The following is a 72,089-nucleotide window of genomic DNA, read 5'->3' as shown; positions in this document are numbered from 1 at the left end:
TATGTCGTGCTCTAAACATTTACGTAACTACTACAGAGCCCTTCAGCCAGGAAGAAAGTGATTATGCCAGCCTTTGGAAGGGATCCTGGGCACATGTCTCCCTATATGCAGTAAGGGAAAAAGAGGACAAGAAGGATAAAGGGGTCTCTTGGGACCCCCTCGATAATTTACCTCCCCCATACGAGGGGAGGAGGAGGAAAGTATACCCCTTCTTACCAGGGGAAGAAACTTCTCCTTCGGCGCCACCTAATTCCCCCCCCCGCCTCCCACACTAGGAGCCGGACAAGAGAAAAGCAAAATGCAGGCACTGAGAAGGAACAGGGGGAGGGGACAGCGCTTTTACCTCTCCGAGAGGTTCCCCTTGGAGGGAATATCGGGGGGATAGGATTTGTATCAGTTCCCCTGAACACCGGGGACATAAGACAGTTTAAGAAAGAAATGGGAAACTTGCTAGATGACCCCATAGGTGTCTCAGAAAGGCTAGATCAGTTTTTAGGGCCTAACATCTATACATGGGATGAATTGCATTCGATCCTAGGAATGTTATTTACAGCTGAAGAAAGAGGAATGATTAGGACGGCCGGTATGCAAAACTGGGATAGGAGACATCAGCAAGGTCCGGCCGCAGAGCGTAAATGGCCTAATCAGAAGCCGGTCCATGATAATCAGAATCCACAGCATAGACAGGACATGGCAGATTTAAGGGAAATAATAATTCAGGGAATTCGGGAAGCTGTCCCAAGGGGGCAAAACATAAGTAAGGCTTTTAGTGAACATCAAGGGAAGGATGAAACCCCCACAGACTGGTTGGAGAGATTGAGGAAAAGTTTACAAATGTATTCAGGCGTAGACCCTACTACCCTTGTGGGGCAGGCACTATTAAAAACCCAATTTGTGGCCAGGTCCTGGACGGACATTAGAAAGAAATTGGAAAAATTGGAGGATTGGCAAGAGCGGGGATTAGATGAATTGCTGAGAGAAGCACAGAAAGTCTATGTGAGACGGGATGAGGAAAACCAAAAAGCAAAGGCCCGAATATTTGTCGCGGCGGTAAGAGAGGCAAAAAAGGAGGAGGTATCTAGGAAAAGAGAAAACCCTAGGAATACTAATAAGGGCATTAAAAAGCCTCCTCGAAAAGGATCAGAACAAGGAATAGAATGTTATTATTGTGGGAAGAAAGGACACATGAAGCGAAATTGTCTAAAAAAAAACCGACAGGATGAGGAGGCATTTAAAGAAGAATAGGGGTGTCAGGGGCTATACATCCTGGGGACGAGACAAACTAGAGAGCCCTTGATAAAGTTAAAAATAGGTCCCCAGGGAGAGGAAGCTACTTTTTTAATAGATACTGGAGCTGAAAGGTCCACCATACAGAAACTACCCAAAGGGTGTGTAATAAGCAAAGATACAAGCCTTGTAGTTGGGGCAAAGGGTGAACCCTTTCGGGTCCCAATTGTAAAAGGTGTGATGATTGAAGCTGAAACCAAAATTTGTGTAGGGAATGTATTAGTTGTTCCTGAGGCAGAATATAACTTACTGGGAAGGGATTTAATAGTGGCATTAGGGATAAACCTCGCTGTAAATAAAGGAGAGAGAATTTCAAGACTGTGTGTTCTCACCCAAAAAGACGAGGAGGGAATAAATCCCCAGGTGTGGCATGCAAAGGGAACTATAGGAAAATTGGAAATTCCACCCATAAGAGTTAGGGTACAAGATCCTGAGTGCCCCATTAGGGTGCGACAATATCCTATTTCAAAGGAAGGTAGACGGGGATTAAAGCCTATTATTGAGGATCTGATCCAACAACAAATCTTAGAACCTTGTATGTCCCCCCATAACACCCCAATATTGCCTGTAAAGAAACAGGATGGGACATACAGGTTAGTGCAGGATTTAAGAGCGGTGAATGAACGGACCCTCACCCGGTTTCCAGGAGTGGCTAACCCATATACATTATTGAATCAGGTATCCCCGGAATACACATGGTATAGTGTGATAGATTTAAAAGATGCCTTTTGGGCTTGTCCCTTGGCAGAAGATAGCAGGGATTATTTTGCCTTTGAATGGGAGGATCCAGATACCCTTCGGAAACAACAATATAGGTGGAAGGTTCTACCTCAAGGGTTTACGGAATCTCCACATTTATTTGGGCAAGCATTAGAAAAATTGCTGGAGCAATTTGCCCCAGCCGAAGGAACAAAATTAATTCAGTATGTGGATGATTTACTAATAGCTGGAAAATCAGAGAAGGAAGTTAGGAACTGTACCATGGGATTGTTAAACTTCCTAGGGGAAAAGGGGCTGAAAGTATCCAAATCAAAACTACAATTTACAGAGACTAAAGTTAAATATTTGGGACATTGGATTAGTCAGGGATCAAAGAAGCTAGACCCAGAGCGTATTTCAGGGATCCTGGCCTTACCCTACCCTAGAACTAAGAGGGAGGTAAGACAATTATTAGGGCTACTGGGGTATTGTAGACAGTGGATAGAAAACTATAGCAGTAAGGTAAAGTTTTTATACGAAAAACTAACTGCCACCAAGGTCCCATCTTCAAGAAAGGCCGTAAGGAAGACCCGGGGAACTACAGGCCTGTCAGCCTGACCTCGGTATCAGGGAAAGTTATGGAACAGATGATATTGAGGGAGATCACACGACACGTGCATGGCAATAAAGGGATCAGGCCCAGCCAGCACGGGTTCACCAGGGGCAGGTCGTGCTTGTCCAACCTCATCTCCTTCTATGACTGGGTGACCAGACAGGTAGATGAGGGAAAGGCTGTTGATGTAGTCTACCTGGACTTCAGCAAGGCCTTTGACACGGTCTCCCACAGTATTCTCCTAAGAAAACTGGCAGCCCGTGGTGTGGACAGGTTCACTCTTCTCTGGGTGGAGAACTGGCTGGAGGGCCGTGCCCAGAGGGTAGTGGTTAATGGAGTTAAGTCCAGCTGGCGTCCTGTAACGAGTGGTGTCCCCCAAGGGTCAGTTTTGGGGCCCATCTTGTTTAATATCTTTATTGATGACCTAGACGAGGGAATTGAGTGTACCCTCAGTAAGTTTGCAGATGACACAAAGCTGGGAGGATGTGTCAAACTGCCTGAGGGTAGGGAGGCCCTACAGAGGGATTTGGATAGGCTGAACAGCTGGGCTGAGCTCAATGGGATGAGGTTCAATAAGACCAAGTGCCGGGTCCTGCACTTTGGCCACAATAACCCCATGCAATGCTATAGGCTTGGGGCAGAAACACCCTCAGGGGGAAGGCCATTGGCACAGAGACCTTTTGAACGAGTACAAATAGATTTTACTGAATTACCAGAGGCAGGAAAGTATAAGTATTTACTAGTAATAGTAGACCAATTAACTCATTGGGTAGAGGCATTTCCCACAACTAGGGCCACTGCTCAAACAGCGGCCAAACATCTCTTGGAAGATATTATCCCCAGGTATGGTTTAATAGGGGTTATTGACTCAGATCAAGGAACTCATTTTACCTCCCGAATTTTGAAAGGCCTAGCAGAAGCCCTGGGGATAAGGTGGGAATATCACACCCCATGGCATCCACAAAGTTCGGGGCGGGTAGAAAGGATGAATGGTACCTTGAAGGCCCAGTTAACTAAGTTAATGTTAGAAACTAAGATGTCTTGGATAAAATGCTTACCTTTAGCCTTACTTAATATTAGGAGTATGCCCAATTCAGAACATGGGATATCCCCCTATGAGATGCTATATGGAATGCCTTATATTCAGGGAATACCCATCGATCATCCCAGATTGGGAGAGAGTACTGTACAGCAATATATAACAACTCTGACTAAGAACTTGGAAGAACTAAGGGAAAAGGGGCTGTTAGCTCAAAGTACCCCCTTAGAATTTACAATACACAAGATAAAGCCAGGAGATAAAGCGTTAATAAAAACCTGGAAAGAAACTTCGTTAACCCCATGTGGGGAGGGACCTTTTCTCGTTCTCTTAACTACAGAAACAGTGTGCGCACGGCAGAGAAGGGCTGGACTCACGCCTCCCGTGTAAAAGGCCCCATCGACACTAAGGACTGGAAGGTTACATCGTCTCCAGGAGAACTGAAAATACGAATTCAACGATAACGTTCATGCAAGGGACTAAATCGCCCCCTTTAAGGATAAGTGTGGATGTTACCTTGTTGCATGACTTGTATGTGTTATTATTGTAAGGAGAAGTGGTGATACCACTGCAGGGGGGGGTGTCTGCAAAAGGGAAAAATTTGCAATGAGTAATTGAAGGTAGGACGATTATATATATATATAGGGAGGGAGGTAACCGCTCAGGGAACTCAGGCTCCTGACAGAGAGGGTGAGAGCTCTTCATTCACAGGACCAAGGAACAGGGAGCAGAAAATATAGAGGACTACCAACAAAACTGGGTGCCCTGTAGTGTTCGACTTGTGAGAATACAAATTGGGAAATTTTGGGCAGGGGTGCGCAGGATATGACTGCTCGTATGGAGCCCCTGAAGACTATCCTTGCTGCCGAGAAGATGGTTTACCCCGCTGCCGGATGCAACCCGGTAGGCGGAGGAGGCAGAGGGATGAGAGAACGGTGGGGTATAGTGATGCTCTTAACCATACTGAGCTATCCTGGCAGTGGAACTGCAAACCCATGCTCAAAGTGCTACCAATACGTTAAATACGGTCGAACCACGGAATGGGCATTATCATTCCATACCCACATAAACACGGCCTGTTATGATAGGAACACATTATAATTGCTAGGCATGACCTCTGGGTGGCAGCTAACAAAGGAAAAAGTGGATTTATAAATGGCCGTGCTTGTCCACTGGGAGAGGAAAACATCTGTTTCACTAAATCAGGGATGTGGGGATATTCTGATGGCGGGGGGGGTCCAAGATCAATACAAGGAAGAGCTAGTGAGAAATGTTACCAAGCAACTGCAGGTCAAGCAAAAAATGCAGGAAAACAAAATACAGAAGAACAAAATGCAGGAAAACAAACAGTCACCCTCTATGATGAGGTGAGAAAAATCCTAGGGGAATCTGGACCTACCAAGGGGGTTAACCTGTTCATTAACCTTATGCAAGAAATTGCCACTGAATTAAATATATCCTCATATGCGGGGGGTCTCAGATGACAGAACAATGGCCCTGGAGAGGGGAGGGACTAGAACCATGGCAATTACTAAATTGGAATCATACTCACAGGTCAACTGAAATGAGACCAGAGGGATGGATACTTAGTCATGAAGTTATTGGACAAATCTGTATATCAAGGGAAGGAAGGCAATTTAAACGACATTTGGGAGTTACCCCCTGCAAAATGGTATTAACCACAAACTCCACGGAGGGAGCGGGACATTGGTGGCCCGGCCCTCCCCAGGGATACTGGACAAATAATTGTACATCTCTTACTAAGCACTCCCTATGTTGGAAGAATGAGAGCAATGAAAATCCCTTCAGGGAAATAGAAGCCTTAAAGGAATTTTGGGAAGAGCCGGGAAGGAATGTCTCAGATTGGAGATCTCCTGACGGACTATTTTGGATCTGTGGAAGACGGGCATTTAATAAATTGCCAAAAGACTGGAAAGGCACTTGTACTATTGGGATAATACAACCAGCCTTTTTCCTATTACCTAGACAACGGGGGAAAACTCTGGGAGTGCCACTATACGAAACTCTGGCTAGACAAAAACGAGAATTAAAAATAGGAGGGACTCAAACCTGGAAGGATGATGAATGGCCTCCACAGAGAATAATAGAATACTACGACCCAGCTCTGTGGGCCCAAGATGGTAGTTGGGGATATAGAACTCCCATCTATATGCTGAATCGAATTATTAGGTTACAAGCCGTGGTAGAAGTAGTAACAAACCAAACAGCAGAGGCCTTAAAATTAATAGCCCGACAACTCTCACAAACCAGGGCAGCAGTATATCAAAATCGGTTAGCTCTAGATTACTTACTGGCGGAGGAAGGAGGGGTCTGTGGAAGGTTTAACACCTCCGAATGCTGTCTCACAATAGACGAGAGCAGACAAGCCATAACAAATATTGCAGAAGAGATAAAAAGAATTGCCCATGTTCCGGTCCAGAGGTGGAATTCAATTCTAAACGAGGATTGGTGGAATCAATTATTTGGGGGCGCGTGGTGGAAACGACTGGGTTTCATGATACTGTGTGGGATGATTGGACTAATATTTATACCTTGTATAATTCCATGCCTCATTCGGATAATACCTTCCGTGATACAAGGAATGCAGATTTCTGCAATGCCAATAGATCCAGAAGAAGCAAAGTCTGGAAGGACCCACAAATTGATGGTAGTAAAAACTGAAGCGGCTCCATTTTTGCAAGCTGCTAGGAAAGCAGGATTGAATTTAGAATACCGGACACGAATCACTGATGGGGATCAAAAAGGAAATGGGGGATTGTGAAACATGTAAAGGTGATTCGTGTCAAAGATAAAAAGTCAAAGCTGCTGACACAATACCTTCGGACTGGCATTAATTCCAATTGGTATACAAAGTTACTTGAAGGAGTAAAATGTCCTTGTGAGACATGGAAGGATAGAACTTTATCTGCATTTCAAACACCAGTCTTGTGTAACAAAAAGCGTATTCCTCACACCAAGGGGTGAAACTAACACAGACCTTGGAAGATGAGCCTGGAATGCACCGAGAGATGGGGCCAGTGGCCCTTTTCGGGGTACTTAGCTTGGGGAAGCTGATCCCTGGAAAAGGACCACATGGCGCCAAAGGTGCTCCTCCCTTACTGATTTATCTGTTGGGCCAGCTGTGTTAAGCTTATCGCTACCCCTCCTAACAAAATACCAGTGAGGGGCTCTTCCCCTTCAAGGTTTGAAGATTTACATGAAAATCAACCCTTAAGTGTAATCCTCTCTATAAATCAGAGTTTGGAATGTGATGAATATGTATGATCTATACTTTTAAATAGGTATTCTTTCTTTCTTTGCGGTGTGTCGGTGGTGGAGCGAGACTCCCCGGCACACCCAGCGCTGCTTGCTTATTGCTTTTCACCTTTTGATTATAATAAAATATTATAAAAACTCAGATTGGACTCTGAGCGTTTATGACACCCCCTTTCCCTCCCCCCTGTCCTATAAGAATGGCTCTGACCCTTCTCTTCCACCCCACTGCTGTAGGGGGAGACTGAGCTGCTCTGTGCTCAGCATCATGCTGGAGGCTTCAGGGGTGCTGTAGTCGCAGGAGAGAATCTCTTGGGGCAGCGAGAGAGAGCTCATGCTGTGAGAGGTGATGATCTCATCGAGGTCACAGATCCCCGAGGTCTTGGAGCACGGGGATGCTGCTGGGGAGGCCGTGGTTGATCCCCTGGGGCTCAGGATCAGATCCGCTCAGCTCAGGGGAGCAGTTGAAGAGCCTCATGGCCTCCTCCAGCAGCACCTCTTCGGGCAGATCTCTGTCTAGGCTCTCCAGGCTGTTCTGTGCCACTTGATGAGTGGGGTCAGCAAAGGTGCCTGCTGGGATGTTGCTGTGGTGGGGGACGGTGTCACCCGTGGGGATACCACTGCTGCCACCTGGGGCTGCCTCTGAGATTTCCAGCTGCTGCATCTGCCCCTCCTGCTGCTGGAAGCTGGGGACTGAGGGCACCACTGGGGCCACAGCTATGCCCTGCTCCTTTTAGGGCATGAATTGCTCCAGGGGGGCTGCGGGGTCGCCCAGCTCTGCGGAGCTGCTCAGCCATTGCTGGGCATCCAAGGTTCTTCTTGTAGCTCTGCTGTGAACCTGCCCTCAGCTCCCTTCTCCTGGGAGGTCACCCTGGTGCATCTTTGCCTTCCGTCACTCTGGGGTGTGCTCTCCTAACTAGAAAAATTAAGAAACCCACCAAGAGCAAAGCAGAGCATCACACTCCATGTAATACCTGCGGCTCTTCTCGTAGTGGTTGGGCTTCATGAAGGGCCTGCTCTTGTTCTGCCCCCGGGCTCGTTTGCGCTCCATGGGCTCCTTCTCCCCATCCTCGGTCACCCGTTGCGTTTCTCTGTCCTGGCCCTGTGCATCCAACCTCCCCCTCTTGGCAGGGAGCTCGCTCTGCTCGCTGACAGCCTCCTTCTCCTTCTCCTCCTCCTCCTCCTCACCACCCCCTCGGCTGCCGGGCTCCAGCCCCGTTGGCTCTCAAGGAGGCGTGGAACTCTTCCTTGGAAGCAACGAACCTGCAGAAGAACCATGAGGCTGTGAAGAGCTGCACTGCCAGCACCACAGAGCCCTGGAGTGCCCCCATCCTCATCCCCTCCTTGACCTCATTCCCATTCCCAACTCTATCCCTGACCCCAACCCCAACCCCAGTTCAATCCCTATCCCCATCCTTGATCCTATCCCCCCATGACCTCATCCTCGTCCCCCATCCTCATCCTCATTTCCACCCCCTCCTCGACCTCACGTCCATTCCCAACTCCATCCCTGCCCCCCTCCCTGAGCCCATCCCCACTCCCAACCCCAAGCAAAGCCACTTCCCAATCTCCGATCCCATCCCCACCCCCATCCAGCCGCATCCCGGGACGCGGCCGCGCCGTCCCCGGTGCCCCCCTGTAGGCCGCAGCCCCTGAGCGAGGAGCACCAGCATCTCCCGCTCGCTGTCCCCAACGCAGCCCAGGCCCAGGGACGGCCCCGTGGGGCGGCCGATGTCGCAGGGATCGGGGGGAGCACACGTGAGCCGCCGGGCCCCGCACTCACCGCTCCCGGACCGGCGCCACTGCCGCCATTGCTGCCGCACGCGGCGATGACGTCACTCACGCGACGGGACGGGGCCGGGCCGGGCCGGGGCGGCTGGAAAAGGGCGGGCGGAGAGCGGGCCCCTCAGAGCGGCGGGAGGAGCGGGCCGAGGCGCTGTGGCTGTGCTGCAGCGCGGCTGTGTTGGGCTGCTCGCTTTGCCAGCCGGGAGCGCTTGTGCTGCTGCTGAGGACTCCGAAAGGCCGTGGGCTCCCTCAGCTCCGCCCTCTGTGCGGAGCGGGGCCGGAGCTGCCCGGGCTTCTCTTGGGAGCTGCCCCGTGGCCTCGTCGTGCCCTATGGGCTTTCTGGCTGTGGCTTCCCCACAGCTGTGGGCTGTTCGGATGGAGGCCCCACCGTGGCACCGTGGATCTGCGCTGCTTCCCCGACTTGCCACTCTGGAGCTCAGGACGGGGACCGTCCCTGCTGCTGCTCCTGCGACTGCCCGGAGTGCCATCCGGGCCTCGTCTTTGCTCTGGGCGTTCAGTTTGGGCCTGAAAGGGAAACTGCTGCGCTGAGCTCTCCGAGTGCGTGCCCGTGACCTTTCCGTCCTGTGTAGCTGCTGGATTTCCTATGCGTTTGCAGCACTTGTTACGGTCTCCTTCTGGCTCTGGGTCCGTTTGTGGCGTCCCCATCCCCGACTCTCTGCTCGGCGTCTTTTTTTCTTTAGGAACTCTTCTTTTCCTTCTTTTCTTGAGCAGAGCGTCTCTTTGTGGCCCATAGAGGCACTGCTGCTGCCTGTGCTTCTGTTTTGGAGTGAGGATGCTCAGGGCAGGGCAGCACCCCGGGCTTTTGGGTGCCTGAGCCATCCTCGCTGCCCGTAATCGGGATCTGTGCTCTGGTGATGGCCACTGGTTCTGCTGGGGTCCGGGATGTTGCTGGGACCCGTCAAAGGGTCTTTGACACCCCCTCCCCCGGAGAGCTCCCACTGCGGGTAGGGGCACGTCTAACCTGGTGGGAGAGCCTCGGCTGCGCCGGTTGCCATCGGTGTCACCGTGAGCGGGGCTGCCAGCGGGGGCTGCTGCATCGCAGGGGGCTGGCAGGGTTTGGCTGAGCCTGGAAGAGATGAGGGAAACGGCGTCGATCCCCTCCCCAACCGCCAGGAGGAGCCCGGAGGGGGACGGAGAAGGGACGGCAGCGCCGGCGTGGGGCGAGCGGGGCTGCTGCTCACCTGCGCTGTTGAGGAGCTCAGGATAGATGAGCATCGGAGGTGCCAGGGAGAAGTAAGAAGCAGAGAAGTAAGCAGCAGAGAGCTGCGTCTGCTGCTCTTGAGCAGCGGCTCCAACTGCCAACGGTTGGGGTCTCCTGCCGGTGGTCGTTACTGGGGGTCCTCGTGCTCTGTCCCCGCCCACCACGTCCTCCTCACCTCCAATGAGCTTACAGGGTTAACCGCGAGGTGCAGCCACCTCACCGTGGCCGTTAGGAGATGGGAAGGGGTCAGAGCTCCCATCACTGCAGCCCAGGGGGGATTTCTGTGGCTGTGGAGAGAGCAATGTGTGCTGGGGCCATCCGTGCGCCCACCATAGGGACGTGTGAGCTTGGGGCTGCACGTGGAGCCCCGTTCGGGGTTCCCGTTGTGTTTGGGGCTGGTGGAGATGCTCTCTGCTGAGGCTCCGGCTCCGGATGCCTGACTCTCATGGCTGACTTTCATGATGCACTGCAGGGAGTTTTCGTTTTCGTGCAGTGTCACGCTGCCCTGGAGAGCTGCCCGGGGGCTGCACCGTGGGCCACCCATCCTCTCCCCCCCGTGTCCCTGCCCTTGAACCCACCGCCCTTAACCACATCTGTTCCCCACGTGCTCCCGTATCCGTCTCAAGCCAGGCCTGGCTGAAAAGCTGTGGCTTTTACGGGTAATTTTTGGACATCCCCTTCTGGATCTTTCTGTGCAGCCACGCTGTACCCACGGTGTATGGGAACTGTTGAATCACGGCCTGAACCACTGATTGATCACCTGAGCTGAGCACCGAGGCAGCCACAGGGGCACAGCTAAAGGCGATATACCTGTGTGATTGGAACGGCTGGAGCCTGGCTCCACATCTCCCAAACCCCATTTGAGGGCAGACCACCACCGGGGAAGGATCTCTTCTTGGAGATCCCTCCTGCGTGGCGTCCACGGCAAGCCTCTTTCATCCTGAAGCCGAGCCACCATCCTTTGCTGGCTGTCTGTGCACCATCTATATAAGCCTACTAAATATACCATCTTCCATACTATTTTCACTGAGTACCATCCTTGGGGGTTATTTACCATACATAAGGTGATGTTATTTTTCCTCTGATATTGTGGCTTTATGTTGGGTGGATGAGGGGAGTGGGGTAGTGTCCTGCCAGCAGCTCCCTCCCTTACTTTTCTTTGGGATATTTGGAGTTCTTTTGCTGCAGCAGGGAGAACAACCCAGGCTCTGGAGTGGGACCCCCTTTGGAAGGCTGTGCACCCCCGTCCCCCAGAAGTGACCCCATCTGCCTTAGGGGGGTGAAGGCACTGCAGCCTTCTTCTGCCCTTGATCTGAGCTTCACTTCTGGGCTGGGGACACCACTTTCTGTGTCTGTCCCAGCTTCCCCCCCCCAAGGGCTGTTTCAACCCCCAGCAAGACGTGGAGCGGATCAGAACAAACAACATTTATTAGGAAACGAGAAAAACTGTACAACAATAGAACACTATCCTCATCCCACCTTTCCCTCCCCCCTTTCCTATGTGACTGGCTCTAACCCTGCTCTTCTACACCACTGCTGCAGGGGGAGACCCTCTCTTTGTGGCCTTTTCTCATCAGGAAGCTGCTTCGCTCCTTTTTCCCCCTCTTTTCTGACTTGGCCTTCAGCTGGAGCTCATCACCCCGGGGCAGTGCCAGCAGCATTTCTGACAGTGTCAGATCCTGTCGCGCCTCCTTGGGGCACATCCAAACGTGGTTGAGCTGCTCCGTGCTCAGCTTCATGCTGGAGGCTTCAGGGACGCTGTAGTCGCAAGAGAGAATCTCTTCGGGCAGTGAGAGTGAGCTCATGCTGTGAGAGGTGATGATCTCATCGAGGTCACAGAGATCCCCGAGGTCTTGGAGCATGGGGATGCTGCTGGGGAGGCTGTGGTTGATCCCCTGGGGCTCAGGATCAGATCCGCTCAGCATCTCAGGGGAGCAGTTGAAGAGCCTCATGGCCTCCTCCAGCAGCACCTCTTCGGGCAGATCTGTGTCTAAGCTCTCCAGGCTGTTCTCTATCTCTTGGGGACTGGGGGCAGCAAAGGTACCCGCTGGGATGTTGCTGTGGAGGGGGACGGTGTCACCTGTGGGGATACCACTGCTGCCACCTGGGGCTGCCTCTGAGATTTCCAGCTGCTGCATCTGCCCCTCCTGCTGCTGGGGACTGAGGGCACCACTGGGGCCACAGCTATGCCCTGCTCCTTTTAGGGCACAAATTGCTCCGGGGGGGCTGCGGGGGTCGCCCAGCTCTGCGGAGCCGCTCAGCCAGTGCTGGGCATACAAGGTTCTTCTTGTAGTTTTGCAATGGACCTGCCCTCAGCTCCCTTCTCCTGGGAGGTCACCCTGGTGCATCTTTGCCTTCCATCACTCTGGGGTGTGCTCTCCTAACTAGAAAAATCAAGAAACCCACCAAGAGCAAAGCAGAGCATCACACTCCATGTCATACCTGCGTGACTGATGGGCATAACCGGCTCTTCTCGTAGTGGTTGGGCTTCATGCAGGGCCTGCTCTTGTTCTGCCCCTGGGCTCGTTTGCGCTCCATGGGCTCCTGCTCCCCATCCTCAGGCTCCCCTTGCCTCTCTCCGTCCTGTCCCTGTGCATCCAACCTCCCCCTCTTGGCAGGGGGCTTGCTCTGCTTGCTGACAGCCTCCTTCTCCTTCTCTTCCTCCTCCTCCTCACCACCCCCTCGGCTGCCGGGCTCCCCGTTGGCTCTCAGGTAGGCATGGAACCGCTCCTTGGAAGCAATGAACCTGCAGAAGAATCAAGAAGCTGTGAAGAGCTGCACTGCCAGCACCACAGAGCCACAGAGTGCCCCCACTCTCATCCCCTCCTCGACCTCATCCCCATTCCCAACTGTATCCCATACCCCAACCCCAGTTAAATCCCTATCACCATCCTCGATCCGATCTCCTCCTTGACCTCATCCCTGTCCCCATCCTCAAACCCATCCTCATCTTCATCCCCACCCCCTCCTCAACCTCATCTCCATTCCCAACTTCATCCCTACCCCCCTCCATGACCCCATTCCCAACTAAATCCCCATCCCAAACCCCAACTAAATCCCATTCCCATCCCTGATCCCATTCCCTCCTCGAACTTCATCCTCATCCTTGTCCCCATCTCCTTCTCGACTTCATCCCCGTTCCCAAATCTATCCCTGAACCCTACCCCAATTAAATCCCTATCCCCATCCTTGACCTCACCCTCATCGTCGGCCCCATCCTCAAACACATCCTCATCTTCGTCCCCACCCCCTTCTCTACCTCATCTACGCTCTCAAATCTGTCCCTGTCCCCCTCCATGGCCCCATTCCCAACTCCATCCCACTCCCAACCCCAACTAAGTCCCCATCCCCATCCTTGATAATCCTCGAACCCGTCGTCATCCCAAAACCCTCATGTCCATGCCCAATTCCATCCCTGCCCCCCTCCCTGAGCCCATCCCCACTCCCAACCCCAAGCAAAGCCACTTCCCAATCTCCGATCCCATCCCCACCCCCATCCAGCCGCATCCCGGGACGCGGCCGCGCCGTCCCCGGTGCCCCCCTGTAGGCCGCAGCCCCTGAGCGAGGAGCACCAGCATCTCCCGCTCGCTGTCCCCAACGCAGCCCAGGCCCAGGGACGGCCCCGTGGGGCGGCCGATGTCGCAGGGATCGGGGGGAGCACACGTGAGCCGCCGGGCCCCGCACTCACCGCTCCCGGACCGGCGCCACTGCCGCCATTGCTGCCGCACGCGGCGATGACGTCACTCACGCGACGGGACGGGGCCGGGCCGGGCCGGGGCGGCTGGAAAAGGGCGGGCGGAGAGCGGGCCCCTCAGAGCGGCGGGAGGAGCGGGCCGAGGCGCTGTGGCTGTGCTGCAGCGCGGCTGTGTTGGGCTGCTCGCTTTGCCAGCCGGGAGCGCTTGTGCTGCTGCTGAGGACTCCGAAAGGCCGTGGGCTCCCTCAGCTCCGCCCTCTGTGCGGAGCGGGGCCAGAGCTGCCCGGGCTTCTCTTGGGAGCTGCCCCGTGGCCTCGTCGTGCCCTATGGGCTTTCTGGCTGTGGCTTCCCCACAGCTGTGGGCTGTTCGGATGGAGGCCCCACCGTGGCACCGTGGATCTGCGCTGCTTCCCCGGCTTGCCACTCTGGAGCTCAGGACGGGGACCGTCCCTGCTGCTGCTCCTGCGACTGCCCGGAGTGCCATCCGGGCCTCGTCTTTGCTCTGGGCGTTCAGTTTGGGCCTGAAAGGGAAACTGCTGCGCTGAGCTCTCCGAGTGCGTGCCCGTGACCTTTCCGTCCTGTGTAGCTGCTGGATTTCCTATGCGTTTACAGCACTTGTTACGGTCTCCTTCTGGCTCTGGGTCCGTTTGTGGCGGCACTGTGGTGGCACTGTGGCCTGAAGGTGCTGTGTTGGCTGCATTGCTATGAAGTTGAGGAGCTCAGATGTGAAATGGTCGATAAAGTGAGGTGAAGTTTTCTGGCGCTTTCTGGCTGCGAAGGTGATGTTATTTTTCCTCTGGTACTGTGGCTTTATGGTGGGTGGAAGAGGGGAGTGGGGTAGTGTCCTGCCAGCAGCTCCCTCCCTTACTTTTCTTTGGGATATTTGGAGTTCTTTTGCTGCAGCAGGGAGAACAACCCAGGCTCTGGAGTGGGCCCCCCCTTGGAAGGCTCTGCTCCCCCCTCCTCCCAGAAGTGACCCCATCTGCCTTAGAGGAAGGCTGCAGTGCCCTTCATCCCTGCCCTTGATCTGAGCTTCGCTTCTGGGCTGGGGACACCACTTTCTGTGTCTGTCCCAGCTTCCCCCCCCCCAAGGGCTGTTTCAACCCCCAGCAAGTCGTGGAGCGGGTCAGAACAAACAACATTTATTAGGAAACGAGAAAAACTGTACAACAATAGAACACTATCCTCATCCCATCCCTTCCCTCCCCAGTTCTGAACAAATAACAGTTATTAGGAAATGAGAAAAACTGTACAACAATATATCACTAACGTCATCCCACCTTTCCCTCCCCCCCGTCCTATAAGAATGGCTCTAACCCTTCTCTTCCACCCCACTGCTGCAGGGGGAGGCTGAGCTGCTCTGTGCTCAGCATCATGCTGGAGGCTTCAGGGGTGCTGTAGTCGCAGGAGAGAATCTCTTGGGGCAGCGAGAGAGAGCTCATGCTGTGAGAGGTGATGATCTCATCGAGGTCGCAGATCCCCGAGGTCGCAGATCCCCGAGGTCTTGGAGCACGGGGATGCTGCTGGGGAGGCCGTGGTTGATCCCCTGGGGCTCAGGATCAGATCCGCTCAGCTCAGGGGAGCAGTTGGAGAGCCTCATGGCCTAAATTTTGTATGGAAGCTTAGGACTAACACATTAATTTACAGAGGATCAAACGCTAAGGAATAAATGAAGGAATCTTAAACACAGTCTTACAAATGAAATGCATTCTAACAAATATGCCTAAATAATAGTATAAATTTGATTCCTATCATGGGAATTTTTAACTCTCTGTGACTCAATCAATATTTAAGCATTTTCTTCCAAGTTGAAATGTTTAAACTTGAAAGTCGTAGGGCAAATGTTCAAAAATACCCTCCTCCATAGTCACGATACTCTGTTGGCTGTTACAGTCTTATATCTTCTGAGTCATAGGATAGAGCTGCACCAAAGTGCCCCTCATTCTGGAGAAAGTCTTTGCCGTGATCGTACCTGTTACTCCCTTCTAATTTGTTGATTTACTTTCATTTAGACTCCCGAAGTGCTAGAAGAATGGGAGAACAATAGCTTTATTTTAGTTTAGCTCCAGTTCTTTCCTCCATCTGCCTGCCTCTGGCATTCCTCAGTTCTATAGGGTTGGAGGAGGCTGGCTGTTACACTGTTGAGATGGCTTTCATGGAGAGTAAGCTCTTTAATTCAGATGTAACTGAGTGTACTGCCAATGAAAGGTGAATGTCTGTAGCCCATTGAATATAACTCTTCTACCAAGTAAGTAGATTTTGGATAATTTCTATTTCTATAAAAGGGGAAATGCCTGTTGATGTGAACTGGTGCATCTCTCGTGGGAGCAGAACTGTAAATCAGGATTATTAACAAGAGAAATAGTAAATTTTATTTCCCTGCTTCTTTTTCAAATGTAGCTAATGCAGAAATTTCCATGGTGATAGTTGTGTGGAGGATGTGGAGAGGTCATGGCAAGAAGTTATTGATGGGACATAAAGGAGCATTAGGAACATGCCTCCTGTCTTAAATCAGGACAGTTTTTAATGACTCTTTAAACAGACTCCTTGCTTAGTCAGAATGGTTAGGTCTCTTCTTTAGGAGATTGGTGGTGGTTTGTTAACCATACTTTGTGCATTATAAGAAAGGAATATTGTTGATCTGCAGAGAACATAAGAACTCAGAACCAGAAAAGAGATGGAAGATAAGACCCTTTTCAAGTTGCTTATTTTAAAATGTATTCATGTGCAATTTATTTTCCACAGAGATCTTTGTTATTATATAGAAACTAAAGTGTCTGAAAGCATCTTTCTCTTAGATGCTCTGGGTGTGTTGGGTTTTTTTTTGATGCAAAGGTGTAATCTGACTGTTCTGTGCAACATAGCTGTGATGATAACTTCTTGACAGAATTTTCCTGGAACCACGTAGAAGAGATTTGTGGAGCAAAGAGAGCCAGTACAGTGTATGAGGCTTCAAGAGATTGTGCGATTCCAAGAGAGGACATTGCCACAGTCACTGGTTCTTGGTGCTGGAAGATATTGGCAGAGTGGCATCCTTATAAATTCAGTAACATTTGTGGAAAGTAAGCCCACAAAAGCTAAATTATTTTGTCTCATCCTGACTCTGAAAGCCTCTGCAGGTGAGGGATTACGGATTTATGCCCCTTCATCCATGTAGTTTCAGCTTCAGCAGGTTTTGCTCAAGACAGTTTGCTCATTGGTGGTTATTGAATAAAATGCCTTTGTGTGGACTTTCTCTTGTAAACCTTGAAATTGGAGAACCTATCTTCACCTCAACCCAACAGAAGAAAAAACAGGGTTGAGTTGAGAGTCTTGTCACTGTCTGTGTCTTGTCGTACGTAGCTATGGAATTCTGTCCGATATAGTCTTCAGGCTTTCTTCTTCCATATTCCAGAAAGCTGTTAAAGATTCCATTGATGAGACCATCCCCTGCAATTGACACTACGAACGTGTGATGTTGAAATCAGTACAAGCATCATTCTCTTAGGGTCGTGTTTGGAACAAGATTCAACTAAAAAGTGAGTCCGAGCACACATTCAACATGTACCAACATCCCTTTGGAGGAATTTCCCAATAATGTTCATAAAAGTAGGATTGCCTCTATAATTCATAGTTTAATTCAGTACCTCAACAACAAGGTAATTGGACCTTTGATTACTCATGCTCTATCTTCTTCAGCTGCAACTGGCTTGTTTTTACTACAGTGAGATTTTGTACCATGACCACGACAAAACATCAAGAAAGAGAAAATAAGAAGGAGTCAGTCAAGATAATTTAAATAGCTTTTCAGGTCTGTTGACTGCCCTGACACCCAGCAGAAATATTCTCTTTAATCTGTCGGGAAAATTTCAGATCATTCTGTTTCCATGTGCATTGATAAGAAGTTGCAGTAAGGTTCTTCTTAAACAACAGAAACTGATTACATCTTCATTTTCAGAGAAGCTTGAATCAGCCTTCTTGAAAAGGTAAAGAGAAGGTAAAAAAAGAGGAACTGAAATTCAGAGCTGGCATGCAAAAGAACGTTTGAAATCAACGGCTACACAAAGGAACTGAATGTGCAAGCCATTCTGTATTTTATGATTTGATGTAATAGAAGCTGCAAAATTCCATTCCTAGGTGATCTCTTCAGGAAGCTGGTTCTGATATCTGTCTATTAAATGATGATACAAGTTCTTGAAAAGAAAACTTCCAGGAGAACCCCTGATAGGATATTTGGTCTAGAATAGTCCCCAGGCACATGAACACATGGGGTACAGTCCATATAGCTAGAAGAGGTAACCACAGGCAACTAGCATATCACAAACTATTTTTAAGTAAAACATCTTTAAAAAACCTGCATAGTGAATGCTCCACAGCTTGTTTGCTGCAGTGGAAAAAGAGAATTCTTGTTAGTTGTTTGAATCGTTTGGTATAAATGACCAGAGGAGAGAAGCTACCTGAACAGAATTAAGACTGGCTAGGCAGCTGCATATTCATCAGCTCTTAATCATTGCCAGCACTGATGGACAGTTCATAATTCAGTATCCATTCAAGAAAGCTATTAGCACTTTGAGGGGAAAAAAGAAAGAAAAAAAATAAATCTCCAAAATGCAGAAATAGGGTTTTCCATTTTGCATGTTTCGTGTTCAGAAGCAGGAACATGTACCCTTGGTAGGAGAAGTTCTGTTCAGAGAATACTTACATAAGCAAAACCGTGGGCCCAGATGGGATTCTTCATGCTATTGACACTGTTATTTCCTACTGCCATGGAAGAGAAGAGGGTTTGTAGTGCAGAAGCTGAGTTGTTAAGCACAGGAAGATTTGTCATCTCTAGGTACTTTTTCCTAGTTATACAGATATTTTTCTTTGCATTGTTTCACTTTGAAAGAGTGAAGGAGCACAGCTGGCATAAGTCCTTATGATTAAGTATCTAGTTGTTGTGCCCTAATTTTCCCACAGTTTGGCTTGCCATAGGAAAAACTGAAGAACATTCTTCCAATAAAGACCAAGTAGCCTCCTGTTTCTTATGGACATTTCTTTTACATAATACACATAGTCTTCGTCCTGATCCTGAGCCGAGTCCTTAGTTCAAGTGAGTGCCTTATATGCACAGCATCAAAACTGAACGGCATTTCACAGAAACACAGGATGCCAGAGATTGGAAGGGACCTCCAAAGGTTATCTAGTCCAATCCTCCTGCCAGAGCAGGAGCACCTGAAATAGGTCGTATGTCCACATGGGATAGGGGCACGATGTTCCCAGTGTTACCCATCAGTCTCTTTGCACCCCTGTGTCCATAACATCACCCAGATGTCCCTGTGGGACCCCGGTGTCACCTAGATTTAGGTCTTACCATCAGCGTGGCACTCTGCATAAGCTTCAGGTAAGGCAAAAAACAATGGCAGGGATCACAGCTGTCTCTGCAAGCACTGACAAAGCAGGATGTGGTATTTCCAAACTCATTCAACACCGAACAGAGCTCAGGCCTGTATAATATACAAGACTCACTGTTTCTGCTGCAAGGTTTTGTACTTGATTTTCTCTCACCTGATACTTGTGCTGTGACTCAGAATTGTAGGAGGAAACTGTTATGTACTACACAATGTTTTGCACTGTTACTGTTCTGTTTTGGGCTGAATCTTTATTTTTTCCTCTTGCAGAGCCATAGCCCTGCCTCTCAGTGCCAAACTGGGTGTGAAGGACAAGCTGAGACCTAAAGCTCAGCCCATCTCTGTTCTGGAAACATTCTACACTACGAATTGTAAGAACCCTAAAGAGGTGAGTCTCCAAACTCCTGTTTCCTCTTGTTTGCCTTGTACAGGGCTTTTTCTTCATGTATTAGCAAATCACTGTCAGATCAGGTCACTTGGAACTGACTGCCCATTGTGAATCCTTGCAGCTTAGCACATGTGGATTGCATGATTCTTTTAGGTCTGGGAGGCAGAGCATTCTGTTGCTGTACGATCAACAGGTTTTTGGTTGGTCTTTAAGGAAGCCTGTTAAAATCTTCTCTGTCATCAGAGACACAATAAGGACCATCAGAATACTGCAAGCACAAATAGTAGGTAGTTTTCCCATGAGGGAGAAGAAGAGTGATCTTGAAGATCTTGGCAGGATAATTTGGAGTTATAATGGCTGCTGCTGAGGGAAAAAGCAGGACTGTAGATATTCTGTATTGGGATTTAACCTTGTCAGTTAAGTCCCTGGATGCGACCCTGTTGTAGGTAAGGGAATCACTGTGGTTGTTTCAAATAGATGGCTAGCAAAAGTTACCCACACCACTGTCTCACTCTCCCTCATCAGAAGAATGGGAAGAGAAAATGCATCAGAAAAGGGGTCAAGGGTGAGAAAAGGACAGGGAGAGCACTCAGGAATTACAATTGCAGGCAAACTAGTCAGCGTAGGGAGATAAATATATTTTATTGCTTATTACTAACAGCATAGAGCAGGGAGATCTAAAAGCAAACTATAACACCTTTCCTCAAATAAACACTCCTCTACCTGCTCCCCCCAAGTGGCACAGGGAGACAGGGAATGGGGTTCTGATCACTCCACAACACTGTCTCTACCCCTCCTCCTTGATCATTCTCTGCCCCTGCTCCATGTCAGTCCCTCCCATGGACGCTGTCCTTCCTGAACTGACCCTGCGTGGCCTTGCCACAGGCTGCAGCTTTCCAAGCATTGCTCAAATACAGGGCTGCATGGGCTGCAGCTCCCCCAGCTGTCCTGCTGCACTGCAGACCACTCTGCACAGGTTGAGCTGCTCCTGCTGGGTTCCATGGGCTGCAGCCTCCTCCAGGCCACATCCACTGCTGCACTGTGGGCTCCATGGCTGCATGTGGAGATCTGCTCCACACGGTGCCCATGGGCTGCAGGGAGACAGTGTGCCACACCATGGGCCACTCTTGGGCTGCAGGGATCTTCTGCTCCACACCTGGATCTCCTCCTGCCGTCCTTCTGCACTTAACCTTGATGGCTGCAGAACTGCTTCTCTCTCTGTTCCTCACTCCTCTCTTTCAGTAACAGCAGTTTTTCCCTTTCTTCAGTGTGCGTAGCGAGCAGTGTTCACAGCTCAGCTCTAGCAGTGGCAGGTCCCTTTTGGAGCAGCTGGAGTTGGGGCTGAACTGACAAGGGGCAGCTGCTGGGATCTGCTCACAGAAGCCAGCGCTGCTAACAAAACCTTGTTGTGTATGCCCAATGCAGCATTACCTTTTGTCTCCTTTTTGCACGCCTTGAAGCAAAAGCTGATAGCAGTACCAAGGAGTAGGGATTCCAGTTCCACTGGACAGTCCTAGTGCAAGCAAGCTAATGCCTTGTCAAGGCTGTTACAGCATGTTTCGTACTACTGTGGGGCATATGGAACCCCAGGACATTCAGCAGCAGCTTGACAGTGCAAGAGTAGAGGCTAAAATAAGAATGCAGGCATTCATCTGGGTTGTGCAGCCAGCCTCTTTCCCTAGCAATGGGAAGGAGTGTTCTCAGGAACACTTGCCATGGTCCCTGACCTTCTTGCCTATCAGAGAAATTTGCACATTTCTCAGTAAAACTCCCATTGCAGATACAGAACTCAAGGGCTGCCTCATAGTCAGACTTTCTATGCAGCTGTCACTACACCCTGAATGCAATGAAGGAGTAGAAATCCGCACTTTTGTCCTAGAAAATCTGGGATATCAGAGTGTATCTTGGCCGTGTGATGGCCTTCTGATATCAGTGTGACACAGAGCAAGAACTCAGCAGCTGGCCAGAGCCTTACTCTCTTGTTCGTGACTTGCACCTCAGCCAGTCTTTTGGATTCCTTCCCCTCTTGTGAGCTCTCAAAATTTTGCTTATGAGGCAGCTTTTACAAGATGTAATTTTGCTGTTCTCAGCAGCCCTCACCTTGGGAGGGATATCACCCGGCGGAGCAATTGGAGAATTGAAATCACAGTTATCTGTATGACACCAGCCCAAGAACAGAAGTCACTAGGTAAAAATAGAAAAAAATGTATCTGAAAATGGCTAATGGACACAGATTTTTACAACACTCTCGGGGTATGTAAATCACTGTCACATGATACCTTTAAGGTGAACACATTCAATGAAAACCTTTACTAAACTATCCGTGATGACACTTTCAAAAGGTTTATAGAAAATGATGGACTTCCTCTGTGTCACACAGCAAACTCTTCAAGAGTTTTAAGGGCAAGAAGAAATGTAATTCCAGTATTTCTGTGAGTAATCTATTCTTTGTTTCTCCCCTTTATTTTCACTTCCAAGACTCCTTTTACTCCTCTCTCACTTCATTCCTTATAGGGTGCCTGTTTTTGACTTTGAAAGACTCCACTTTGAAACATGATAACTGAATATTCAGTATTGTTTTGCTTCCCACCGCTTCCTACTGCTTAGTTGCTACTCTTGTGACTCCAGAACAGCCTACCATTGCCTCTGTGTTTCCTTCCTATTTGCTTCACTGCAAGCTGATACCTTCTGCTGCATCTTTCCTGCAACTGTTCTCCACAGTGCTGCTTTCAAAAGTCATAGACTTGTATTCCTTGAAAGCCAAAAAATAGAACCCTTTTATAATGTCGGGCCTATGTGAAAGCTGTTCTAAGGAGGCTCAAGCAGATCTGGCAAAGGAGAACTCCACTTTTTAGGTACTTCAACTAATGCAGATTGAAGCTGTAGCAGAGCAATAGCCCCGATAGACTTGAGCTGGCTGCACACTTACGTATTCACTGCTACACTTAGAGGTGCTGGTGACCTGGCCTGTGGCAACCTGTTGCACAGCTGAGGCCAGGAGTTGTACAACTCTTGGAGCTCCATGACTGTCCATCCTTGCCCCCATGCCTAGAAAGACTTTCTTGGCTGGGACTGCCTCCTTGCCAGAATCTAGGTGAATTGTCGTCACAGCCATTTTACACCAAAAAGTCATACTGTAAAACTCTTAAAGAAACCGTTCTACACTAATGCCCACACCCTCGTGAGCATGCCCCAGCTATTCTCCTAGTCTATGTCTTTGTGATTCCTTATGGGAACTCCACTTGGTCTTCATGCTTGTGCAGAGGCTGTAGAAATCTCAGCCTGAGGTTGTTAGAGATGTTAAGATCTGAGAGGTTATGCTCTGTGACAGTACATGGCAGACCATCACTCAGCGATTGATTGCACATAAATTCCTGTATATTGGGGTTTCGTAGGAGTAGAAACGAACCCAGATCCCAGAATTGTATTTAGAGGAATACCAAGAATATTTTGGTAAAACATTAGAAATTAGCCCTCTTAGAAATGTTAGCTTTGGCTCAGCTTTCCCCAGTGAAGAACTCTCCTGAGCTTGGGTGAAATGCCTGGTTACTGAGCGTCTGTTCTGCTTGGCTTGTGGAGAAGTAGGTTCTTCCAGGAAGGCTGCAGAGATGAAAGAGAAAATAAATACCAACAGTGACATTCATCTAACTAAAAGTGTGTGTCTGTAGGGTAGGCATCACCTCTGAGCTGATCACAATCCGTTTAACATTCAACCTCTAATTCAAAACTCCTACCCCAAATGTAGAAAACAAAACAAAAAGGGTGCATATTATTTATTTATGGCATTTCAGATCGTTACAGTTAGAAAGATTTACAGAATTGTGGACAAAGAGCTGTAAAACAAACATGCTTAATTCACTTCTATCAAGATGAAATCCAAGCTCTTCCTGCACTCGGCTGCCTTGCAGTAAATAGTACCAGTAAACACTAGACAGTAAATAGGTTTCTAACTCAGCTCACTGACAGTAATGTCTTTCTGCCTGCCCTCTGTTGCCATTTGCAGTCTACAGATCGAATGCCCTTCTAACATAAAATAGTAGCTTGTCTTCCTTGGAATCCTGGGTGGTTCGTTAACAAATGGAATCTTTCAAAACATAAAGCTGCTTCCAGTTTGTTACAGATATGTTTGGTAATTTAAGAGCTGTTGTAGGCAGTCTGACTCCTTTGCAGATTTTCTGTGTTCAGTCTATTAGCTACTAATTTGTTCTTCTGGAATGAAATTTCCCTCATTTCTTACTGTAGGTGTAAATATTCAGTATGACATTTCTATTTTATACATATCTTATATGTACTTCGCTGTTGGTTTAACGTGGGTAAGTCATTAGCAGCTCTCACAGAGACTGAACATGTTTTGTTTTTTCTTTTTCATTTGCTTTACATGATAATGAACTTAGCATACCTAATCTTCAAAAGCCTAAGAAGGAGATAGGTACTGTTTGAGTTTTACGCATGCCTCTAGTTGGGCTTGGAAGGTTTGGGATGATTATCTGGGCAATTTCCAAGTAATCATCCAGAAAACGATTATCTGGGAAATGATTATCACCTAGATGGTTATCTGGGTGATTTCAACAGCCCTTGTGACCTCTGTTGAATTTGCTAACTATACAAAATCTGTTAGGATCTAGGCAAACCTTGATGTTTTTGTTTGCTTTAATGGCATAATTCTCTGAATGAGTGGGACTGATACACAGAAGTGAATCTTGGTGGTTAATGGGTTACTGACATGCTTCTTTCCTTCTTTGTAGCTGGAGGTTTACGTTTTGCGTCCTTTCGTTCTTCACTGGGCTTGCTGGACTCTACGATGTGAGTATACAAGCAGTGCCACCTGCTGTCCTATCTAGGGAGTGCCTCAGAATGGCAGATGTGGGTGCCAAACCTGTGTCTTCAAACCTGATGACTTTCCCGTCAGATATATCAGCTGCACAGCACACTTGTGAGAACACAAAAATAGGGAATCATGCTCACCTTAACACAACTTCAGCAAGAGAAGGCTGAGACTTAAATGTTATGAGTTGGAATAACTGAGACAGAAGAGGTAGTGGAAGTCATGCCATACACTCTCATCCTGACTTGATCATGAGGGGCACCTGTCCTCTGTCTGTGGGATGAAGTTTCCCCTGGCTCTTGTGCTGTTTCCTTTGCAAAATGTTCCCCCCTGTGATCTTCTGGAGTGTCGAGGAATGGGAGATCTTCAAATCTCAAGTCAGTGGGCACAGACTGTGCTAGGGCTGCTTGTTATAAAAACTGAAGAGCAACGAAACTTAACTTCCAAGGCAGAATGTAAGATACCTGACATGTATGGGGATTGCAAGATGAACTAGCATAGGAGTGGAGGCGTCTAAATCCTAACTACACTGTTTTGTGGTTCTTTACATCAAAATAGAAGGGTGTTCTGTGAAGCCAGCTCTGAAAGTTTAGAATTAATGACTTGTTCAGCATAGCTCAAGATCCCTGTGGTGACAGAAGGGACAAAATCCTGTTCTGAATGTAACCTTCCCATTCTGGGAATGAGACTACCTGTACTTTTCATGAAAGTTTTTCTTCATTCATGAGATGTTTTCCAGTTTCCACAAAATAAATTGTTTTGTGAAATACTTTGGTTTGTCTAAAAAAAGAAAAACAACAAACGTTGAAGTTTAAATTCAATAGTATATGTTGTTGCTAAAGAGCTGGAATTTGGCATTCCTAAAATTAAGTTTCCTGGTTTTATTCTTTGTCCAATATCAGTCATGAGTGTGAACTCCTCCATTGCATGGTCACTGCAGCCAGGCAGCCTCCAATTCTGATGTCACCAGTCAGTTCACGCACACTGGTGAGCAACTGGTCTGGCATTGCATCACCCTTGCTGGGGCTGTCTATCACTTTACTCAGGAAGCTGTCCTCAGTGCATTCCAGGAACCTCCTGGATTGCCTACAGATCGTTATCCTATTTTTCCAGCAGATGTCCAGGTGGATGTGGTCCCCCAGCAGGATGAGAGCCCGCAATCACAATACTTCCTGTAGCTAGAGGAAGAAGGCTTCATCAACAGGCTCCTCTTGATCAGATGGCCTGTAGTAGATACCAACCACAAGGCTCCCTTTGTTGCCTCAGTCTCTAACTCTCACCCGAAGACTTTTGAATTGCCTTTGTCCCTTCTTCAAGGACAGCTCTTCACACTGTATTCCTTTTTTTTTTTTTTTTGATGTAAGGGCAATGCCTTCTACTCTCCTTCCTTGCCTGTCCCTTCTGAACAGCTTGTAGCCATCAGGAGCCACTTTGCAATCATGGAATCATCCCGCTGCTTTCAGTGACAGCAATTACATCATGGTTTTCCAGTGGCATGGTGGCTTCCAACTCCTGTTTCTTTCACAAGCTGCATGCATTTGGTGTAGATGCAGTCCAGATGGGCAACTGGTCTTGTCACCTTGAAGGATAAGTCCTTAATTCCTTTGATATTTTTACCTTGAGTATCCTTGTTGCCTTCATCATCATAAGATGCAGAAGGTTGAGAGCCCCCACTAGCACCTTGTCCCTCTGAGCTATTCCATCCCACACCTTGTTGTGCGCAGACTTGCTATCACCCCTTTACCCCTTCAAACCTCATTTAAAGCCCTGTGAAACTACAAGTTCTACATTACAGCTTTCTTTGAAGTGTAAGCAGCGCTTTGAAGCGGTTGTCTTTTCAGAGATTCATTACTTACAGCCTGCAGCATGAAAAAGACATATTCCTGACAGGGGTGCTTAGCCTTTGTGCAGTACTCAACAACTGTTGTACGATCCATAGCAATACATAATGACATACTTTTCAAAATACTTCAATATATTCAAAATATACCCCCTAGAAATCTTTCCTAGGCTGTTTTATTTGGAAATGAGCTGAACAACATATAAAATTTCAGCTGGGCGGCAGTTCGTTGGTAGCATAAGAACAACTGCAAGCTGTGCAGTAGAAGTTTCTTGACAACCAAATTTCAGACAGCACAACCAGCACTGTGATAACAAATCTGTGATAGCCAACAAGTAAAAGATTTAGTTTGTTGATAAGAAAAGACTTTCTTCGGCATCCTCCCATTCATGTTGCTTTTTCTTTCCAGAAGCCTTGGCTTTGGGACCACAGAGAGTGCTGGACAGGATACCCACAACACGTGAGTCATCCAGGAGTGAAAATTGCTGTTATAAATCGTGTATTGTCCTGGTATATCTTTTGAACGTCAGATTTCATTACAGATACAAGAGGTAGTGCTGAACACAATTCAGACGGATGAGCCTTAGGAATTCAAATCCAATCCTTGTCAGTAGATAACATCTCAATATCTGTCTTAATCTAAACACGATAGGAGTCAGTATAGCAGAAGAAAACTTCTATAAGGAAGGGGAAAGTGACACTTTGGACCAGGTAAGCAAAGAACTGAAAAATAAGCATGCTCCTTGTTTAGTTTATAGAGGAGACTGAGGTTAGACACTTAGCCAAAGGAGGAGAAAACTTCAGTGTAGAGCAGAGGACATGCTCTGAGAAATACACTCCTTCCGCTACACCAAAGAATCCTGTCCACAGTGCTCTCCCATGAGCTCGTTTCCCAGAGGAACTGGCAATATGGCCAGTAGCAATAAAGCACAATTTCCATTAATTTTGGAGGTTGTTATTTTACAGTTCTACAATGTATATTCTGTGCTTTTTTCCCACAACAGCGCTGTAAGAAGCTATCCCAGGGGATGGAGAGTATGCATCTCTTACCTGCTAAGGGCAAAGTAACCTCAAAGAAAATTGTCAGTTAAACACAAAATTTGTTCCTTGGTTACCAGGTACACAAGGAGCAAGGATGGCCACAATAAAACAAGTATACTCGTGCTTATCTGCCTCCCCAGATATTCATAAGTTCCTAAGTTGAGAAGCTGAAAGAGTTAGAATGGGGCTTCACCCACTGAGCTTGTGAACCATTGACTATTCCACCCTTCCCCTTAAGTTTTTATGACTGTTCTGTAGCAGCAGCCTTCGTATATACAGGCTTGATTAGCGTTATGAACTAATTAATGAGACACCTGGGTATCATTCCTTCTCTAAGAGTGAACAATTTTTGGTTTGCTGTAGGACAGTGTCCTTGTCAGTGAAAGGCAAGAATCACCACAGAGCTGACAAAGCCTTTGCAAACTACACAAATCCCACAGAGATCTTTAATACTCCCTTGCCTTCATCTCCTGGAAAATATTTTCAGAGTGCGGTGGCAAAACTAGAGGAGTCTGAACTCATGCCAGAGCTAAGAAGAAAAAAGCAAGCACTTTCCAGTCTGTAAGTGACCAAGTGCTGGAACCCTCTGCCCAGAGTGCTGTAAGCCAACTGAACGTGGTACTGCACTGCTCTGGGTGGCCCTGCTTGAGCAGGGGTTGGTCCAGATGGCCTCCAGATGTGCCTGATAACCTCAGCCTTTCTGAGATTCTGTCAAGCGTAGTTCAGTATCTTTAGTTAAGCTACTTCTTCCTAAGCAGACAAAACCTGCCTTCTGCGAGGTGTTGTCAGGTGCCAAAAGGAGTGTGTTGCCCTACAAGGGAAACCTACTGCAAGAAAAGGGTGACAGCAGCAGTCAGCTGACAAGAGGAAAAGAACAAGAGCAGATACAGCTGGGATCAGCTGAGGATTCAGGTCACCAGACAAGTCTGCAGTTAGATGACAGGTCCAAAATCAAGTGGGAGGATCCAGGAAGTAAAGTACAGCAGCACACACAACGTATCTATAACATTGTTCAACCGTCCCTGCTGGTGCTCCTGCGACTGCCCGGAGTGCCATCCGGGCCTCGTCTTTGCTCTGGGCGTTCAGTTTGGGCCTGAAAGGGAAACTGCTGCGCTGAGCTCTCCGAGTGCGTGCCCGTGACCTTTCCGTCCTGTGTAGCTGCTGGATTTCCTATGCGTTTGCAGCACTTGTTACGGTCTCCTTCTGGCTCTGGGTCCGTTTGTGGCGTCCCCATCCCCGACTCTCTGCTCGGCGTCTTTTTTTCTTTAGGAACTCTTCTTTTCCTTCTTTTCTTGAGCAGAGCGTCTCTTTGTGGCCCATAGGGGCACTGCTGACTGCCTGTGCTTCTGTTTTGGAGTGAGGATGCTCAGCTTTTGGGTGCCTGAGCCATCCTCGCTGCCCGTAATCGGGATCTGTGCTCTGGTGATGGCCACTGGTTCTGCTGGGGTCCGGGATGTTGCTGGGACCCCGTCACTCCTCCATGTCCTGGGGCTGGCGATGGGGACACCAAGAGCTCGAGCGTGGCCGAGTGGTGGCACTGTGGCCAGAAGGTGCTGTGTTGGCTGCATTGCTATGAAGTTGAGGAGCTCAGATGTGAAATGCTCAATAAAGAGAGGTGAAGTTTTCCGGCGCTTTCTGGCTGCGAAGGTGATGTTATTTTTCCTCTGGTACTGTGGCTTTATGTTGGGTGGATGAGGGGAGTGGGGTAGTGTCCTGCCAGCAGCTCCCTCCCTTACTTTTCTTTGGGATATTTGGAGTTCTTTTGATGCAGCAGGGAGAACAACCCAGGCTCGGGAGTGGGCCCCCCCTTGGAAGGCACTGGCTCCCCCCTCCTCCCAGAAGTGACCCCATCTGCCTTAGAGGAAGGCTGCAGTGCCCTTCATCCCTGCCCTTGATCTGAGCTTCGCTTCAGGGCTGGGGACACCACTTTCTGTGTCTGTCCCAGCTTCCCCCCCCCAAGGGCTGTTTCAACCCCCAGCAAGACGTGGAGCGGGTCAGAACAAACAACATTTATTAGGAAACGAGAAAAACTGTACAACAATAGAACACTATCCTCATCCCATCCCTTCCCTCCCCCAGTTCTGAACAAATAACAGTTATTAGGAAATGAGAAAAACTGTACAACAATATATCACTAACCTCATCCCACCTGTCCCTCCCCCCTGTCCTATAAGAATGGCTCTAACCCTTCTCTTCCACCCCACTGCTGCAGGCCCCATCGACACTAAGGACTGGAAGGTTACATCGTCTCCAGGAGAACTGAAAATACGAATTCAACGATAATGTTCATGCAAGGGACTAAATCGCCCCCTTTAAGGATAAGTGTGGATGTTACCTTGTTGCATGACTTGATGTTACCTTGTTGCATGACATAGATTTTACTGAATTACCAGAGGCAGGAAAGTATAAGTATTTACTAGTAATAGTAGACCAATTAACTCATTGGGTAGAGGCATTTCCCACAACTAGGGCCACTGCTCAAACAGCGGCCAAACATCTCTTGGAAGATATTATCCCCAGGTATGGTTTAATAGGGGTTATTGACTCAGATCAAGGAACTCATTTTACCTCCCGAATTTTGAAAGGCCTAGCAGAAGCCCTGGGGATAAGGTGGGAATATCACACCCCATGGCATCCACAAAGTTCGGGGCGGGTAGAAAGGATGAATGGTACCTTGAAGGCCCAGTTAACTAAGTTAATGTTAGAAACTAAGATGTCTTGGATAAAATGCTTACCTTTAGCCTTACTTAATATTAGGAGTATGCCCAATTCAGAACATGGGATATCCCCCTATGAGATGCTATATGGAATGCCTTATATTCAGGGAATACCCATCGATCATCCCAGATTGGGAGAGAGTACTGTACAGCAATATATAACAACTCTGACTAAGAACTTGGAAGAACTAAGGGAAAAGGGGCTGTTAGCTCAAAGTACCCCCTTAGAATTTACAATACACAAGATAAAGCCAGGAGATAAAGCGTTAATAAAAACCTGGAAAGAAACTTCGTTAACCCCATGTGGGGAGGGACCTTTTCTCGTTCTCTTAACTACAGAAACAGTGTGCGCACGGCAGAGAAGGGCTGGACTCACGCCTCCCGTGTAAAAGGCCCCATCGACACTAAGGACTGGAAGGTTACATCGTCTCCAGGAGAACTGAAAATACGAATTCAACGATAACGTTCATGCAAGGGACTAAATCGCCCCCTTTAAGGATAAGTGTGGATGTTACCTTGTTGCATGACTTGTATGTGTTATTATTGTAAGGAGAAGTGGTGATACCACTGCAGGGGGGGGTGTCTGCAAAAGGGAAAAATTTGCAATGAGTAATTGAAGGTAGGACGATTATATGTATATATAGGGAGGGAGGTAACCGCTCAGGGAACTCAGGCTCCTGACAGAGAGGGTGAGAGCTCTTCATTCACAGGACCAAGGAACAGGGAGCAGAAAATATAGAGGACTACCAACAAAACTGGGTGCCCTGTAGTGTTCGACTTGTGAGAATACAAATTGGGAAATTTTGGGCAGGGGTGCGCAGGATATGACTGCTCGTATGGAGCCCCTGAAGACTATCCTTGCTGCCGAGAAGATGGTTTACCCCGCTGCCGGATGCAACCCGGTAGGCGGAGGAGGCAGAGGGATGAGAGAACGGTGGGGTATAGTGATGCTCTTAACCATACTGAGCTATCCTGGCAGTGGAACTGCAAACCCATGCTCAAAGTGCTACCAATACGTTAAATACGGTCGAACCACGGAATGGGCATTATCATTCCATACCCACATAAACACGGCCTGTTATGATAGGAACGCATTATAATTGCTAGGCATGACCTCTGGGTGGCAGCTAACAAAGGAAAAAGTGGATTTATAAATGGCCGTGCTTGTCCAAAGGGAGAGGAGAACATCTGTTTCACTAAATCAGGGATGTGGGGATATTCTGATGGCGGGTGGGGTCCAAGATCAATACAAGGAAGAGCTAGTGAGAAATGTTACCAAGCAACTGCAGGTCAAGCAAAAAATGCAGGAAAACAAAATACAGAAGAACAAAATGCAGGAAAACAAAATACAGAAGAACAAAATGCAGGAAAACAAACAGTCACCCTCTATGATGAGGTGAGAAAAATCCTAGGGGAATCTGGACCTACCAAGGGGGTTAACCTGTTCATTAACCTTATGCAAGAAATTGCCACTGAATTAAATATATCCTCATGTTGGATATGCGGGGGGTCTCAGATGACAGAACAATGGCCCTGGAGAGGGGAGGGACTAGAACCATGGCAATTACTAAATTGGAATCATACTCACAGGTCAACTGAAATGAGACCAGAGGGATGGATACTTAGTCATGAAGTTATTGGACAAATCTGTATATCAAGGGAAGGAAGGCAATTTAAACGACATTTGGGAGTTACCCCCTGCAAAATGGTATTAACCACAAACTCCACGGAGGGAGCGGGACATTGGTGGCCCGGCCCTCCCCAGGGATACTGGACAAATAATTGTACATCTCTTACTAAGCACTCCCTATGTTGGAAGAATGAGAGCAATGAAAATCCCTTCAGGGAAATAGAAGCCTTAAAGGAATTTTGGGAAGAGCCGGGAAGGAATGTCTCAGATTGGAGATCTCCTGACGGACTATTTTGGATCTGTGGAAGACGGGCATTTAATAAATTGCCAAAAGACTGGAAAGGCACTTGTACTATTGGGATAATACAACCAGCCTTTTTCCTATTACCTAGACAACGGGGGAAAACTCTGGGAGTGCCACTATACGAAACTCTGGCTAGACAAAAACGAGAATTAAAAATAGGAGGGACTCAAACCTGGAAGGATGATGAATGGCCTCCACAGAGAATAATAGAATACTACGACCCAGCTCTGTGGGCCCAAGATGGTAGTTGGGGATATAGAACTCCCATCTATATGCTGAATCGAATTATTAGGTTACAAGCCGTGGTAGAAGTAGTAACAAACCAAACAGCAGAGGCCTTAAAATTAATAGCCCGACAACTCTCACAAACCAGGGCAGCAGTATATCAAAATCGGTTAGCTCTAGATTACTTACTGGCGGAGGAAGGAGGGGTCTGTGGAAGGTTTAACACCTCCGAATGCTGTCTCACAATAGACGAGAGCAGACAAGCCATAACAAATATTGCAGAAGAGATAAAAAGAATTGCCCATGTTCCGGTCCAGAGGTGGAATTCAATTCTAAACGAGGATTGGTGGAATCAATTATTTGGGGGCGCGTGGTGGAAACGACTGGGTTTCATGATACTGTGTGGGATGATTGGACTAATATTTATACCTTGTATAATTCCATGCCTCATTCGGATAATACCTTCCGTGATACAAGGAATGCAGATTTCTGCAATGCCAATAGATCCAGAAGAAGCAAAGTCTGGAAGGACCCACAAATTGATGGTAGTAAAAACTGAAGCGGCTCCATTTTTGCAAGCTGCTAGGAAAGCAGGATTGAATTTAGAATACCGGACACGAATCACTGATGGGGATCAAAAAGGAAATGGGGGATTGTGAAACATGTAAAGGTGATTCGTGTCAAAGATAAAAAGTCAAAGCTGCTGACACAATACCTTCGGACTGGCATTAATTCCAATTGGTATACAAAGTTACTTGAAGGAGTAAAATGTCCTTGTGAGACATGGAAGGATAGAACTTTATCTGCATTTCAAACACCAGTCTTGTGTAACAAAAAGCGTATTCCTCACACCAAGGGGTGAAACTAACACAGACCTTGGAAGATGAGCCTGGAATGCACCGAGAGATGGGGCCAGTGGCCCTTTTCGGGGTACTTAGCTTGGGGAAGCTGATCCCTGGAAAAGGACCACATGGCGCCAAAGGTGCTCCTCCCTTACTGATTTATCTGTTGGGCCAGCTGTGTTAAGCTTATCGCTACCCCTCCTAACAAAATACCAGTGAGGGGCTCTTCCCCTTCAAGGTTTGAAGATTTACATGAAAATCAACCCTTAAGTGTAATCCTCTCTATAAATCAGAGTTTGGAATGTGATGAATATGTATGAACTATACTTTTAAATAGGTATTCTTTCTTTCTTTGCGGTGTGTCGTTGGTGGAGCGAGACTCCCCGGCACACCCAGCGCTGCTTGCTTATTGCTTTTCACCTTTTGATTATAATAAAATATTCTAAAAACTCAGATCGGACTCTGAGCGTTTATGACAGTGTTGAATGGCAGGGAAGGTGGAAAAAATTAGGAAAGAAATTAGAAGCGTGGGGACCCCCGGTGTTATGCAATTTTGATCTTGAGCACCTGTGGGACCCTGAGAAATTCAGTGAGTGTTTAGGTAAGGAGTCATGGGACTCGGGACGATCTGAGAAGGAATGTATTGTTTGGGGTCTGGCTTGTGCTTATCGAGCCATAATTGATATTCTGGAGAGAAATGGTTTCCAAACCAAGGTCCAAAGCAAAAATGAAAACCTCGAAGCTAGACCTGACCAATCACAGGAAGCACCGGTATCAGTGTCGGTTGCCCCTGTGGAAGGCCAGAAATGGACACGGCCGTCCTCGCGCCTAGAACGGAAAGAAGAAGAAGCAGAGAAAAAAAAGGAAGATCCAGGCGAGGGGCCCTCCTCAGCACCACCACCACCACCACCACCACCACCACCACCACCACCACCACCACCTAAAAAGGCCACTAAGAAAAGTGAGAGACATGGAGAAGACAGCGATGATGATGGAGTCACTGTTACCACTACTCGTCGGCCTCTAAAGATGACTGAAATACAAGGTTCAAGAAAGGAGTTGTCATGGTTTTATGATTTTTGGTACTGGTATTCCACATCATAACATCATGTAGTGCATTTAGAGTTAAAGAGTTAATGCTCCAGCTCCGTGGATCATCGATAGTTCCAGGTATACCTGTCTCAGAAGAGAAGAAGAACTCCATTCCCCAGAGGACTTTGCGATGCTTTGCGTTCTTACGTGTTTACGCTCAGAGGGAAAGATAAAAACTGTCTGCGGTCACGGGACACTCTCTTTCCTTTGGGATCGACTCAGCAGTGGGTGCTCGCTGCCGTCCGCCTTCAGCGTTAGCGTAAGGCCTTCGGTTTATCGGACACTCTCTCTTGCTCATTTTATTTGATTTATTAGCTTTAATTCCAATTATATTGTATTATATTGTGTTATTTTGCTTTCTGATATCTTATTTAGTAAATTAGCTTTCCTCCTCAGATCGTTGCCGCTGTTTTGTTTCTAGGCCCATCTCCCTTTTCCCTTTTCCCTTTCCCCCTTCCCCTTTCCTGGGGCGTGGGTCCGTGGGTCCCCCGCACCAATCGTCACGGAACCGGGCCGAACCTGCCCGTAAACCGTTGACATTTTTGGCGCCCAACGTGGGGCAAAACCAGCTGCCTTAGCTGGGCAGAGACATACTTTTAGAGTGAATCTCTGTCTCTCGTTAGCAGGCTTATCTGTACTGCAGGTGCTGTACGGCAAAACACGACCTTGAAGTCTGGGCGTACTGCCAGTTGTCCTGGGATATTTGTAAACTTTTTGGGTACTGCCAGCTAGTTTTAGAAAAGAAAAAAAAATGCTTTCTTTTTTTAAACTGGTCTTAAAGGGACTGCATTTCATCGGTTTTTCCCTTGTAATGCTCAGAACGTACTGGGACTTAATTAAGTTTGCCAGTCTGATCCATGGAGCTTGGTCTCTGTATGATAAACTAAAAACACTGATGGAAATACCTACCTGGCTTTTGTATATGATGTGGCATTCAGTTCCAGAGGGAGTAACTCCAGATGAAGTTGCTAACTCTATGGAACTTGTGATTTTTAAACAGACTCCTGGCCTCTCCTTTGAATTCATTATGCGTTTTCTGAACGCCCATCCAATGCTTGTTATGATTGTGGTGTCAGTCTCCCTGAATGTACTTTTACTCAGTATTTGTATTTATAATATTTTGAGAAAACCCTCCCCAGAGCCAGAGAATACTGACTGGCAGGGAGTTTGGAGGGACTTAGGAGAGACTTTAGAGAAATGGGCATCACCGGTGTCATGGAACTTTTCTCCTGAACACCTGCAAGATCCTGAGAACTTAAGCAGATATTTGAGACAGGGATGTTGCAGCTCAAACAGATCTGAGGAGGCCCAAATTATTTGGGGTCTGGCTTATGCTTACCGGGCCTTATTCAATACTATCCCAGAGAGGCATAGAGTTTTTGAAACAGAGCGAGAGAGTCTCCGAGCCGAAAGGGACAGTCTCCTGATCCAGAAAGAGAGTCTTTTAACTGACAGTCAGACTCTCCAGTCCAATCTAGACGCCCTCCAATCCGAGCGAGACGCCCTCCAGACCGAGAAAGACACCCTCCAGTCTCAACAAGAAGTCCTCCAATCCGAGAGAGACGCCCTCCAGGCCAAGAGAGACGCGCTCCAGATTGAGAGAGACGCCCTCCAGACCGAGAAAAACGCCCTCCAGACCGAGAAAGATGCCCTCCAGTCTCAACAAGGAGCACTCCAATCCGAGAGAGACGCCCTCCAATCCGAGAGAGACACCCTCCAGTCTCAACAAGACGTCCTCCAATCCGAGAGAGATGCCCTCCAATCCGAGAGAGACGCCCTCCAGACTGAGAAAGACACCCTCCAGTCTCAACAAGAAGCCCTCCAGACCGAGAGAGGCGCCCTCCAACCTGAAAGAGACACCCTCCAGTTTGAGCGAGACACCCTCCTGTCTGAACAGTACTCCTTCAGAACTGAGTGAGGTACCTACCAGCCACAATAGCCCCTGCCCCCCAGCCAGGGGGGGGGGAAGGCATAATAGAGTGTATTGGACTGTGTGGATTCGATGGCCTGGCACATCAGAACCACAAAAACATAAGGCCCTGGTGGACACTGGTGCACAGTGCACTCTAATGCCCTCGAGTCACCAAGGGACAGACTTAATCTATATTTCTGGGGTGACTGGGGGTTCCCAAGAGTTAACCATGTTGGAGGCTGAAATAAGCCTCACTGGTAAAGACTGGCAAAAACATTCTATTGTGACTGGCCCAGGGGCTCCATGTATACTTGGTATTGATTACCTCAAAAGGGGATATTTTAAGGATCCCAAAGGGTATCGATGGGCCTTTGGAATAGCTGCTGTGGACGCAGACAACGTTAAGCAGCTGTCTGCTTTGCCTGGCCTATCAGAAGATCCGTCTGTTGTGGGGTTGCTCCAAGTGGAGGAGCAACAGGTACCGACTGCTACAAAAACGGTGCACAGACAACAGTACCGCACCAACAGGGATTCCTTGCTCCCCATTCATAACCTGATTCGACAGCTAGAGAACCAGGGAGTGATCAGCAAAACTCACTCACCTTTTAACAGCCCCATATGGCCGGTGCATAAAGCCAGTGGAGAATGGAGGCTGACGGTAGATTACCGTGGCCTGAATGAAGTCACACCCCCACTGAGTGCTGCTGTGCCGGACATGCTACAACTCCAGTATGAACTGGAGTCAAAAGCAGCCAAGTGGTATGCCACCATTGACATTGCTAATGCCTTCTTCTCAATTCCATTGGCCACAGAATGCAGGCCACAGTTTGCTTTCACCTGGAGGGGCGTTCAATACACCTGGAACCGTTTGCCCCAGGGGTGGAAGCACAGCCCAACCATTTGTCATGGATTGGTCCAAACTGCATTGGAACAGGGCGGTGCTCCTGAGCACTTACAATACATTGATGATATCATTGTGTGGGGCAATACAGCAGGAGAAGTTTTTGAGAAAGGAGAGAGAATAATCCAGATCCTTCTGCGAGCTGGCTTTGCTATCAAGCGAAGCAAAGTGAAAGGGCCTGCACAGGAAATTCAGTTCCTAGGTATAAAGTGGCAAGATGGACGTCGTCACATCCCTACAGATGTGATTAACAAAATCACTGCCATGTCTCCACCCACTAGTAAGACGGAGACCCAAGCTTTTTTGGGTGTAGTGGGCTTTTGGAGAATGCATGTTCCAAACTACAGCCTCATTGTGAGCCCTCTCTATCGGGTGACGCGGAAGAAGAATGATTTTGTGTGGGGCCCTGAGCAGCAGCAGGCTTTTGAGCAAATTAAGCAGGAGATAGCCCGTGCCGTGGCCCTGGGGCCAGTGCGGACGGGACAGGATGTAAAGAACATCCTCTACACTGCTGCTGGAAAGGAAGGTCCCACTTGGAGTTTGTGGCAAAGAGCTCCTGGAGAGACCCGAGGCCGACCCCTTGGATTCTGGAGTCGGGCGTACAGGGGGTCTGAGGAGCGCTACACTCCAACTGAGAAGGAGATCTTAGCCGCGTACGAGGGGGTTCAAGCTGCTTCCGAAGTAATCGGTACTGAAACGCAGCTCCTTCTGGCACCTCGATTGCCAGTGCTGAACTGGATGTTCAAGGGAAAGGTTCCCTCTACCCATCATGCTACTGATGCCACTTGGAGTAAGTGGATTGCGCTGATTACACAGCGAGCTCGGATGGGGAACCTCAGTCATCCAGGAATCCTAGAAGTGATCATGGACTGGCCTGAAGGTAAAAAGTTTGGAACAACACCAGCAGAGGAGGTATCACGTGCCAAAGAGGCCCCACCATATAATGAACTACCAGACAATGAAAAGAGATATGCCCTGTTCACAGATGGATCCTGTCGCATTGTGGGTAAGCACCGCAGATGGAAATCTGCTGTGTGGAGCCCCACACGACGAGTTGCTGAGGCCACTGAAGGAAAAGGAGAATCAAGTCAATTTGCAGAGGTAAAGGCTGTCCAGCTGGCCTTAGATATTGCTGAACGAGAGAGGTGGCCAGTGCTTTATCTTTACACTGACTCATGGATGGTGGCAAATGCTTTATGGGGGTGGTTACAGCAATGGGAACAAAATGGTTGGCAACGGAGGGGTAAACCTATTTGGGCTGCTGAACTGTGGAGAGACATTGCTGCCCGAATAAAGAATATGGCTGTAAAGGTGCGCCATGTAGATGCTCATGTTCCTAAGAGCCGGGCAACTGAGGAACAACAAAATAACCATCAGGTAGATCGAGCTGCCAAAGTCAAGGTGGCTCAAGCAGACTTGGACTGGCAACACAAGAGTGAATTATTTTTAGCTCGATGGGCCCATGAGACCTCTGGCCATCAAGGAAGAGATGCAACATATAAATGGGCTAGAGACCGAGGGGTGGACTTAACTATGGATGCTATTGCACAGGTTATCCATGACTGTGATACATGCGCCACAATTAAACAAGCTAAGAGAATGAAACCTCTTTAAGGGGAAGGGCGATGGCAAAAGTATAAATATGGGGAGGCATGGCAGGTTGATTATATCACCTTGCCACGATCTCGCAGTGGTAAGCGTTATGTGCTCACCATGGTGGAAGCAACCACTGGGTGGCTTGAAACATATGCAGTACCCCATGCTACTGCCCGAAACACCATCTTAGGGCTCGAGAAACAAGTCCTATGGCGACATGGCACTCCAGAGAGAATTGAGTCCGATAATGGGACTCATTTCAAAAATTCTCTTGTAAATACTTGGGCCAAAGATCATGGCATTGAGTGGATTTATCATATACCCTATCACGCACCAGCTTCTGGTAAAATTGAAAGGTACAATGGGTTGTTAAAAACCACGTTGAAAGCAATGGGTGGCGGAACATTTAAGCACTGGGAGAAGCATTTGGCAGAAGCCACCTGGCTGGTCAACACTCGAGGATCCATCAATCGCGATGGTCCTGCCCAATCCAGATCTCTACCTACTGTAGAGGGAGATAAGGTCCCTGTAGTACATGTAAAGAACATGTTGGGAAAAGCAATTTGGGTCCTTCCAGCTTCTGGAAAGGGTAAACCTCTCCGTGGAACTGTTTTTGCTCAGGGACCTGGGTCCACTTGGTGGGTGATGCAGAAGAATGGGGATGTTCAGTGTGTACCACAAGGGAATTTGATGTTGGGCGAGTGCAGTCGTTAATTCCATGTATATACTTATATATGTTATGTGTGTGTGTGCTTAATGCATGTTAATCATTGTTCTTCTATACATATATATCAAACATGATGTAGTGATGTGGAATAAGGGGTGGAATGTCATGGTTTTATGATTTTTGGTACTGGTATTCCACATCATAACATCATGTAGTGCATTTAGAGTTAAAGAGTTAATGCTCCAGCTCCGTGGATCATCGATAGTTCCAGGTATACCTGTCTCAGAAGAGAAGAAGAACTCCATTCCCCAGAGGACTTTGCGATGTTTTGCGTTCTTACGTGTTTACGCTCAGAGGGAAAGATAAAAACTGTCTGCGGTCACGGGACACTCTCTCTTTCCTTTGGGATCGACTCAGCAGTGGGTGCTCGCTGCCGTCCGCCTTCAGCGTTAGCGTAAGGCCTTCGGTTTATCGGACACTCTCTCTTGCTCATTTTATTTGATTTATTAGCTTTAATTCCAATTATATTGTATTATATTGTGTTATTTTGCTTTCTGATATCTTATTTAGTAAATTAGCTTTCCTCCTCAGATCGTTGCCGCTGTTTTGTTTCTAGGCCCATCTCCCTTTTCCCTTTTCCCTTTCCCCCTTCCCCTTTCCTGGGGCGTGGGTCCGTGGGTCCCCCGCACCAATCGTCACGGAACCGGGCCGAACCTGCCCGTAAACCGTTGACAGGAGGGAGAGGGATAATAGAGTGTATTGGACTGTGTGGATTAGATGGCCTGGCACATTAGAGCCACAAAGATATAAGGCACTGGTGGACACTGGTGCACAGTGCACTCTGATGCCCTCGAGTTATAAAGGGACAGAGTTGATTCATATTTCTGGAGTGACTGGGGGTTCTCAGGAACTGTCTGTGTTGGAGGCAGAAATAAGCCTCACCGGTAAAACCTGGCAGAAGCATCCCATAGTGACTGGACAGGGGGCTCCATGCATACTCGGTATTGACTATCTCAGAAGGGGACATTTCAAAGATCCCAAGGGGTACCGATGGGCTTTTGGAATAGCTGCTGTAGATGCAGACAACATTCAGCAGCTGTCTGTTTTACCTGGCCTGTCAGAAGATCCATCTGTTGTGGGGGTACTGAAAGTGAAAGAGCAACAGGTACCTATCGCTACAAAAACAGTGCACAGACGGCAGTACCGCACCAACAGGGATTCCTTGCTCCCCATTCATAACTTGATCCGTCAGCTAGAGAGCCAGGGAGTGATCAGCAAGACTCACTCACCTTTTAACAGCCCCATATGGCCGGTGCGTAAAGCCAGTGGAGAATGGAGGCTGACGGTAGATTACTGTGGCCTGAATGAAGTCACACCCCCACTGAGTGCTGCTGTGCCAGATATGTTGGAGCTGCAGTATGAACTGGAGTCAAAAGCAGCCAAGTGGTATGCCACTATTGACATTGCCAATGCATTCTTTTCTATTCCTTTGGCCACAGAGTGCAGACCACAGTTTGCTTTCACCTGGAGGGGCGTTCAGTACACCTGGAACCGTTTGCCCCTGGGGTGGAAACACAGCCCAACCATCTGCCATGGGCTGATTCAAACCACACTGGAACAGGGTGGGGCACCTGAGCACCTCCAGTATATTGATGACATTGTTGTGTGGGGTGATACAGCAGAGGAAGTTTTTAAAAAAGGAGAGCGAATAATCCAAATTCTTCTGGGTGCTGGTTTTGCTATTAAACGGAACAAAGTGAAGGGACCTGCCCAAGAAATTCAATTCCTAGGAGTAAAATGGCAAGATGGACGTCGTCACATTCCAGGAGATGTGATTGACAAAATCACCAGCATGTCACCACCCACTAGCAAGAAAGAGACACAGTCTTTTCTGGGTGTAGTAGGTTTTTGGAGGATGCACATCCCAAACTACAGCCTCATAGTAAGCCCCCTCTATCAAGTGACTCGGAAAAAGAATAATTTTGCATGGGGTCCTGAACAGCAGCAAGCCTTTGAGCAAATTAAGCAGGAGATAGCCCGTGCTGTGGCCCTGGGGCCAGTTCGGTTGGGACAGGATGTGAAAAACATCCTCTACACTGCTGCTGGAGAGAAAGGTCCCACTTGGAGTCTGTGGCAAAGAGCCTCTGGGGAGACCCGAGGCCGACCCCTTGGATTTTGGAGCAGAGCGTACAGGGGTTCAGAGGAGTGCTACACTCCAACTGAGAAGGAGATTTTGGCCGCATACGAGGGGGTTCGGGCTGCCTCTGAAGTGATTGGTACTGAGACACAGCTCCTCCTGGCACCTCGACTGCCAGTGCTGAATTGGATGTTCAAAGGAAAGGTTCCCCCCACCCATCATGCTACCGATGCCACCTGGAGTAAGTGGATTGCACTGATTACACAGCGAGCTCGGATGGGGAACCTCAACCGTCCAGGAATCCTGGAGGTGATCATGGACTGGCCTGAAGGCAAGAGATTTGGAACATCCCCATCAGAGGAGATACCACGTGCTAAAGAGGCCCCACCATATAACGAACTACTAGAGAATGAAAAGACGTATGCCCTCTTCACTGATGGATCGTGTCGTATTGTTGGGAAGCATCGCAGATGGAAGGCTGCTGTGTGGAGCCCCACACGACGAGTTGCAGAGGCCACCGAAGGAGAAGGAGAGTCAAGCCAATTTGCAGAGGTAAAGGCTGTCCAGCTGGCCTTAGATGTGGCTGAACGGGAGAGGTGGCCCATGCTATATCTTTATACTGACTCTTGGATGGTGGCAAATGCTTTATGGGGGTGGTTGCAGCAGTGGGAACAGGACAACTGGCAACGGAAGGGTAAACCTATTTGGGCTGCTGAACTGTGGAAAGACATTGCTGCCCGAACAAAAAGGTTGGGTGTAAAGGTGCGCCACGTAGATGCTCATGTGCCCAAGAATCGAGCTACTGAAGAGCAGAGAAATAACCATCAGGTAGATCGAGCTGCCAGAATTGAGGTGTCTCAGATCGATTTGGACTGGCAGAACAAAGGAGAGCTATTTTTAGCTCGGTGGGCCCATGAGACCTCAGGCCATCAAGGAAGGGATGCGACCTATAAGTGGGCTAGAGACCGAGGGGTGGACTTAACTATGGATGCCGTTGCACAGGTTATCCATGACTGTGACACATGTGCCATAATTAAACAGGCCAAGAGGATGAAACCCCTCTGGCAGGAAGGGCGATGGGAAAAGTATAAATATGGGGAGGCGTGGCAGGTTGATTCTATCACCTTGCCACGAACTCGCGATGGTAAGCGTTACGTGCTCACCATGGTGGAGGCGACCACTGGGTGGCTTGAGACATACGCAGTACCCCATGCTACCGCCCGAAACACCATCTTAGGGCTCGAGAGACAAGTCCTATGGCGACATGGCACTCCAGAGAGAATTGAGTCCGATAATGGGACTCATTTCAAAAATTCTCTTGTGGATATCTGGAGCAAAGAACACGGCATTGAATGGATCTACCATATCCCCTACCATGCACCAGCTGCTGGTAAGATCGAGCGCTACAACGGGTTGTTAAAAACCACGTTGAGAGCAATGGGTGGTGGGACGTTCAAGCACTGGGAGAAGCATCTGGCAGAAGCCACCTGGCTGGTCAACACTAGGGGATCAGTCAACCGAGAGGGTCCTACACAGTCCGGCTCCCTACAGACCATAGAGGGAGACAAGGTCCCTGTGGTACATGTGAGGAGCATGTTGGGAAAAGCGGTGTGGGTCCTTCCAGCCTCTGGAAAGGGCAAACCCCTCCGTGGAACCGTTTTTGCGCAGGGACCTGGGTGCACCTGGTGGGTAATGGATAAAAATGGGGACGTCCAGTGTGTCCCACAAGGGAATTTGATGCTGGGGGAATGCAGTCTGTAATTACGTGTGTATGTATGTATATATATATATATATGTTTCTATGTAACTTATGTTATTACTGTTTGGTTATGTATAGATGTGTGTTAAGCATGATGTGATGATGTGGAATAAGGGGTGGAATGTTGTGGTTTTGTGGTTTTGATGCCGGTATTCCACATCAGAGCATCACGCAGCAGTGAAGGAGTTAATGCTGTGGGAGTAGCAGAGGGGCGGAGCTCCGCACCGGATGCAGGCGGCGCTCGGTCTGGGCGCGTTGCTCTGGGCTGCCGTGGAGGTTCAGCACGTGTGCTTCCCCTGCAGGTCCTCCTTAACGTAAGCTCACAGCTTTTGGGTTGGAAATTTTTCTCTCTCTCTCAATTGTTCAATTCTATTAGATTTAGTAAAGTTCCCGTTTGTATGGGAACTGCTGAATCACGGCCTGAACCACTGATTGGTCACCTGAGGTGAGCACCAAGTCAGCCATGGGGGCACAGGTGAAGGTGATATACCTGTGTGGGTGGAAGGGGTGGAGCCTGGTTCCTCGTCTCTCAAACCCCATTTAAGGGCTGACCACCACCAGGGAAGGATCTCTTCTTGGAGATCCCTCCCATGTGGAGTCCCCTGCGAGCCTTGTCATCATAAAGGTGAGCCATCTTCTCTTTTGTATTTTCTGTATGCTGTTTATATAGAACTACTTAAAATATACCATTCTATATACTATTCCCTGGTGAAGTATCATCATTAGAAGTTATTTACCTTACATTTGGCGAGCCAGGCAGCTCTAACTAAATCCATAATGTCCTTTATTTGGAGTATAAGTTCATAAGTTCATAAGGTTGGAAAGGACCTATAAGATCATCTAGTCCAACCATCCTCCTATCACTATCTCTACCCAACTACTAAATTAAGTCCTTTAGCACCTCATCTAAACGCTTCTTGAACAGCGCTAGGGATGGTGCCTCAACCACCTCCCTAGGCAGGCCATTCCAGTGCCTGACCACTCTTTCAGAAAAGAAATGCTTCCTGAGGTCTAATCTAAATCTTCCCTGGTGCAACTTGTGGCCATTCCCTCTTGTCCTGTCATTACTTATCAGGGAGAAGAGGCCTACCCCCTCCTCACCACAACCCCCCTTCAGGAAGTGGTAGAGTGCAATAAGGTCTCCTCTGAGCCTCCTCTTCTCCAGACTAAACAATCCCAGCTCCCTCAGCCGCTCCTCATAAGACTTGTGCTCCAGGCCCCTCACCAGTTTTGTTGCCCTTCTCTGAACACGCTCCAGGGCCTCAATGTCCTTCTTGTAGTGAGGGGCCCAAAACTGAACACAGTACTCGAGGTGCGGCCGTACCAGAGCTGAGTACAGGGGGATGATCACCTCCCTGCTCCTGCTGGCTACACTATTTCTAATACAGGCCAGGATGCTGTTGGCCTTCTTAGCCACCTGGGCACACTGCCGGCTCATGTTGAGCCGAGCATCAACCAACACCCCCAGGTCCTTTTCCTCTCTACATTCTTCAAGCCATTCTGCCCCAAGCCTATAGCATTGCATGGGGTTATTGTAGCCAAAGTGCAGGACCCGGCACTTGGTCTTATTGAACCTCATCCCATTTTGCTCAGCCCAGCTGTTCAGCCTATCCAAATCCCTCTGAAGGGCCTCCCTACCCTCAGGCAGTTTGACACATCCTCCCAGCTTTGTGTCATCTGCAAACTTACTGAGCGTACACTCAATTCCCTCGTCTAGGTCATCAATAAAGATATTAAACAAGATGGGCCCCAAAACTGACCCTTGGGGGACACCACTCGTTACAGGACGCCAGCTGGACTTAACTCCATTAACCACTACCCTCTGGGCACGGCCCTCCAGCCAGTTCTCCACCCAGAGAAGAGTGAACCTGTCCACACCACGGGCTGCCAGTTTCCTTAGGAGAATACTGTGGGAGACCGTGTCAAAGGCCTTGCTGAAGTCCAGGTAGACTACATCAACAGCCTTTCCCTCATCTACCTGTCTGGTCACCCAGTCATAGAAGGAGATGAGGTTGGACAAGCACGACCTGCCCCTGGTGAACCCGTGCTGGCTGGGTCTGATCCCTTTATTGCCATGCACGTGTCGTGTGATCTCCCTCAATATCATCTGTTCCATAACTTTCCCTGATACCGAGGTCAGGCTGACAGGCCTGTAGTTCCCCGGGTCTTCCTTACGGCCTTTCTTGAAGATGGGAGTCACATCGGCAAGCCTCCAATCTTGTGGGACCTCTCCAGATAACCAGGAATGCTGATAGATGGCAGAAAGTGGCTCGGCAATCACCTCTGCTAGCTCCCTCAGCACCCTTGGGTGGATCCCATCTGGCCCCATGGACTTGTGGGAGTTCAGATGGAGGAGAAGATCTCTGACCGTCTCTGCTTGAATCACAGGGGGTGCATTATGCACCCCGTCCCAGACTTCCAGGTCAGGGCAAGTACCATTTGGATAACTGTCCTGTTTATTAAAGACAGATGTGAAGAAGGCATTGAGAACCTCAGCCTTTTCCTTATCATCTGTGGTTATATTGCCTGCCTCGTTGAGTAAAGGAGGGAAATTTTCCTTAGTTTTTCTCCTGCTGTTAATATATTTGTAAAAGGGTTTCCTGTTCTCCTTTACAGCAGTAGCCAGCCTAATTTCAAGCTGGGCTTTAGCATTTCTAATTTTCTGCCTGCAGATCTTGGCCAGTTCTCTGTAGTCACCCCAAGTAGCCTGACCCATCTTCCAGAGGACATAGACTCTCCTTTTCTCTCGGAGTCTCAACAAAAGATCCCGGTTCATCCACACTGGTCTTTTGCTCCTCCGGCTTGACTTACAGGACTCCGGGACTGCCTGCTCCTGTGCCTTTAAGATTTCCATCTTGAAGAGCATCCAGGCTTCCTGGACCCCTTTACCCTTCAGGAGCAAGTCCCAAGGGACCCTTGCAACAAGTGTCCTGAACAGGTCAAAGTCTGCCCTCTGGAAGTCCAAGGTAATAGTTTTGCTAGTCACCCTCTTGACGGCACCCAGAATAGCAAACTCCACCATTTCATGGTCACTCTGGCCAAGACAATCTCCAACCTTCACATCCCCTACTAGTCCTTCCCTGTTAGTGAAAAGTAGGTCAAGCAAGGCATCTCCCCTGGTAGGCTCTTGCACCAGCTGAGTCAGGAAGCAATCATCCACACATTCTAGAAATCTCAAGGACTGCTTCCTCTGCGCAGTATTGTATTTCCAGCATATATCAGGGAAGTTGAAGTCCCCCATGAGAACGAGTGCTGGCCATCGTGCAACATCTACGAGTTGTTTATAGAACATCTCATCTATTTCTTCATCCTGACTAGGTGGTCTGTAACAGACCCCCACCACGATGTCACTCCTAAGGACTATCCCCCTGATCCTAATCCATAGACACTCTACTTTGTCATTTCCAACCACTAGTTCTTCAACATCAAAACACTCTTTGATATAGAGAGCTATGCCACCACCCTTTCTTCCCTGTCTATCCCTTCTGAAGAGCTTGTAGCCATCAATCCCAGTATTCCAGTCATGGGAGAGGTCCCACCATGTTTCTGTAATAGCTACAAGGTCATAGTTAGCCTGCCTCACAATGGCTTCCAGCTCTTCTTGTTTATTGCCCATGCTGCGTGCATTGGTATAGATGCACTTCAGCTGAGATATCTGCCTCACCCCTTTTTCCAGCACAGCCTCCTTAGGCGCTTTACTGGAGAGCCCTGTTTTATCCCCTTCCCCCGTCACAGCTAGTTTAAAGCTCTCTCAATGAGTCCAGCTAGCTCCTGTGCTAGGATTCGTTTCCCCCTTTGGGATAGGTGTGTCCCATCAACAGATAACAGGCCAGGAGCCGAGTAAACTGTCCCATGGTCAAAAAACCCAAAGTGTCTATCTCTACACCAACCTCTCAGCCAGTTATTCATCACTTGTGTTTTCCTAGCCCATTCTGTGTCCTTCACCGCCCCAGAAGGTATGGAAGCAAACACCACTTGTGCTCCCACCCCTTGAACTAATCGCCCTAATCCCCTAAAATCTCTTTTCATAGTTCGCAGACTTCTCTGAGATATTTCATTGCAGTCTGCCTGAACTACTAGTAATGGGTAGTAGTCGGTGGGGCGAATCAAGTCCGGGAGTCTTCTAGTAATGTCCCTGATTCGAGCCCCAGGGAGACAGCACACTTCCCTGCGGTTTGGGTCTGGTCTGCAAATGGGGCCCTCAGTTCCCTTTAGAAGGGAGCCACCCACTACGATCACCTTCCTTTCTTTCTTAGTAGCGGCAGTCTCAATGCACGGAGGTGACTGCCTTGCCATTGGTGACCTCCTGCGGGAATCTTCCTGCACTTCACCCCTTATCACCTCTTCAACTTCCAAAGCTGCAAACCTATTGCTTAGGGGTATCTGGGGGCACTGGGGAGGCAGAGGGGGAGATCGCCCACGGCACCGAGTAGGGACTCTCTGCCAGCCCTCCCCATCCCTCAGATATCCCCCTTCTGCCCTACGGGGACAGGTCAGGGAGTCCACCAGAAACTGTGGGGGATCTCCCTGGTACCTTTCTCTCTGGCACTCTAGGGAGTTACTCCACCAGTCAATCTCCCTCTCACAGTCCCTGATGGCCCTCAGTCTCTCAACCTCCTCCTTCAATTCAACCACCATGTTAAGCAGATCTTCCACCTGCTCACACCTTGCACAGGAGAACTGCTTAGCACCCTCATCTAGTAGTAGCAGGCTCTGACACTCCTTGCAACCAGAGACCTGTGTAGCCACACTTCTAGGCAGACCTTCTGTCTGGGTCGCCACAGCCTTCTTAAGGCAAGCCCTCTGTCTTGTAGAGACCATGACAGAAAAAAAATAAAAACAAAGAAGCGAAAAAAAATTGAGAGTAAATAAATAAATAATGGTTTATAATAACATATATATAGATATGAATTGTAATGTGATACTTCGCGGCCCTCCCTGAGCCCTTCAGGGATATACCCCTTCAGCCCTAATCAGCTGAGGAGTGTGGGTGAGGGCGCTGAAACCCTGGCAACGCCTATGCCTCGTTAACACCTACCTCATTAACACCTGCGCCTCGTTAACGCTTCGTTAACCTCTCGCTAGAACAGCCGTTGGGACTAGCTGCTCTCACTCGGTTCCCGAGAGACTGGAACCTCCCGAAAACCCACCCTGTACCTCAATCAGCCACTGCAGCTCCGGCTGTGCCGACTCCAAAGCAGTTGATCACGAGGACTGAGCGGTACTTCCGGGTTCCGATCGTTTTAAATCCCCCGCCGTTTCCCTGGCAACGCCTACGCCATGTCAGCCTCTCGCGAGAGAGAGCTGCCGGGGTCTGCCGGGACTAGCTGCTCTCACTCGTATGTTTAAATGGGCCAAGGGGGAGAACGTTACCCCCCTAGAACAGACAATCCCTGGTCTAATTCCAGGATTCATGGGGTCACCCTACTATGGGTTGGCGTCTGTTATTGAGAAATGGGGACCCATGCGGGTTCCAGGGACTGCCTCTCTCTCTCCATCTTATTTGACTGACTACTTCGTAGGTTTAGATAAAGATATACTTGTTACCAAGGAGCGGCGGTTAGCTGCCTCCGCAGTAGCCTGGCCATTAGTAATGGCCATACTCAAGTTAGATATTGCAAATGTTAATATGGAGACTGAAAATCAGTTATTACGAGACCGTATTGAGAAACTGGAACAACAGCTGGGTACATTAACAACCAAAAAGCCTGGCCTAAATGTCCCCACGAGACAAATACGGAATATATTGGTAGAAGACACCCCAAAATCAGAGGAAGAAGACTCTGATATGACAGGGGAAAAGATCTCTAAGGCAGATCTCGAAACTCCATCTATGATGGACCCATTCGAGATTCGGCCTATTATAACTCAAAAAACAAAAAAGGTACAGGATAGACCAGCAGGGGTGCCTCCTGACCAATGGCCCCCTGCAGAAACCTGCCTCCATGTGACCGCTCGTCCATATACAGCTAATGAGTTGATGGACCTAGTACAACGGTTCCATCAGAAACCAAGGGAAAGCATACCATCATGGCTCCCAAGGTTATGGGATGCAGGAGCTGAAAGTGTTTTAGTAAATGGAACAGAAATGTCAAAATTAGCATCTATAACGATAAACCTGGCCTTAAGACAAAGATTACATGCAGCTGTCCATTATAATGAGGAAAACCATTCTATTATAGATTGGTTGATGGCTGCATGCAGCTTAACATGGCCCAACAAAACTGATATCCCTCTTAATACTGGTTTGTGGTCCTCTATGGAGGACCTCCAGACCTATATCAGAGAACTAGGTATGAGGGAGGCTCTGTATGCAGACACTTTTGAAAGCCCCGATACGGAAAAATTTACAGCGGGCATGAGAGATCTGATACTACAGCAGGCCCCCTCCCACCTATATGGGATGTTGGTTTCCATATTAAATCCGTTGGTGGCATCAGAGGCCATCGTACAGCAGGCAGCCCAGTTAGTGGCAGACTTAGGGGAGACGGAGCGCGTAAGAACCAGGCGTAATGTTCGTATAGTGGAAGATGCTGAGGCCTTCCCTATTAGAACTAAAAAGCCTGCTCCACGGATGCCCCGATCAGGCCCCGTACGGGTATCCCAGAGGACTATGTTTAATGATCTCATACGGGCTGGGGTTGCATTTACCAAAATTGATGGGCAACCCAACCATGTTTTGTTACAGCTGTGGAAACAGCTTAGAAATGATCAGAAATTTCAGAGTGCTCCCAGAAAATCGGGAGTACGAATTATAGAAAAAACACCAACAACAACCTGGAATTTGGCTGACTTTATAATACCGAACAGAAGGAAAAAATATCCGCAGGTGTCACAGGCTACAGTGCCTGAGCCACCTGTGGCAAAAGATTTAGATCTGGCAAAATTCATGGATTAACGGAAAATTCTGGTCCCCATAGGGCCTCCAGCTGTGACCGGAGGCCCTATGTAGAACTAACAATATTCTGGTCCAGGACAAATGTGCAGAAGGTGATGGCTCTAGTGGATACTGGCGCGGAAACATCGATTATATATGGAGACCCAACGAAATTTAAGGGTAATAGAGTGATGATTGGTGGGTTTGGGGGACAGACTATTCCAGTCACCCAGACGTGGTTGAAATTGGGGGTTGGGTGTCTCCCGCCCCGGGAGTATAAGGTGTCGATTGCCCCAATTCCAGAATATATCTTGGGCATAGACCTTCTATGGGGTCTGGCTCTCCAGACAACTGTGGGAGAGTTCAGACTACGGCAGAGGTACATTAGTATCCGGGCAATACGGACAATATTGAGGGGCCATGCGAAACATGAGCCCATTTGTTTGCCAAAACCACGCCGGATTACTAATGTAAGACAGTACAGACTCCCGGGTGGGCAAGAAGAAATATCAAAAACAGTGCAGGAATTAGAGAAAGTAGGTATTATAAGGCCTGCACACAGCCCATATAATTCCCCCATATGGCCAGTACGGAAGTCGGATGGAACATGGAGAATGACGGTGGATTATAGGGAACTGAATAAGGTCACGCCGCCCATCCATGCGGCCGTACCCAATATTGCCTCCTTAATGGACACTCTTAGTAGGGAAATTAAAACCTACCATTGTGTCCTGGATTTAGCGAATGCGTTTTTTAGCATACCTATTGCTAAAGAATCACAAGATCAATTTGCATTTACGTGGGGAGGCAGGCAGTGGACCTTTCAGGTCTTGCCACAGGGGTACGTGCACTCACCAACATACTGTCATAATTTGGTGGCACGTGACCTGGCTGATTGGAGGAAACCAAACAGTGTGAACCTATACCACTATATTGATGACCTCCTGTTAACATCCGACTCACTGGAAGCAGTAGGGGAGGCAGCAGATTCATTAACTGCCTACCTAAGTGAAAGAGGATGGGCTATCAATCCTCAAAAAGTGCAAGGTCCAGGACTGTCCGTAAAATTTCTAGGGGTAGTCTGGTCAGGAAAGACCAAAGTATTACCTGATGCCGTCATAGATAAGGTTCAGGCATTTCCAGTCCCTACAACACCAAAGCAGCTGCAGGAATTCCTGGGTATATTGGGATATTGGCGTTCCTTTATACCTCATTTGGCGCAGCTGCTGAGACCTTTATATAGACTTACCAAAAAGGGCCAATTATGGGACTGGGGGAGAACAGAACAGGATGCTTTTCAACAGGCGAAACAGGCAGTTAAACAAGCCCAGGCACTGGGTATATTTGATCCTACCCTTCCAGCTGAGCTAGATGTTCACGTAACTCAAGATGGCTTTGGCTGGGGCCTGTGGCAATGTCAGAGTTCTGTTCGGACCCCCATTGGATTTTGGTCTCAGGTGTGGCATGGAGCAGAGGAAAGATATAGTATGATTGAAAAACAGTTATTGGCTGCCTATTCTGCATTACAAGCGGTAGAGCCAATAACCCAAACGGCCGAAGTTATAGTCAAGACTACATTGCCAATCCAGGGGTGGGTAAGAGATCTGACCCACCTTCCTAAGACGGGGGTGGCCCAGGCGCAGACGGTGGCACGATGGGTTGCCTATCTCAGTCAGAGGAGTAGTCTGTCTTCCTCACCGTTGAAAGAAGAGCTTCAGAAGATTCTTGGCTCAGTAACGTATCATAGTGATGCACCAAAACAAACTTCGGTTGCTCCACCGCAGAAGAGTCCCGTCCAGGAAGGAAAATATCCTATTCCTGAAGATGCCTGGTACACGGATGGGTCCAGCAAGGGCAACCCAAGTAAGTGGAGAGCAGTAGCGTACCATCCTGCCACAGACACAATCTGGTTCGAAGAGGGGGATGGTCAAAGCAGCCAGTGGGCAGAGCTGCGGGCGGTGTGGATGGTTATAACCAAAGAACCTGGTGATGGTATCCTGAATATCTGCACAGATAGTTGGGCTGTGTATCGGGGGCTCACTCTTTGGATCGCACAGTGGGCCACCCAGGATTGGACTATCCACTCCCGACCGATCTGGGGCAAAGATATGTGGTTAGACATATGGAATGCAGTCAAACACAGAACTGTGTGTGTCTACCATGTTTCTGGTCATCAACCCCTACAGTCACCAGGAAATGATGAAGCCGACACACTGGCCCGAGTTAAATGGGTTGAGAACTCGCCATCTGAGAATATCGCTTACTGGCTACATCAAAAGCTGCGGCATGCTGGGCAGAAGACCATGTGGGCAGCCGCTAAAGCGTGGGGACTGCCCGTACAACTATCGGACATCGCTCAAGCATGCCGAGACTGTGACGCCTGCTCTAAGATAAGACCGAGGTCGTTGCCTGAAACTACAGCCCATCTTGCTAGAGGACACAATCCTCTACAGAGGTGGCAGGTTGATTATATTGGGCCCCTCCCTCGGTCTGAGGGGGCGAGATATGCCCTAACCTGTGTCGACACCGCGAGTGGGCTAATGTAGGCCTATCCAGTACCAAAAGCCAACCAGGCATACACTATAAAGGCACTCACAAGGTTGATGGCTGCCTACGGGACACCGCAAGTCATCGAGAGCGACCAAGGAAGTCATTTCACGGGTGCAATGATACAACGCTGGGCAGAAGAAAATAATATTGAGTGGCGATTCCACCTGCCATATAATCCAACGGGGGCAGGCCTTATCGAACGTTACAATGGTATTCTCAAGGCTGCCCTGAAGACAGACTCTCAGTCCCTGCAGGGGTGGACAAAGAGACTCCATGAGACCCTGCGGGACCTGAATGAAAGACCTAGAGATGGCAGACCCAGTGCCTTGAAAATGTTACAAACAATATGGGCCTCCCCACTTAGGATCCAAATTACGGGCACCGATAATGAAGTGAAACCTCAGATTGGTAATGAGAACAACCTTCTGCTCCCTGCCCCTGAGGACCTAAAACCAGGTACCAATAGAATAAAATGGCCCTGGAAGGTGCAGGTAGGACCACGATGGTGCGGCCTACTTGCACCTTGGGGGAGATTATTGGAGGTGGGGGGTTCGGTAGCTCCTCCGGTTATAGGTACATGGCCTACTGAAATAATGGTTAACACTCCAGTCTTCATTGCTAAGGGGACCCCTATCATGTCTCTGTGGCAGATCAGGATACCCCCTTTGGTGCCTGATATAGTCGTACAGCCACAGACATCGGGTCAAAGGGTTTGGTACAGGCGACCAGGGCGTGCCCCTGTACAAGCTGAAGTGTTAACCCAAGACAGGAATACGGCCTGTATCTTGCCCTGGAAAGCGGATCTTCCCCTCTTGGTACCTCTAAAACACTTGTATTACTCCCCATAAGTCTATGAGTCACCAGAAGGAATCAAAACAATACTGCAGTGTTCCAGAGTTGTAATAAGACCATGTGAAGCATCTGGTGATGGTCTAACCGGGGCTGATGACACGTAAGATGGACCTGCACTGTATGATTACATGCTTCCAGTAGATACCACCGAGCACTGGCCCAAAGAAGAGTTCGACGGATGCGCCAATCATCACTCATCTCAGATTACATCACCATGAGTTGCGACAGGCAATTATGTAAGCGTCGCGATGTATTGGGTCTCTGTATCAAGGGGAACTCACCTTATGGTTACTTGATCAGTGGTTCATGTCGTGAAGGGGTGGAATGTATGGGAACTGCTGAATCACGGCCTGAACCACTGATTGGTCACCTGAGGTGAGCACCAAGTCAGCCATGGGGGCACAGGTGAAGGTGATATACCTGTGTGGGTGGAAGGGGTGGAGCCTGGTTCCTCCTCTCTCAAACCCCATTTAAGGGCTGACCACCACCAGGGAAGGATCTCTTCTTGGAGATCCCTCCCATGTGGAGTCCCCTGCGAGCCTTGTCATCATAAAGGTGAGCCATCTTCTCTTTTGTATTTTCTGTATACTGTTTATATAGAACTACTTAAAATATACCATTCTATATACTATTCCCTGGTGAAGTATCATCATTAGGAGTTATTTACCTTACACCGTTCCTTCTCAGATCGTGCCGTTGTTTTCTTGTAGACCCATCTCTTCCCGCCGTTTCCCCCTCCCCCTCCCGGAGCGCGGCTCTGCTCGGGCGGCCGCGCGGCCACTGACGCACTTTCTTTTTCTCTCCCCTCTCCCTTCTCGGTTTCCCTTGGGTCACTGTCACGGACAACACCGTGACAATTATTAGTGGTCCTCGAGGCAGAACATCACTTACTGGGGAGGGATTTAATAGTGCTATTAGGAATAAACCTTGCCATAAATGAAGGAGAGAGAGTTTCAAGACTGTGTGTTCTCACGCAAAAAGATGAGGAAGAAATCCATCCCCAGCGGTGGCACCCGAAAGGAACCACCGGAAAACTGGCAATTCCACCCATAAGCGTTAAGCTTGGGGAAGTGAGGAACTGTGTAGCTCTCCAAGAAGTTTATTTACTGTAGCTTATGAAAGTGTTGTCTTTAGCTTTGGTCTTTTTGTGTGCTCCCCTCAGCAAGAGGGAGGAGTGATTGGAACAGTATTTACATTTGCTTAAGAGCTGTGTTATGCCTTCCTGGATGGGGGGTGATGAGGTGTTAATTGAGCTTTTGAGTATGTCCTCTCCCTCAGTGTAGACCTTTTCGGCCGCACCTCGAGTACTGTGTTCAGTTTTGGGCCCCTCACTACAAGAAGGACATGGAGGCCCTGGAGCGTGTTCAGAGAAGGGCAACAAAACTGGGGAGGGGTCTGGAGCACAAGTCTTATGAGGAGCGGCTGAGGGAGCTGGGGTTGTTTAGTCTGGAGAAGAGAAGGGTCAGGGGAGACCTTATTGCACTCTGCCACTTCCTGAAGGGGGGTTGTGGTGAGGAGGGGGTGGGCCTCTTCTCCCTGATAAATAACGACAGGACGAGAGGGAATGGCCACAAGTTGCGCCGGGGAAGATTTAGATTAGACCTGAGGAAGCATTTCTTTTCTGAAAGAGTGGTCAGGCACTGGGATGGCCTGCCTAGGGAGGTGGGTGAGGCACCATCCCTAGCGCTGTTCAAGAAGCGTTTAGATGAGGTGCTAAAGGATTTAATTTAGTAGTTGGGTAGAGATAGTGATAGGAGGATGGTTGGACTAGATGATCTTATAGGTCCTCTCCAACCTTATGAACTTATGAACTTTTCTGAGTACAGAGAAATGAGCGACAGTGTAGTCACAATGAAAAGTGAAGAGGTATTATTCGACCTCTTAGAAAGGCGTGGTGCCAGACCCTCATTAACAGAGGTAGACTGGGCATGGCAGAACTGGCATAATTTGCAGTGTTTCAGACGGCATCCTGCAGAAAAACGGCCGTACCCGAGCTGGAAAAGGGAAGGTAATTATTTATGCAGTATTAGATTCGGCTCCGGTTGCAGCCATAGAATTCCGTGACCAGCAGTTGAAATCAGAAAGCCAAACTACAGAGTCACTTCAGGAATTGGTTAAAACTCTGCAGAAATAGATAGATGAACTCAAAGGACAATTAGAAAATGAAAAACATAATGCAGCTCTCTTACTAGAGGCTCTGAAGGGTAATTGTATGGATACCAGTGACTGGAAGGAATAAAAGCAAGGCTAGAAAAATTAGAAGCCCCCCCCCAGCTCAATTGCATCCTTTAATAGAAACTGAGTTAATCGGGCAGATGAGGAGGCAAAAGGGGCAGGCTAACTAGAGAGGAAATAAGAACCCAAGATGACGAAAAGGTAACACCAAAAATCTATTCTCAAAAAGAAAGAGAGAGCTTTGAGAAATTAGGAGTAAAATGGACTAATAATAAGTGGATTTTGCCCGATGGCCAGGAATTATTACCCAAGAACTTTGCCCAAAGAATTGTGCAGCAAATGCACCAGAGAACCCACTGGGGAAGAAGGGCAATGGCAGATTGTTTCTTAAAATTATATGGGTGCATAGGGATATTTGAAGTAGCAAAGCAAGAAACAAGAGGTTGCTTAATTTGCCAGAAAGTTAACAAAAGAAATCTACGATGTGAAACATGTAAAGGTGATTCGTGTCAAAGATAAAAAGTCAAAGCTGCTGACACAATACCTTCGGAGCGAACTACCGGAGATACCCCCGGACAGTCCCCTGGGGTTAATGATAAAACATTGGGATGATTGTCCATCCCACAAAGGTAAAACCATGGAAAAAATGGTTTATTATTGTATGGAGGTATGGGCTGGAAAACAGATAAGGCCTGACAGTGTGTATTGGCCGATGTTCGGGTCTTTTGAGGATTGGATATGTCGTGCTCTAAACATTTACGTAACTACTACAGAGCCCTTCAGCCAGGAAGAAAGTGATTATGCCAGCCTTTGGAAGGGATCCTGGGCACATGTCTCCCTATATGCAGTAAGGGAAAAAGAGGACAAGAAGGATAAAGGGGTCTCTTGGGACCCCCTCGATAATTTACCTCCCCCATACGAGGGGAGGAGGAGGAAAGTATACCCCTTCTTACCAGGGGAAGAAACTTCTCCTTCGGCGCCACCTAATTCCCCCCCCCCGCCTCCCACACTAGGAGCCGGACAAGAGAAAAGCAAAATGCAGGCACTGAGAAGGAACAGGGGGAGGGGACAGCGCTTTTACCTCTCCGAGAGGTTCCCCTTGGAGGGAATATCGGGGGGATAGGATTTGTATCAGTTCCCCTGAACACCGGGGACATAAGACAGTTTAAGAAAGAAATGGGAAACTTGCTAGATGACCCCATAGGTGTCTCAGAAAGGCTAGATCAGTTTTTAGGGCCTAACATCTATACATGGGATGAATTGCATTCGATCCTAGGAATGTTATTTACAGCTGAAGAAAGAGGAATGATTAGGACGGCCGGTATGCAAAACTGGGATAGGAGACATCAGCAAGGTCCGGCCGCAGAGCGTAAATGGCCTAATCAGAAGCCGGTCCATGATAATCAGAATCCACAGCATAGACAGGACATGGCAGATTTAAGGGAAATAATAATTCAGGGAATTCGGGAAGCTGTCCCAAGGGGGCAAAACATAAGTAAGGCTTTTAGTGAACATCAAGGGAAGGATGAAACCCCCACAGACTGGTTGGAGAGATTGAGGAAAAGTTTACAAATGTATTCAGGCGTAGACCCTACTACCCTTGTGGGGCAGGCACTATTAAAAACCCAATTTGTGGCCAGGTCCTGGACGGACATTAGAAAGAAATTGGAAAAATTGGAGGATTGGCAAGAGCGGGGATTAGATGAATTGCTGAGAGAAGCACAGAAAGTCTATGTGAGACGGGATGAGGAAAACCAAAAAGCAAAGGCCCGAATATTTGTCGCGGCGGTAAGAGAGGCAAAAAAGGAGGAGGTATCTAGGAAAAGAGAAAACCCTAGGAATACTAATAAGGGCATTAAAAAGCCTCCTCGAAAAGGATCAGAACAAGGAATAGAATGTTATTATTGTGGGAAGAAAGGACACATGAAGCGAAATTGTCTAAAAAAAAACCGACAGGATGAGGAGGCATTTAAAGAAGAATAGGGGTGTCAGGGGCTATACATCCTGGGGACGAGACAAACTAGAGAGCCCTTGATAAAGTTAAAAATAGGTCCCCAGGGAGAGGAAGCTACTTTTTTAATAGATACTGGAGCTGAAAGGTCCACCATACAGAAACTACCCAAAGGGTGTGTAATAAGCAAAGATACAAGCCTTGTAGTTGGGGCAAAGGGTGAACCCTTTCGGGTCCCAATTGTAAAAGGTGTGATGATTGAAGCTGAAACCAAAATTTGTGTAGGGAATGTATTAGTTGTTCCTGAGGCAGAATATAACTTACTGGGAAGGGATTTAATAGTGGCATTAGGGATAAACCTCGCTGTAAATAAAGGAGAGAGAATTTCAAGACTGTGTGTTCTCACCCAAAAAGACGAGGAGGGAATAAATCCCCAGGTGTGGCATGCAAAGGGAACTATAGGAAAATTGGAAATTCCACCCATAAGAGTTAGGGTACAAGATCCTGAGTGCCCCATTAGGGTGCGACAATATCCTATTTCAAAGGAAGGTAGACGGGGATTAAAGCCTATTATTGAGGATCTGATCCAACAACAAATCTTAGAACCTTGTATGTCCCCCCATAACACCCCAATATTGCCTGTAAAGAAACAGGATGGGACATACAGGTTAGTGCAGGATTTAAGAGCGGTGAATGAACGGACCCTCACCCGGTTTCCAGGAGTGGCTAACCCATATACATTATTGAATCAGGTATCCCCGGAATACACATGGTATAGTGTGATAGATTTAAAAGATGCCTTTTGGGCTTGTCCCTTGGCAGAAGATAGCAGGGATTATTTTGCCTTTGAATGGGAGGATCCAGATACCCTTCGGAAACAACAATATAGGTGGAAGGTTCTACCTCAAGGGTTTACGGAATCTCCACATTTATTTGGGCAAGCATTAGAAAAATTGCTGGAGCAATTTGCCCCAGCCGAAGGAACAAAATTAATTCAGTATGTGGATGATTTACTAATAGCTGGAAAATCAGAGAAGGAAGTTAGGAACTGTACCATGGGATTGTTAAACTTCCTAGGGGAAAAGGGGCTGAAAGTATCCAAATCAAAACTACAATTTACAGAGACTAAAGTTAAATATTTGGGACATTGGATTAGTCAGGGATCAAAGAAGCTAGACCCAGAGCGTATTTCAGGGATCCTGGCCTTACCCTACCCTAGAACTAAGAGGGAGGTAAGACAATTATTAGGGCTACTGGGGTACTGTAGACAGTGGATAGAAAACTATAGCAGTAAGGTAAAGTTTTTATACGAAAAACTAACTGCCACCAAGGTTTGTTGGGATGAGGAGGATGAGAGTAAGCTGGAGAAATTAAAAGGGGATCTAATATCAGCCCCTGTCCTAAGCCTACCAGATATAACTAAGCCCTTTTACTTATTTGTGGAAACCACAGATCATACAGCATATGGGGTATTAGCTCAAGACTGGGCTGGGAGTAAGAAGCCTGTAGGATATTTTTCTAAATTATTGGACCCTGTCAGTAGAGGGAGGCCCACCTGCTTACAAGCAGTGGTGGCGGTAGCTTTGTTGGTGGGGGAGGCAAAAAAGATTACTTTCGGGGGAAAAATAACTGTATATGCTCCCCATGATGTGCGAGGAATCCTACAGCAAAAAGCAGAGAAATGGCTAACAGACAGTAGGCTTTTAAAATACGAGGCAATATTAATTAATTCGCCAGGATTGGAACTTAAAACCACTCAGGCACAAAATCCAGCTCAGTTTTTGTTCGGGGAAAGTGAGGGAAGCCCCAGTCATAGCTGCATAGAAATGGTAGAATTACAGACAAAGATTAGACCTGACCTGGAGGAGGAGGAGTTACTTGAGGGAGAAAAGTTGTTTATAGATGGATCTTCTAGAATACTGGAAGGGAAGCGAAAATCAGGATATGCTATAATTGATGGGAAAAATTGGAAAACAATTGAGGCAGGCCCTTTAAGCAACAATTGGTCAGCTCAGGCTTGTGAACTCTATGCATTACTAAGGGCCCTTATAATATTAAAAGAGAAATCAGGGACTATATACACTGACTCTAAATATGCCCTTGGGGTAGTACATACCTTTGGGAAAATATGGGAAGGAAGAGGGCTTATAAATACCCAAGGGAAAGGGCTTATACATGAAGAACTAATTAAACAAATCTTGGAGGCCATTAGGCTCCCAGAGACCACTGCCGTGGTTCATATAAAAGGACATCCAAAAGGGCTGCAATTCCAAGTAAGGGGAAACAATCGGGCAGATGAGGAGGCAAAAAGGGCAGCACTTCTAATACTCGCTAGAAAAGAAATAGGAGCCCAACATGACAAAAAGGAGACTCTAAAAATTTATACTCAAAAAGAGAGAGAGAGCTTTGAGAAATTAGGAGTAAAATTGAATGATAATAAGTGGATCTTACCTGATGGCCGAGACTTATTACCAAAGAACTTTGCCCGAAGGATTGTGCAGCAAATGCACCAAAGAACCCACTGGGGAACTAGGGCCCTGGCAGATCATTTCCTAAAATTCTATGGGTGCATAGGGATATTTGAAGTAGCAAAGCAAGAAACAAGAGGTTGCTTAATTTGCCAGAAGGTTAACAAAAGAAATCTACGACAAACACCCTCAGGGGGAAGGCCATTGGCACACAGACCTTTTGAACGAGTACAAATAGATTTTACTGAATTACCAGAGGCAGGAAAGTATAAGTATTTACTAGTAATAGTAGACCAATTAACTCATTGGGTAGAGGCATTTCCCACAACTAGGGCCACTGCTCAAACAGCGGCCAAACATCTCTTGGAAGATATTATCCCCAGGTATGGTTTAATAGGGGTTATTGACTCAGATCAAGGAACTCATTTTACCTCCCGAATTTTGAAAGGCCTAGCAGAAGCCCTGGGGATAAGGTGGGAATATCACACCCCATGGCATCCACAAAGTTCGGGGCGGGTAGAAAGGATGAATGGTACCTTGAAGGCCCAGTTAACTAAGTTAATGTTAGAAACTAAGATGTCTTGGATAAAATGCTTACCTTTAGCCTTACTTAATATTAGGAGTATGCCCAATTCAGAACATGGGATATCCCCCTATGAGATGCTATATGGAATGCCTTATATTCAGGGAATACCCATCGATCATCCCAGATTGGGAGAGAGTACTGTACAGCAATATATAACAACTCTGACTAAGAACTTGGAAGAACTAAGGGAAAAGGGGCTGTTAGCTCAAAGTACCCCCTTAGAATTTACAATACACAAGATAAAGCCAGGAGATAAAGCGTTAATAAAAACCTGGAAAGAAACTTCGTTAACCCCATGTGGGGAGGGACCTTTTCTCGTTCTCTTAACTACAGAAACAGTGTGCGCACGGCAGAGAAGGGCTGGACTCACGCCTCCCGTGTAAAAGGCCCCATCGACACTAAGGACTGGAAGGTTACATCGTCTCCAGGAGAACTGAAAATACGAATTCAACGATAACGTTCATGCAAGGGACTAAATCGCCCCCTTTAAGGATAAGTGTGGATGTTACCTTGTTGCATGACTTGTATGTGTTATTATTGTAAGGAGAAGTGGTGATACCACTGCAGGGGGGGGTGTCTGCAAAAGGGAAAAATTTGCAATGAGTAATTGAAGGTAGGACGATTATATATATATATAGGGAGGGAGGTAACCGCTCAGGGAACTCAGGCTCCTGACAGAGAGGGTGAGAGCTCTTCATTCACAGGACCAAGGAACAGGGAGCAGAAAATATAGAGGACTACCAACAAAACTGGGTGCCCTGTAGTGTTCGATTTGTGAGAATACAAATTGGGAAATTTTGGGCAGGGGTGCGCAGGATATGACTGCTCGTATGGAGCCCCTGAAGACTATCCTTGCTGCCGAGAAGATGGTTTACCCCGCTGCCGGATGCAACCCGGTAGGCGGAGGAGGCAGAGGGATGAGAGAACGGTGACAGCTAACAAAGGAAAAAGTGGATTTATAAATGGCCGTGCTTGTCCAAAGGGAGAGGAGAACATCTGTTTCACTAAATCAGGGATGTGGGGATATTCTGATGGCGGGGGGGCGGTCCAAGATCAATACAAGGAAGAGCTAGTGAGAAATGTTACCAAGCAACTGCAGGTCAAGCAAAAAATGCAGGAAAACAAAATACAGAAGAACAAAATGCAGGAAAACAAAATACAGAAGAACAAAATGCAGGAAAACAAAATACAGAAGAACAAAATGCAGGAAAACAAACAGTCACCCTCTGTGATGAGGTGAGAAAAATCCTAGGGGAATCTGGACCTACCAAGGGGGTTAACCTGTTCATTAACCTTATGCAAGAAATTGCTACTGAAATAAATATATCCTCAGGTTGGATATGCGGGGGGTCTCAGATGACAGAACAATGGCCCTGGAGAGGGGAGGGACTAGAACCATGGCAATTACTAAATTGGAATCATACTCACAGGTCAACTGAAATGAGACCAGAGGGATGGATACTTAGTCATGAAGTTATTGGACAAATCTGTATATCAAGGGAAGGAAGGCAATTTAAACGACATTTGGGAGTTACCCCCTGCAAAATGGTATTAACCACAAACTCCACGGAGGGAGCGGGACATTGGTGGCCCGGCCCTCCCCAGGGATACTGGACAAATAATTGTACATCTCTTACTAAGCACTCCCTATGTTGGAAGAATGAGAGCAATGAAAATCCCTTCAGGGAAATAGAAGCCTTAAAGGAATTTTGGGAAGAGCCGGGAAGGAATGTCTCAGATTGGAGATCTCCTGACGGACTATTTTGGATCTGTGGAAGACGGGCATTTAATAAATTGCCAAAAGACTGGAAAGGCACTTGTACTATTGGGATAATACAACCAGCCTTTTTCCTATTACCTAGACAACGGGGGAAAACTCTGGGAGTGCCACTATACGAAACTCTGGCTAGACAAAAATGAGAATTAAAAATAGGAGGGACTCAAACCTGGAAGGATGATGAATGGCCTCCACAGAGAATAATAGAATACTACGACCCAGCTCTGTGGGCCCAAGATGGTAGTTGGGGATATAGAACTCCCATCTATATGCTGAATCGAATTATTAGGTTACAAGCCGTGGTAGAAGTAGTAACAAACCAAACAGCAGAGGCCTTAAAATTAATAGCCCGACAACTCTCACAAACCAGGGCAGCAGTATATCAAAATCGGTTAGCTCTAGATTACTTACTGGCGGAGGAAGGAGGGGTCTGTGGAAGGTTTAACACCTCCGAATGCTGTCTCACAATAGACGAGAGCAGACAAGCCATAACAAATATTGCAGAAGAGATAAAAAGAACTGCCCATGTTCCGGTCCAGAGGTGGAATTCAATTCTAAACGAGGATTGGTGGAATCAATAATTTGGGGGCGCGTGGTGGAAACGACTGGGTTTCATGATACTGTGTGGGATGATTGGACTAATATTTATACCTTGTATAATTCCATGCCTCATTCGGATAATACCTTCCGTGATACAAGGAATGCAGATTTCTGCAATGCCAATAGATCCAGAAGAAGCAAAGTCTGGAAGGACCCACAAATTGATGGTAGTAAAAACTGAAGCGGCTCCATTTTTGCAAGCTGCTAGGAAAGCAGTATTGAATTTAGAATACCGGACACGAATCACTGATGGGGATCAAAAGGGAAATGGGGGATTGTGAAACATGTAAAGGTGATTCGTGTCAAAGATAAAAAGTCAAAGCTGCTGACACAATACCTTCGGACTGGCATTAATTCCAATTGGTATACAAAGTTACTTGAAGGAGTAAAATGTCCTTGTGAGACATGGAAGGATAGAACTTTATCTGCATTTCAAACACCAGTCTTGTGTAACAAAAAGCGTATTCCTCACACCAAGGGGTGAAACTAACACAGACCTTGGAAGATGAGCCTGGAATGCACCGAGAGATGGGGCCAGTGGCCCTTTTCGGGGTACTTAGCTTGGGGAAGCTGATCCCTGGAAAAGGACCACATGGCGCCAAAGGTGCTCCTCCCTTACTGATTTATGTGTTGGGCCAGCTGTGTTAAGCTTATCGCTACCCCTCCTAACAAAATACCAGTGAGGGGCTCTTCCCCTTCAAGGTTTGAAGATTTACATCAAAATCAACCCTTAAGTGTAATCCTCTTTATAAATCAGAGTTTGGAATGTGATGAATATGTATGAACTATACTTTTAAATAGGTATTCTTTCTTTCTTTGCGGTGTGTCGGTGGAGAGAGGCTCCCCGGCACACCCAGCACTGCTTGCTTATTACTTTTCACCTTTTGATTATAATAAAATATTCTAAAACTCAGATTGGACTCTGAGCGTTTATGACACCCCCTTTCCCTCCCCCCTGTCCTATAAGAATGGCTCTGACCCTTCTCTTCCACCCCACTGCTGCAGGGGGAGACTGAGCTGCTCTGTGCTCAGCATCATGCTGGAGGCTTCAGGGGTGCTGTAGTCGCAGGAGAGAATCTCTTGGGGCAGCGAGAGAGAGCTCATGCTGTGAGAGGTGATGATCTCATCGAGGTCACAGATCCCCGAGGTCTTGGAGCACGGGGATGCTGCTGGGGAGGCCGTGGTTGATCCCCTGGGGCTCAGGATCAGATCCGCTCAGCTCAGGGGAGCAGTTGCAGAGCCTCATGGCCTCCTCCAGCAGCACGTCTTCGGGCAGATCTCTGTCTAGGCTCTCCAGGCTGTTCTGTGCCACTTGATGAGTGGGGTCAGCAAAGGTGCCTGCTGGGATGTTGCTGTGGTGGGGGACGGTGTCACCCGTGGGGATACCACTGCTGCCACCTGGGGCTGCCTCTGAGATTTCCAGCTGCTGCATCTGCCCCTCCTGCTGCTGGAAGCTGGGGACTGAGGGCACCACTGGGGCCACAGCTATGCCCTGCTCCTTTTAGGGCATGAATTACTCCGGGGGGGCTGCGGGGGTCGCCCAGCTCTGCGGAGCTGCTCAGCCATCGCTGGGCATCCAAGGTTCTTCTTGTAGCTCTGCTGTGAACCTGCCCTCAGCTCCCTTCTCCTGGGAGGTCACTCTGGTGCATCTTTGCCTCCCGTCACTCTGGGGTGTGCTCTCCTAACTAGAAAAATTAAGAAACCCACCAAGAGCAAAGCAGAGCATCACACTCCATGTAATACCTGCGTGACTGATGGGCATAACCGGCTCTTCTCGTAGTGGTTGGGCTTCATGAAGGGCCTGCTCTTGTTCTGCCCCCGGGCTCGTTTGCGCTCCATGGGCTCCTTCTCCCCATCCTCGGTCACCCGTTGCGTTTCTCTGTCCTGGCCCTGTGCATCCAACCTCCCCCTCTTGGCAGGGAGCTCGCTCTGCTCGCTGACAGCCTCCTTCTCCTCCTCCTGCTCCTCACCACCCCCTCGGCTGCCGGGCTCCCCGCTGGCTCTCAAGGAGGCGTGGAACTGTTCCTTGGAAGCAACGAACCTGCAGAAGAACCATGAGGCTGTGAAGAGCTGCACTGCCAGCACCACAGAGCCCTGGAGTGCCCCCATCCTCATCCCCTCCTCGACCTCATTCCCATTCCCAACTCTATCCCTGACCCCAACCCCAGCCCCAGTTCAATCCCTATCCCCATCCTTGATCCTATCCCCCCACGACCTCATACTCATCCTCGTCCCCCATCCTCATCCTCATTCCCACCCCCTCCTCGACCTCACGTCCATTCCCAACTCCATCCCTGCCCCCCTCCCTGAGCCCATCCCCACTCCCAACCCCAACCAAAGCCACTTCCCAATCTCCGATCCCATCCCCACCCCCATCCAGCCGCATCCCGGGACGCGGCCGCGCCGTCCCCGGTGCCCCCCTGTAGGCCGCAGCCCCTGAGCGAGGAGCACCAGCATCTCCCGCTCGCTGCCCCCAACGCAGCCCAGGCCCAGGGACGGCCCCGTGGGGCGGCCGATGTCGCAGGGATCGGGGGGAGCACACGTGAGCCGCCGGGCCCCGCACTCACCGCTCCCGGACCGGCGCCACTGCCGCCATTGCTGCCGCACGCGGCGATGACGTCACTCACGCGACGGGACGGGGCCTGGCCGGGCCGGGGCGGCTGGAAAAGGGCGGGCGGAGAGCGGGCCCCCTCAGAGCGGCGGGAGGAGCGGGCCGAGGCGCTGTGGCTGTGCTGCAGCGCGGCTGTGTTGGGCTGCTCGCTTTGCCAGCCGGGAGCGCTTGTGCTGCTGCTGAGGACTCCGAAAGGCCGTGGGCTCCCTCAGCTCCGCCCTCTGTGCGGAGCGGGGCCGGAGCTGCCCGGGCTTCTCTTGGGAGCTGCCCCGTGGCCTCGTCGTGCCCTATGGGCTTTCTGGCTGTGGCTTCCCCACAGCTGTGGGCTGTTCGGATGGAGGCCCCACCGTGGCACCGTGGATCTGCGCTGCTTCCCCGACTTGCCACTCTGGAGCTCAGGACGGGGACCGTCCCTGCTGCTGCTCCTGCGACTGCCCGGAGTGCCATCCGGGCCTCGTCTTTGCTCTGGGCCTGAAAGGGAAACTGCTGCGCTGAGCTCTCCGAGTGCGTGCCCGTGACCTTTCCGTCCTGTGTAGCTGCTGGATTTCCTATGCGTTTGCAGCACTTGTTACGGTCTCCTTCTGGCTCTGGGTCCGTTTGTGGCGTCCCCATCCCCGACTCTCTGCTCGGCGTCTTTTTTTCTTTAGGAACTCTTCTTTTCCTTCTTTTCTTGAGCAGAGCGTCTCTTTGTGGCCCATAGAGGCACTGCTGCTGCCTGTGCTTCTGTTTTGGAGTGAGGATGCTCAGGGCAGGGCAGCACCCCGGGCTTTTGGGTGCCTGAGCCATCCTCGCTGCCCGTAATCGGGATCTGTGCTCTGGTGATGGCCACTGGTTCTGCTGGGGTCCGGGATGTTGCTGGGACCCGTCAAAGGGTCTTTGACACCCCCTCCCCCGGAGAGCTCCCACTGCGGGTAGGGGCACGTCTAACCTGGTGGGAGAGCCTCGGCTGCGCCGGTTGCCATCGGTGTCACCGTGAGCGGGGCTGCCAGCGGGGGCTGCTGCATCGCAGGGGGCTGGCAGGGTTTGGCTGAGCCTGGAAGAGATGAGGGAAACGGCGTCGATCCCCTTCCCCAACCGCCAGGAGGAGCCCGGAGGGGGACGGAGAAGGGACGGCAGCGCCGGCGTGGGGCGAGCGGGGCTGCTGCTCACCTGCGCTGTTGAGGAGCTCAGGATAGATGAGCATCGGAGGTGCCAGGGAGAAGTAAGAAGCAGAGAAGTAAGCAGCAGAGAGCTGCGTCTGCTGCTCTTGAGCAGCGGCTCCAACTGCCAACGGTTGGGGTCTCCTGCCGGTGGTCGTTACTGGGGGTCCTCGTGCTCTGTCCCCGCCCACCACGTCCTCCTCACCTCCAATGAGCTTACAGGGTTAACCGCGAGGTGCAGCCACCTCACCGTGGCCGTTAGGAGATGGGAAGGGGTCAGAGCTCCCATCACTGCAGCCCAGGGGGGATTTCTGTGGCTGTGGAGAGAGCAATGTGTGCTGGGGCCATCCGTGCGCCCACCATAGGGACGTGTGAGCTTGGGGCTGCACGTGGAGCCCCGTTCGGGGTTCCCGTTGTGTTTGGGGCTGGTGGAGATGCTCTCTGCTGAGGCTCCGGCTCCGGATGCCTGACTCTCATGGCTGACTTTCATGATGCACTGCAGGGAGTTTTCGTTTTCGTGCAGTGTCACGCTGCCCTGGAGAGCTGCCCGGGGGCTGCACCGTGGGCCACCCATCCTCTCCCCCCCGTGTCCCTGCCCTTGAACCCACCGCCCTTAACCACATCTGTTCCCCACGTGCTCCCGTATCCGTCTCAAGCCAGGCCTGGCTGAAAAGCTGTGGCTTTTACGGGTAATTTTTGGACATCCCCTTCTGGATCTTTCTGTGCAGCCACGCTGTACCCACGGTGTATGGGAACTGTTGAATCACGGCCTGAACCACTGATTGATCACCTGAGCTGAGCACCGAGGCAGCCACAGGGGCACAGCTAAAGGCGATATACCTGTGTGATTGGAACGGCTGGAGCCTGGCTCCACATCTCCCAAACCCCATTTAAGGGCAGACCACCACCGGGGAAGGATCTCTTCTTGGAGATCCCTCCTGCGTGGCGTCCACGGCAAGCCTCTTTCATCCTGAAGCCGAGCCACCATCCTTTGCTGGCTGTCTGTGCACCATCTATATAAGCCTACTAAATATACCATCTTCCATACTATTTTCACTGAGTACCATCCTTGGGGGTTATTTACCATACATAAGGTGATGTTATTTTTCCTCTGATATTGTGGCTTTATGTTGGGTGGATGAGGGGAGTGGGGTAGTGTCCTGCCAGCAGCTCCCTCCCTTACTTTTCTTTGGGATATTTGGAGTTCTTTTGCTGCAGCAGGGAGAACAACCCAGGCTCTGGAGTGGGACCCCCTTTGGAAGGCTGTGCACCCCCGTCCCCCAGAAGTGACCCCATCTGCCTTAGGGGGGTGAAGGCACTGCAGCCTTCCTCTGCCCTTGATCTGAGCTTCACTTCTGGGCTGGGGACACCACTTTCTGTGTCTGTCCCAGCTTCCCCCCCCCAAGGGCTGTTTCAACCCCCAGCAAGACGTGGAGCGGGTCAGAACAAACAACATTTATTAGGAAACGAGAAAAACTGTACAACAATAGAACACTATCCTCATCCCACCTTTCCCTCCCCCCTTTCCTATGTGACTGGCTCTAACCCTGCTCTTCTACACCACTGCTGCAGGGGGAGACCCTCTCTTTGTGGCTTTTTCTCATCAGGAAGCTGCTTCGCTCCTTTTTCCCCCTCTTTTCTGACTTGGCCTTCAGCTGGAGCTCATCACCCCGGGGCAGTGCCAGCAGCATTTCTGACAGTGTCAGATCCTGTCGCGCCTCCTTGGGGCACATCCAAACGTGGTTGAGCTGCTCCGTGCTCAGCTTCATGCTGGAGGCTTCAGGGACGCTGTAGTCGCAAGAGAGAATCTCTTCGGGCAGTGAGAGTGAGCTCATGCTGTGAGAGGTGATGATCTCATCGAGGTCACAGAGATCCCCGAGGTCTTGGAGCACGGGGATGCTGCTGGGGAGGCTGTGGTTGATCCCCTGGGGCTCAGGATCAGATCCGCTCAGCATCTCAGGGGAGCAGTTGAAGAGCCTCATGGCCTCCTCCAGCAGCACCTCTTCGGGCACATCTGTGTCTAAGCTCTCCAGGCTGTTCTCTATCTCTTGGGGACTGGGGGCAGCAAAGGTACCCGCTGGGATGTTGCTGTGGAGGGGGACGGTGTCACCCGTGGGGATACCACTGCTGCCACCTGGGGCTGCCTCTGAGATGTTCAAGTGTTGGATCTGCCCCTCCAGCTGCTGGAAGGTGGGGACTGAGGGCACTACTGGGGCCACAGCTATGCCCTGCTCCGTGTAGGGCACAAATTGCTCCGGGGGTCGCCCAGCTCTGCGGAGCTGCTCAGCCATTGCTGGGCATCCAAGGTTCTTCTTGTAGTTTTGCAATAGACCTGTCCTCAGCTCCCTTCTCCTGGGAGGTCACCCTGGTGCATCTTTGCCTTCCATCACTCTGGGGTGTGCTCTCCTAACTAGAAAAATCAAGAAACCCACCAAGAGCAAAGCAGAGCATCACACTCCATGTCATACCTGCGTGACTGATGGGCATAACCGGCTCTTCTCGTAGTGGTTGGGCTTCATGCAGGGCCTGCTCTTGTTCTGCCCCTGGGCTCGTTTGCGCTCCATGGGCTCCTGCTCCCCATCCTCGGGCTCCCCTTGCCTCTCTCCGTCCTGTCCCTGTGCATCCAACCTCCCCCTCTTGGCAGGGGGCTTGCTCTGCTTGCTGACAGCCTCCTTCTCCTTCTCTTCCTCCTCCTCCTCACCACCCCCTCAGCTGCCGGGCTCCCCGTTGGCTCTCAGGTAGGCATGGAACCGCTCCTTGGAAGCAATGAACCTGCAGAAGAATCAAGAAGCTGTGAAGAGCTGCACTGCCAGCACCACAGAGCCACAGAGTGCCCCCACTCTCATCCCCTCCTCGACCTCATCCCCATTCCCAACTGTATCCCATACCCCAACCCCAGTTAAATCCCTATCACCATCCTCGATCCGATCTCCTCCTTGACCTCATCCCTGTCCCCATCCTCAAACCCATCCTCATCTTCATCCCCACCCCCTCCTCAACCTCATCTCCATTCCCAACTTCATCCCTACCCCCCTCCATGACCCCATTCCCAACTAAATCCCCATCCCAAACCCCAACTAAATCCCATTCCCATCCCTGATCCCATTCCCTCCTCGAACTTCATCCTCATCCTTGTCCCCATCTCCTTCTCGACTTCATCCCCATTCCCAAATCTATCCCTGAACCCTACCCCAATTAAATCCCTATCCCCATCCTTGACCTCATCCTCATCGTCGGCCCCATCCTCAAACACATCCTCATCTTCGTCCCCACCCCCTTCTCTACCTCATCTACGCTCTCAAATCTGTCCCTGTCCCCCTCCATGGCCCCATTCCCAACTCCATCCCACTCCCAACCCCAACTAAGTCCCCATCCCCATCCTTGATAATCCTCGAACCCGTCGTCATCCCAAAACCCTCATGTCCATGCCCAATTCCATCCCTGCCCCCCTCCCTGAGCCCATCCCCACTCCCAACCCCAAGCAAAGCCACTTCCCAATCTCCGATCCCATCCCCACCCCCATCCAGCCGCATCCCGGGACGCGGCCGCGCCGTCCCCGGTGCCCCCCTGTAGGCCGCAGCCCCTGAGCGAGGAGCACCAGCATCTCCCGCTCGCTCCCCCCAACGCAGCCCAGGCCCAGGGACGGCCCCGTGGGGCGGCCGATATCGCAGGGATCGGGGGGAGCACACGTGAGCCGCCGGGCCCCGCACTCACCGCTCCCGGACCGGCGCCACTGCCGCCATTGCTGCCGCACGCGGCGATGACGTCACTCACGCGACGGGACGGGGCCTGGCCGGGCCGGGGCGGCTGGAAAAGGGCGGGCGGAGAGCGGGCCCCCTCAGAGCGGCGGGAGGAGCGGGCCGAGGCGCTGTGGCTGTGCTGCAGCGCGGCTGTGTTGGGCTGCTCGCTTTGTCAGCCGGGAGCGCTTGTGCTGCTGCTGAGGACTCCGAAAGGCCGTGGGCTCCCTCAGCTCCGCCCTCTGTGCGGAGCGGGGCCGGAGCTGCCCGGGCTTCTCTTGGGAGCTGCCCCGTGGCCTCGTCGTGCCCTATGGGCTTTCTGGCTGTGGCTTCCCCACAGCTGTGGGCTGTTCGGATGGAGGCCCCACCGTGGCACCGTGGATCTGCGCTGCTTCCCCGACTTGCCACTCTGGAGCTCAGGACGGGGACTGTCCCTGCTGCTGCTCCTGCGACTGCCCGGAGTGCCATCCGGGCCTCGTCTTTGCTCTGGGCGTTCAATTTGGGCCTGAAAGGGAAACTGCTGCGCTGAGCTCTCCGAGTGCGTGCCCGTGACCTTTCCGTCCTGTGTAGCTGCTGGATTTCCTATGCGTTTGCAGCACTTGTTACGGTCTCCTTCTGGCTCTGGGTCCGTTTGTGGCGGCACTGTGGTGGCACTGTGGCCTGAAGGTGCTGTGTTGGCTGCATTGCTATGAAGTTGAGGAGCTCAGATGTGAAATGGTCGATAAAGTGAGGTGAAGTTTTCTGGCGCTTTCTGGCTGCGAAGGTGATGTTATTTTTCCTCTGGTACTGTGGCTTTATGTTGGGTGGAAGAGGGGAGTGGGGTAGTGTCCTGCCAGCAGCTCCCTCCCTTACTTTTCTTTGGGATATTTGGAGTTCTTTTGCTGCAGCAGGGAGAACAACCCAGGCTCTGGAGTGGGCCCCCCTTGGAAGGCTCTGCTCCCCCCTCCTCCCAGAAGTGACCCCATCTGCCTTAGAGGAAGGCTGCAGTGCCCTTCATCCCTGCCCTTGATCTGAGCTTCGCTTCTGGGCTGGGGACACCACTTTCTGTGTCTGTCCCAGCTTCCCCCCCCCAAGGGCTGTTTCAACCCCCAGCAAGTCGTGGAGCGGGTCAGAACAAACAACATTTATTAGGAAACGAGAAAAACTGTACAACAATAGAACACTATCCTCATCCCATCCCTTCCCTCCCCAGTTCTGAACAAATAACAGTTATTAGGAAATGAGAAAAACTGTACAACAATATATCACTAACGTCATCCCACCTTTCCCTCCCCCCCGTCCTATAAGAATGGCTCTAACCCTTCTCTTCCACCCCACTGCTGCAGGGGGAGGCTGAGCTGCTCTGTGCTCAGCATCATGCTGGAGGCTTCAGGGGTGCTGTAGTCGCAGGAGAGAATCTCTTGGGGCAGCGAGAGAGAGCTCATGCTGTGAGAGGTGATGATCTCATCGAGGTCGCAGATCCCCGAGGTCGCAGATCCCCGAGGTCTTGGAGCACGGGGATGCTGCTGGGGAGGCCGTGGTTGATCCCTTGGGGCTCAGGATCAGATCCGCTCAGCTCAGGGGAGCAGTTGGAGAGCCTCATGGCCTAAATTTTGTATGGAAGCTTAGGACTAACACATTAATTTACAGAGGATCAAACGCTAAGGAATAAATGAAGGAATCTTAAACACAGTCTTACAAATGAAATGCATTCTAACAAATATGCCTAAATAATAGTATAAATTTGATTCCTATCATGGGAATTTTTAACTCTCTGTGACTCAATCAATATTTAAGCATTTTCTTCCAAGTTGAAATGTTTAAACTTGAAAGTCGTAGGGCAAATGTTCAAAAATACCCTCCTCCATAGTCACGATACTCTGTTGGCTGTTACAGCCTTATATCTTCTGAGTCATAGGATAGAGCTGCA

The sequence above is a fragment of the Cyrtonyx montezumae genome, unplaced genomic scaffold (genome assembly GCF_038088225.1).
Source record: "Cyrtonyx montezumae isolate F1298 unplaced genomic scaffold, pur_monq_1.0 scaffold_40, whole genome shotgun sequence".
Classification (NCBI taxonomy): Eukaryota; Metazoa; Chordata; class Aves; order Galliformes; family Odontophoridae; genus Cyrtonyx; species Cyrtonyx montezumae.
Note: the sequence above shows the minus strand (reverse complement) of the source record.